General features: G+C 38.0%; 1 protein-coding gene across 6 annotated transcripts; it reads left to right on the plus strand.

Annotated features, from left to right (window-relative positions):
• Window positions 1-12,050: 12,050 nt before the first annotated feature.
• Window positions 12,051-52,822, plus strand: CPSF6 (cleavage and polyadenylation specific factor 6). 6 transcript variants are annotated; one of them, XM_049883850.1, is made up of 11 exons: window positions 12,051-12,197; window positions 19,530-19,739; window positions 26,212-26,315; window positions 30,416-30,561; window positions 31,458-31,631; window positions 31,762-31,872; window positions 32,315-32,819; window positions 38,105-38,220; window positions 38,846-38,999; window positions 41,005-41,199; window positions 41,280-52,822. In XM_049883850.1, exons 1-10 carry the CDS (start codon window positions 12,138-12,140, stop codon window positions 41,192-41,194), a joined length of 1,770 nt encoding a protein of 589 aa, XP_049739807.1. In that variant the 5' UTR covers window positions 12,051-12,137; the 3' UTR covers window positions 41,195-41,199; window positions 41,280-52,822. The 6 variants fall into 6 exon arrangements, with proteins under 6 accessions (XP_049739807.1, XP_049739806.1, XP_049739805.1 ...); XM_049883849.1 differs by having other exon boundaries at window positions 47,990-52,822; XM_049883848.1 differs by having other exon boundaries at window positions 41,005-52,822.
• The last annotated feature ends 19,267 nt before the right edge of the window (window positions 52,823-72,089 follow it).

Consider the following 72,089-nt stretch of genomic DNA (forward strand, 5'->3'; position numbering starts at 1 on the left):
AAATCCACCAGTTGCTCCTTGGAAACCCTATAGAGCAGTTCTTCTCTGTCCTATAGGGTGGTTATGAGTTGGTATCGACTCGACAGCAATGGGTTTGGTTTTCTTAAGGTGAGAAAACACCAAAGTTCTGTTCAGTTTCTGCATTCAGCTCTAAAGTCACAATCTCTGAGTAATTCTTAGTCCTCTTTATAACGTCCACATATAATTCCTCATGGTCTGGTAGCCTACAAACTAAAAAAAAACTTATTTGCTTCCAACTCTCTCGTTATAAGGTGGTAGAAATGGGATAGTCGCCTATTTTTTAAAAAAAAAAAAAATCCATTTGAAAAAGAGAAGAATTGGAACACACAGGGAAACACACAGCAGTCCTTGGTCCACTATTGTTGTCAGCTGCCATCAAGTTGTCCCCCAATTCATGGCAACTCCATGTACAGTGGAATGAAACACTGCACAGTCCTCTTCCATCCTTGTGATCAGCTGTGGATTGGACTATTGTGACCCACAGTGTTTTCACTGGCTTATTTTTGGAAGTAGCTTGACAGACCTTTGTTCCTAGTCTCTCCAAGTCTGGAAGCAACACTCAAGCCTCCACTGACAGATAGGTAGTGGCTGCACACCTCTGGACCCGGGACTAGTACCTAAAAGACAAGAATTCTACCTCTGAACCACCCACCATTGCCATTCTCCCTGGTCAGTGTTGCTGTTGTTAGGTGCTGTTGAGTCGATTCCGATTCATGGCAACCCTATAGGACAGAGTAGAACTGCCCCATAGGGTTTTCTAGGCTGTAATCTTTACAGGAGCAGATTGCCAGGTCTTTCTCTTGAGGAGCCGCCAGTGGGTTCGAACCTCTGCCCTTTAGGTTAGCAGCTGAGTGCTTAACCATTGTACCACCAGAGTTCCTGGTCCATAAACCAAAAAACCAAATGCATTGCAGTTGAGTGGATTCTGACTCCTGACAATCATCAAATCCTGCAGAGCAGTAAATGTAAAGACTCCCTGCTCTGGTGGTGAAAATTCCTAGGTTATTCCATTTAGCAGTTCTAATTCAGTTCCCTGGGTTTGTGATGTGGGAGGGAGGGGAGGGAGGAGCCTGAATTCTTGTCCCATTCTATGGCCCCAGGCTTTGTCCCATGGGAATTTTTCCTGTCCATTCTTCTCTGCAATTACATCTGAAGTGGACTTCATAGAAAATGCCCCTGTTGGGCTGCTTAAATTTCACAAGGGACACCTATAGGGCCCTTCCTGCAGGCCTTTGTACAAGTAATCACACGGTCACAAGTTTCCTCTAGAAGTATTTTTCAAATCTGAAAACTGATCTTTTACTTAACGTCCTTTGTGCTTTGTATTTCTCCTTCCCTCAAGTAAATGACAGCTGAGGCCTGAAACAATGAGCTTGGGGGAACGGCAATACTCTTAATTGGGCTGTTTGTCAGGCTATCTTCTGCCGTCTGGCTATTAACAAGTAGTGTTTGAGAAAGATTGGGACTACTGTCTTATCTCCTAATAAGATTGCTTCTTCAGAGTCACCTCTCTGCTTTCTTTTTGTGGAGAAGCAGCCTTAGTAGGACCTTCTGCCACCTTTCCAGGATCCATATTACCAGACTCAGGATAAAATAAACCACACTTAGAACTATCCTGTGTTCCATATTTGTTTGCAGGCTGTTCAGTCGTAATCAAAGCTTCTCTTTTGTAAGACATTGCTGAAAGTGACAAGAAGCAGCCAACATACACTTAGCTTTTGAAATTTTCAGCCGTTTATCTTAGAGCTATAGATTGTTTGCACATGGTCTACCTTCCAACATTTTTCAGGAAGTTTATCAAATGACTTGACACAGCATAACTATGACTACCAGTTTTCCAACTTGAAACATCTGCATGCTTGCTACCTACTTCCTGACCACTAAGCCAATGCCACACAGTTTAGTTTATATTACGAACAGAAGCCCTGATGGTACAGTGGTTAAGAGCTCAGGTTGCTACCCAAAACGTTGGCAGTTTAAGTCTACCAACTGCTCCTTGGAAATCCTATACGGCGGATCTACTCTGTCCTATAAGGTTGCTATGAGTTGGAATTGAGTTTTATTTTTATTGCACACAGTACCCCACTTATTTTGTATTAGTTAAAATATAGGTCCAGATACCCAAGACAGGTAGCAGACACCCAAATATAACAGTGGCTTAAACAAGTTAAGAATTTATTTCTCTCTCATATTAAAGTCTGAGCTGGAATGGCAGGCTACAGAGTCAGACACCCAAGCTCAATCTACCTCCACCGTCCCTTAGCTGTTATCTTGGTCTTTATGGTCCAAGATAGGTTATCATCGCATCTGCATTCCACCATTATCTGCACTATAGCCAGCAGAAAGGGGGAAAAGGGAACAGGATGGCATGCCATTTCACTTTAAAGGCACAGAAGTTGCACATATTCAACTCACATCTTATTGGCCAGAGTTTAACATATGGATTCTGCCAGCTGCAAAGGAATCTGGGAAATATTTATTGTGGTAGCCATCAAAAAACCCACTGCTGTCGAGTTGATTCTGACTCATAGCAACTCAGTGGGACAGAGTAGAACTGCCCCACAGGGTTACTAAGGCTGTAATCTTTAGGGGAGCATAGTGCCACATCTTTCTCCTGCAGAGCAACTGATGTGTTCGAACTGCTGGCCTTTTGGTTAGCAGCCAAGCACTTAACCACTGCACCACCAGGGCTCCTTAGGGTAGCCATACAAGTAGCTAAAATTTCTATTACTACAGAGTAAGGGGAAACCCTGGAGGTGTAGTGGTTAAGAGTTACGGCTGCTAACTAAAAGGTTGGCAGTACGAATCTACCAGGCGCTCCTTGGAAGCCATATGGGGCAGTTCTACCCTGTGCTATAGGGGTGCTATGAGTCAGAATTGACTCGATGGCAACAGGTTTTTTTTTTTTTTTTGGTTTTATAGAATAAGGAAGGAGCCCTGGTGACGCAATGGTTAAGCACTTGGCTGCTAACCAAGAGGTCCAGAATTCTAACCCACCCAGTGGCTCTGTGAGAAAAAAAGACCTGGTAACTGGCTCTGGTAAACATTACAGCCTAGGAAACCTTATGGGGCAGTTCTACTCTGTCCTATATGAGTCGGAATTGACTCAAGAGCACCACAACAATAATGATAATAATAATAGATTAAGGAAAGAATGAGTGCAGGGAGCAACTATAATCCGAGCCATAATATCCAAAACTCAATGCTTCATCTTCTTGCACAAACTACTCTGACCACTGTTATCTTTGGATACATTGTTGAAGACATTGAACCTCCACAACATGATGACTCTCCTAGTATTTAGGGAGGTCATGACTGCTCAGGAATGCACCAACAAAGCTGTTGTAGGCGGAATAATGGCCCCTCATGTCTATGTCCTAATTTCCAGAACCTGTGAATATGTTACCTCACATGATAGAGACTTTGCAGATGTGACTACATTGAAGATTTCGAGATTATCTTAGATTATCCAGGTGAAAGAGGGAGGCAGAAGAGAGAGGCAGAAGGAGATTTGACTACAAAGAGGAGATTGAAGTGATATGATGGGAGGAGGGCTCAACCCACATTGCTGGCTTTGAAGATGATGGAAGGGGCCACGGTTCAAGGAATGTCAGCAGCCTCTAGAAACTGGAAAAGGCAAGGAAACAGATTCTCCCCTAAAGCTTCAAGAAAAAAACACAGACCTGCTAACCGCTTGATTTTAACCCAGTGAAGCCTATTTTGGACTTAACCTCTAGAACTGTAAGATAACAAATTTGTGTTGTTTTAAGCCACTCGGTTTGTGATGATATTTTGTAGCAGCAATAGGAAACCAATAGTAGTGCCGTTCACGTGTTAGCACAGAGAAGGTCGGATACTGCCTAACTCAGAGTAGATAAATTGGAGGGATTAGGAAGAGCATGTTGGTGACAGCTCTGCTTGTGACCCTTCAAACACACCTCGTTGTTCATATGGAGGCAAGCACAATAAAACCAGCAGTGAATAACAACTTCCAATCAGGTGTTTGGATAGGTCTAGCCTCTGGACACTTCATCAAACCTACCTTTTTAATCTATTCTTATATCCTTGACTTTTCAATTCCTGACACAACTCGCTGACTTTCAATATTTGCCTCTGCTAGTCCTCAGTTTGAAGATCGAGAATTCTCTTCTCCAACTCATTCAGCTCAGCTCTCCACACAACTCTGTGCCTGATATGCTCCCTTGACATTTACGGCTTAGGGCAAGAGACCTTCTCTGCACCAGTCCTTAGCCCTCCCCTCCTTCTTCCCTATGACTAAGGGAAGCAGGATTTCAGGGAGGAACAATGTTGTAACTGGGGGGTTATATTACCAAGGGCTTGAACCTGCAGCACAAGCATCAAATAAATCACAGATTTGACCCATGGAATATCAAAAAGCAAAGAAACAACTAGAAAACTCCATAAAAACTAAAAATTGTAATAAGCTGCTCAAGTCTTATAAAATGGAAATAATTGTCCTGTATAGATAGGTTTTTCCATGAAACTGTGCTCTGAAAAATATAATTAGCACATTACTTTCAGCATTATTAAATCATAAATTTCATTTACTTAGAGCAAATATGGTAATTAAATAAATATTTATTACTAATTACATATTCAATTAAAGGTTTGCTGGCCTTCCTTGTATTTAGAATAATCTGAGGGAAAATAGATGATCCAGGTTGTATTAAAAAGTTATTCTGAGAAAACAACTATTGTGGCAGCATAAGTGAAAAATTGTGAACAATCTAAATATTCAACAATAGAGCAATAACCCATTGCTATCGAGTCAATTTTGACTCATAATGACCCTATATGACAGAGCAGAACTGCCTCATAGGGTATCCAAGGAGTAGCTGGTGGATTCGAACTGCTGACATTTTGGTTAGCAGTCTGAGCTCTTAACCACTGCACCCTGGGGCTCCAACAGAGCAATAGCTAAGTAAATTATTCACAGACATAAAATAAAATCTTATTTGAGCTTTCAAATTTATCCTTGGGAAAAAAATTTAATAATATTAGAAATTGCTTATTTTATAGTAAGTGAAGAAAGCAAGATACAAAATGGTACACGATATTACTTCAATTTTGTAAAAACATACATAAATATTATATCCACACAATGGATAATATATGTGCATTAAAATGATTTTAAAAAAGAGTATTTATTGATATAGAATGATATTTACAGTGCATCCTTGGCTTAAAAAGAGACATATTATGATCCCAATTTTTAAAACACAAAATGTATTTTTATATATGTGCATCACAATATCTGTAGGGATATACATGAGATATTAATAGGACTATATCTGGGTATAAGGCTAATTTTTAGTTTTTAGTTTTCAGCATTGTCTAAATTTCTCTGTGTTGTTAGGTGCCATCAAGTCGGTTCCGATTCATAGCAACCTTACATGCAACAGAACGAAACACTGCCCGGTCCTACACCATCCACACAATCATTGCTATATTTGAGCCCATTGTTGCAGCCACTGTGTCAGTGCATCTCATCAAGGGTCTTCCTCTTTTACACTGACCCTTTACCTTTCCAAGTATGATATCCTTTTCCAGGGACTGGTCCCTCCTGGTAACACGTCCACAGTACGTGAGACAAAGTCTCACCATTCTTGCTTCCAGGGAGCACTCTGGCTGTATTTCTTCCAACACAAACTTGTTCCTTCTTCTGACAGTCCACGGTATATTATATATCCTTGGTCAACACCATATTTGAAAGGCATCAAGTCCTCTTTTTTCTTCCTTATTCACTGTTCATCTTTCACATGCATATGAGGTGACTGAAAATATCATGGCTTGGGTCGGGCACAACTTAGGCCTCAAAGTGACACTTCACTTTTCAACACTTTAAAGAGGTCTTTTGCAGGTTTACCCAGTGCAGTACGTCATTTGATTTCTTGACTGTTGTTTCCACGGGTGTTGTAAAATTAAATCGTTGACAACTCCAATCTTTTCTCCGTTTATCATGATCTTGCTTATTGGTCCAGTTGTGATGATCTTTGTTTTCTTTATGTTCAGGTGTAATCCATAGTGCAGGCTGTAGTCTTTGGTCTTCACCAGTAAGTGCTTCAAGTCCTCTTCACTTTCAGCAAGCAAGGTTGTGTCATTTGCATATCTCTGGTCTGATGCCCAGTTCTTCTTCATAGAGTCCAGCTTCTCAGATTACTTGCTCAGCATACAGATTGAGTAAGTATGGTGAAAGGATACAATCATGATGTATAACTTTCCTGATTTTAAACCTGTTCTGTTCTGTTCAAATGACTCCCTCTCGGTTCTATGTACAGGTTCCTCGTGAGCACAATTAAGTGTTCTGGAATCCCCATTCTTTGCAATGTTTTCCACAATTTGTTATGATCCACACAGTTAAATGCCTTTGCATAGTCAATGAAACACAGGTAAACATCTTTCTGGTATTCTCTGCTTTCAGCCAAGATCCATCTAACATCAGCAATGGTATCCCTGATTCCATGTCCTCTTCTGAATCCAGCTTGAATTTCTGGCAGTTCCCTGTCGATATACTGCTGCAACCATTTTTGAATGATCTTCAGCAAAATTTACTTACATGTGATATTAACAATAAAAGCCAAAACCCATTGCTGTCAAGTCGATTTCAACTCATAGGGACTCTATAGGCCAGAGGAGAACTGCCCCATAGGGTTTCCAAGGAATGGCTGGTGGATTTGAACTGCTGACCTTTTGGTTAGCAGCTGAACTCTTAACCACTGCACCACCAGGCTCCAATATTAATGATATTGTTTGATAATTTCCACATTCTGTTGGATCACCTTTTTTGGAACAGGCACACCTTGTTTTTCGCCAACTCCTTTAGTGCAGCTTGAACTTCTTCCTTCAATACTATCGGTTCTTGATCATATGCTTCCTCCTGAAATGGTTGAACATTGACCAATTCTTTTTGGTACAGTGACTGTGTATATCTTCCACCTTCTTTTGATGCTTCCTGCATCATTCAATATTTTACCCATAGAATCCTTCAAAATTGCAAACTCAAGGCTTGAAGTTTTTCTTCAGGTCTTTCAGCTTGAGAAATGCCAAACATGTTCTATCCTTTTGGTTTTCTATCTCCAGGTCTTTGCATGTTTCATTAAAATACTTTGGCTTCTTGAGCTACCCTTTGAAACCTTCTTCTCAGCTCTTTTACTTCACCATTTCTTCCTTTTGCTTTAGGTGGTCTACATTCTTACAGTTACACATCTTTCTTTACATCTCTCTTTGGGTTCTAGTAACTGATTGCTCCCTATGATGGTTAAGGTTATGTGTCAACCTAGCTAGGCCACGATTCTCAGTGGTTTGGAAGATATTATGCAATCATCCTCCATTTTGTGATTTGATGTGACCAGCCAATCAGTTGAAAGGGGAGTTTCGTTAGGGGTGTGCCCTGCATCCAATATGTATACATGTTCCAGCAAAGCTTACCCTCTCTGGATCCTGCATTCAACTCCTCATCCTCTGGTCTCCAGTTCTTAGGACGTGAGCCAGAAGCCTGCCATCTGACCTACCGATTTTAGGTTCATCTGTCCCTGTCACCACGCCTGTACCTGACATTCAGCCCACAAATTTGGGATTGGCCAGCCTCCACAACTGCATGAACTCTCTCTGTTTCTCTCTCTATACACACACTTCACTGGTTTTGTGCCTCTAGCAAACCCAGCCTAAGACACTTTCTTTGTCCCTTCAGCTTCCTTACTGTTGCTTGCTCTTCAGTGCTTGTCATGGATTGAATTATGTCTCCCCAGAAATGTATCAGTTCAGCTGGGCTATGATTTCAGCATCGTGTGGTTGTCCTCCATTTCGCGATTGTGATTTTATGTTAAATGGATTAGGGTGGTATTCTAACACCACCCTTACCCAGGTCACATCCCTGATCCAATGTAAAGGGAGTTTCCTTGGGGTGTGGCACAGAAGCAAGCAGAGAGTTGGGGACCTCATACCACCAAGAAAGAAGCACTGGGAGCAGAGCGCATCCTTTGGACCTGGGGTTCCTGAGTGAAGAAGCTCCTAGTCCAGGTGAACATTGATGAGAAGGCCAACAGAGAGAATGTCTTCCCCTGGAGCTGAGGCCCTGAATCTGGACTTTTAGCCTACTTTATGGTGAGGAAGCAAATTTCTCTGTTAAAGCCATCCACTGGTGGTATTTCTGTTATAGCAGCACTAGATGACTAAGACAGTGCTTCAGCATCCGATACTAGTTTCTCAACCCTGCCCACCCAGTCATAAGTCGTTACTTTGTTAAACTCTCCTCCATTTTCCCAGTGAGTGTGCCATCTACTTCCTGTCAGGTTCTGACTGATATATCTTCCCAGAAAATTTCAAAGTAATATCTGTACTTCCACGGATGACTACCTCCCCCAGTTCCCACACTATACACATATAAACCTGTTAACCTTTGCCTTTGTGCCAATTCTGACTCATGGAGACCCTATAGAACAGAGTAGGGTTTCCAAGGAGCAGCTGGTGGATTTGAACAGCTGGCCTTTTGGTTAGTAGCTGCACATGCCCTTAACTACTGAGCCACCAGGGCTCCATACCCAAGCTGTCTAATCTTAGTTTATGCTTGTAAAGCATCTATCTCAGGGGCTGGCATATATTATTATGTACTCAATAATTATTCATTCCTTTCCATTCTTCTCACCCACAATCTAACACCCCACATGAGGTATTATTACCCTATCTTAGTCATCTAGTGCTGCTATAACAGAAATACCACAAGTGTATGGCTTTAGCAAAGAGAAGTTTATTCTCTTACAGTCCAGCAGGCTAGAAGTCTGAATTCAGGGTGCCAGCTCCAGGGGAAGGCTTTCTCTGTCGGCCCTAGAGGAAGCTGCTTGTCATCAGTCTTCCCTTGGTCTGGGAGCATCTCAGCACAAGAACCTCAGGTCCAAATGATGTGCTCTGCTCCTGGTGCTGCTTTCTTGGTGGTATGAGGTTCCCATGTCTCTCTCCTCACTTCTCTTTTTTATATCTCAAAAGAGATTCGCTTAAGACACTATCTAATCTTGTAGATTTCATCAACAGAACTGACACTAATGCATCTTACTACATCATCGTAATAGGATTTACAACACATAGGGAAATCACATCAGATGATAAAATGGTAGACAATCTTACAATCATACAAGTGAATCATGACCTAGCCAAGTTGACAGACATTTTGGGGGAACACAGTTCAATCCATTACTTACCCCTATTTTTTTCAACAGGTCTCATTGAGGTTAAATAACTCTTGCTGAAAACGACAGTAAAAAAGTAAAAGAATTGGGTCTCAAACCAAGATCTGCCTCATTGCACCTTACCACTCCACTTTTCACTACATCATGGTACAATCTTATTTGTACCCCTCAGCACTGCTTACTGTGGCGGTCGCCATACAGTAGCTGCATTAAAAATATTTATTGAGTAGTGAAATGAATAAATTCTGTCATCACTCATACATTCATTAAGTTGTTACATAAGTTGTAAGAAAAAATAAACAGTATGGTTACTAATTTTGAGCCTCTTTAGCTCCGTAAAAAGTGGTCGTTGATGTTGAAAAACACTTCCAGTCATATTGTTACTGCATTTTACTGAGGTTCAGCCCTTCATATGAACATTGTGACCCTTAACATGGCATTTCATCTTCAGCAATTTCCAGAAACAAATCATTACAGAGCTCAATGTAAGAGCATTAGAAGCAACACATTTTAAAACCATGGTAAAAACTTTATTTTTCAAGTGGCCAGTGGCAATGATGCTAATGAGAGTTTCCTAAATAGTTTATGCCTGTAGCGTACCTCTATTTTACCTGTTTTGGTTTCTGCCTGTTTTCCAACCTTGATTCTCAAGCTTTTCAGTCAATTTTGCCAGTTCACTGATATCCTTACAATAAAAAAAAAAAAAAAACTAAACTACTCATTGCCATCGAGTCAATTCTAACTCATAGTTGTTGTTGCTGTTAGGTGTGTCAAGTTGGTTCTGACTCATAGCGACCCTATGTACCACAGAGTGAAACACTGCCTGGTCCTACATCCTTACAATTATTGTTATGCTTGAACCCATTGTTGCAGCCACTGCGTCAATCCATCTCATTAAGGGTCTTCCTCTTTTGGGCTGACCCTGTACTTTACCAAGCATGATGTCCTTCTCCAGGGACTGATCCCTCTTGACAATATGTCCAAAGTATATACGATGCAGTCTCGCCATCCTTGCTTCTAAGGAGCATTCTGATTGTACTTCTTCCAAGACAGATTTATTCATTCCTTTGGCAGTCCATGGTATATTCCGATTCACAGCGACCCTATAACACCAAAACCAAACCCGTTGCAGGACAGGGTAAAACTGCCCCATAGGGTTTCAAGGAGAGGCTGGTGGATTTGAACTGTCAACATTTCAGCTAGTAGCCAAACGCTTAACCACTCACTGCACTACCAAGGCTCCATTCTTACAATAAGTTTCCTTATTGCTTATGTCAGTTTATTGCAGCTAAGTGCATCCTGAATGATATGAGCTTGCCAATGTTAGGCCATTTTTTACCTATTAAAAATTGCCATTTCTTGAGGTTCATCCTAACAGAATTTGGAAAAAGGAAGTGCAGTGCTTGAAATGTGGAGTTGACTGAGTCAAGGAGGTGAAGTGGAAGGTGTGATGCCCCACCCCACCACCACTAATCTAAAAAATGCTCTCACCGTTCATCCTGAGTGGCTCCTTTCTCTCAAAATGCCCCATGGGAGAAAAAAAGGAAATCAGTATTTTTCAATGGCAGACACTTTGCATATTATCTCATTTAACTTACCATCATCCTTCATGAAGCAGATGTTATAACCACAATTTTAAAGATTCTAAGATTGAAGATGAGAGAGGTTATTTAACTTTCCCGTAAGATCATCTAACTCTTAAAGTACCTGAACAAAATTTGTACCCAGATCTCTTTGTACTGTGACCTCAACCAAAGTCAAAGTGTTTTCCTCTATACCAGGACAGATGAGGCTGAGATTATCACTGTAGGAATGAATTCTGGCCAGTCTGTATCTTAGGAAACACAATCTAATTTAGCCTGTTTTTAAATGGGTTAAAAACAAAGAATGGGGGACAGTTTCAAACTGGAGAAACATCTTTGAATAGTTTATTGACCATGTGACGCAGATCACTTAGGTCCTATCAGGCCTCAGTTTTCTCATCTGTAAAATAAGACGTTTGGGCCTGATAACACATTTTCCCAGTTCCTTTACTGCTTGGACATTCTATTGAGAGAGAACTCACTTGCCTCAAGATGCGGCCACCTTGATGGGTAAAAAAGAAAAAAAAATTTTTTTTTTCTTTTTTGTTGGGTAAAAAAAATAAAAAGATTTTTTTTGTTGTTGTTGGGTAGGCTTTGAAAATTAGTGTGTTCAAGTTAAGAGGCATTTGAACTATTCCAGAGAAAGCCAACTGAGGATCTGAAGGCAGGAATGAGGGGCAATGGAGGTGAAGGTATGAAAGAAGAGGAGGACTGGAGCTAGAGATGGAAACACAAAAAGTATAGGAGCATGCAGATGACTCAAGAGAACAACAAACGGGTATACAGCGTTTATAATGCAAACGAAACTGCTGGTCCTCTAAGGATGCAGGATAAAGACCCTGAGCTCTCAAGGCGCTCACGGAATGCCCGGAGGTTACATTGCATTTATCGGAGATCAATACAACTTCGATCCCTCTAGAAGCCCCGACGGAAAGATGAAAAGAAAACTGAAAAACAACTTCCTAAAAAACAAAAACGTTTGAATGTGCTGGGGCAACGTGAAAAGATAATCTCTGGAAACAAATGGGACACACTGGCACGCCGGATGCGCGAGTAGCACAAGGGAATGAGGAATGACGCACCTCCGTCCCTCAGACATAATCCGAACACACACAAAAAAGCCCGCCCGGGCCCTCAGCCGCGCACCCCTTCCTCTCTGCTAGCGGAGCGCCAAAGGCTGTGCAGAGACGACCACCACCCCCGACCACTCCCCCGCCTCCATCCCTCGGGCCTCGGAAGTGACGCAGAGCGCCCCGCCCCCGCCGCTAGATCCGCTGCTGCTGCCGCGGCGGGCGGATCTGCAGGAGGCGGCGGCCGAGGCCGAGAGAAAATGGCGGACGGTGTGGACCACATAGACATTTACGCGGATGTGGGCGAAGAGTTCAACCAGGTACGTAGGGACCCGGCCCGCCCTGTCGAAGCGGGCGGCGCTGCGGCCCGGGCTCTGACCCGGGCCCCGTCGCTTACCGCGAGCCGGCAGGCTGCAGATCGTGCGCCCTTGTCCCCTCCGGGCCGCGCCGCCCGGTCCCGGCGCGGCGCCCCCCTCCCCCCGCCCCTCGTTCCACCGCGTCGTTTCGCGGGCCGCGGGCGCTGCGGCCTGTCGCGGGGCCCGGAGTCCGGACGCGGGCCGCCGTGCAGCCGCCGTCGCCCCTCCCTCGCCTCGCTCCCCATTGTTGGCGGCGGCCATCGGCTGCTTCCCGCCGCGCTAGGCCGGGGCGGCGGGGCCGCGTGTGTGCGGCGGGGAGAACGGGCACCGCCGCGCCCCCTCCTCTGCCGCCGGGCGGAGGAGGAAGCCCTGGCGGGGCTCGCGCCGGCTGCAGCCTCTTTCCTGGCCCCACCGCTCGGGCTCTGATTCCTCTTGTCGCTCTCCATTTTGTCTCTCTAACCGCGCACGGTCGCTTCGTGGAAGGCCGCATTCACGGCCCTTTGTATCCCGCGCGCCCAGTTTCTTGGGCGTCCCTGCTTGGTTTGCGGCAGGTTTCGGCGTGTCTCTTTCCTCCTCCTCCGCTCACGCTTCCTGAAGGCGGGTTAGGTGTGGGCACGTTTGCAACAAGTCCTTTGACTTTGGACCCACAGATCGTATATAAAAGTCGGTGCTTTGGCGCTGCTTATTAATCGAGGGCTTGCGGTGCTTGTGAGGCCCAGTCGCTCTTGGCCTTTGTGGTGAAAATACCCGTGAAGATGGCTTGAGCAAAAAGAATTGGAAGCGCAGTGGTGGGATGGAACAAAAAGATGGTAGCTCAACAAGAGATTAGACATAGAGGAGTGATTGAAAATGAAGACCGTTCACGCGAATTTCTTATGCTGTTTTAGAAATAAAGACTTGTAGATATGACCCTGTTTTCGAAAGCGAAGTGTTAAATTTCTCCCGTAGGACATGCTTTTACATTTTGAGAGGTTGGAGGAAGGAGAATGCAAGGTTTTTCCAGTATCAAAGGCCACGGTTGCCTGGAAGAATCGCCCGCAGAGTAATCATGCCTGATGGTGGGCATCCTTCTAAAAGATCTAGTCTGTTACTAGTGACGTTTAAGCGCTAAGTGTGCTGTTCACGTCTTCACTGCATTTTATATACGTAAAAGAAAAAAATCAAATTGTGCCTGAATAAATATAGTGCACCTAAAAGCATTGTTTTTTTGTTTTTTTTTTTATTTTCCAGGTTCGTATGAGAAGCTTAATAAAATTCTGCTTAATGTGTGCTTCCCCCCACCCCGCCCCAAGGGCATTATTTGTGATTAAGGGCCCAAGATTTTTAAAAGCATGGAAATCACAGAAATCCTTACTGTTTGTCAAAAATGACTTAGTACCCTGGTTTAAATATTCGAAAAGAAAAAAATTTCCAATTGTTTCTTACTCTCAAAAACTGGATATGTTTAAATGTAACTCATTGTTATCGAATGTTAAATTGAAAAAAATTTTATTCTTAAATTTTGGGTATGTGTTGTGTCAATTGCAAATGAGAAAATTTCATTGAGTGCTACACAGAGTCGGATTCTAATGCTTTTAACGTCAGTAGACAAAGATCTCTAGGAAATTTTTTTTTCTTTTTTGCTTTAACATTCCATCCAAAAGAGGGCCATACCTGCAAGTAAAGGCACAATTGAGTAATCAGGATTGTCTTCATTAGCTTTTTTTACAAGAGAATACATTGCTTCGTGTTTCTCCCCACAATTAAGGAAGAATTGGAACATAATTTTAGAAGTTACAGCTTTGTCGAGTCCCTCTTGATGAAATAATTTTAATCTTTAGCGTACTTAATTGGGAGGGACATCTTCCCTACCCAGATAGCTAGATGGAGTGATACTTCTTATCCCTGTGCAGTAAGTGCTGACTGAGCAGGAGGTAAGAAAAGATTACAATTTGGGGGATTTGAGGAGCAACTACTTCATAGGTTCCTTTTTAAAGGTAACTTTTCATTCACTTGTATCTATACCATTATATCTTACACATAGTGTGTGTATAATTTTGCCAGTAAAATCTTTATACCTTTGAATAGATTTAATGGGTGTGGGGCTACAAGTTTATTAAGTAGAGGTTTTGTTTCTCTCATTTTGCATGTCATTGGCTTCTGTAATATGCTTGCTATGGTAATTCCTGTTTTTTTTTATGGCCACAAAAGGGTGGTCATTTTCAAGGTTCATCTTGCTTTTTTTTTTTTTTTTAATATTAGACCGTCTTTGAAATGTTTTTCTGTAATATATCAGAATTAGAGGCAACTGCAAAGTTATCGAAGACTGATTTAATTTATGCTCTTGTTAGCTGGTGGCCTTATTTCTACTGGTTGTTTAAACTATAAGACTTTATTGTAGTTGAAAGAGATTATCTTACTAGTTACTAGTCTTGACTTATTTTTGGCTTTTAAACTACTGTAAATATTAAAAAAAAAACAACTTTGTTCTCTGATGTGAGCTGCATTTCTAACTGAATTTGTATACCTTGAAATTCTCTGTAGTCTGTATTATCCATTTTCTACTGTGAAAGCATGGCCATTTCTTTTATGAAGTCTTTTTGTCCTTGTATTTTGGTAATGCACCGTATTAACCTACTTTAAAAAGTGTAAGTCATTCGGTTGTCATAGAAGAAACTTTAATTTGTTTGAGAACGGGTGAGAATAAAACAGTGAAACTATAGTAGAGGTCCTTTCTTCACCAGATGAACTTTAGAATGGAGAAGAAAGTTGGAGGAAGGAAGAAGACACAAGAGAGTAGGCTGTTCTTTATGGGTGCTCTTTAGTTCTTGAAGGTCTTTGGATGTCACCAAATTGAGACTGAGAACAGTTGCCCTAGTGGAGGGAGAATTTAAACTACTTCCAAACCTCTACATTACTTGAATTTGGAGTTGAGAAGAAAGAGCTTCTGTCTTGGCCTCTATGGTATATTAGTTCAGTTTGAACGGGGATTTGTACTCAGTGTAGTAGCTAGCCTAATATTTGGTGAATACAATATGCTTTTTTGCCCAAAACTAAATAATAATTTTTTAAAACCTCAATTGTTCATAATACATTTTTTGAGTACCGGTTATGTGCCAACAACAAAGAATGCAAAGATTAAGTAGTTTCTACCCTGAAAGTGCACTGTAGTCAGGATGAGAGACATCTATATAAATATAACGCTGTTAGAAGTTGTAATGTAAATACTACTCCTTTATGTGTGTCTTTATCTGTAGAATTTTTGTTGGGGGCAGGAGAGGAAAGTCAAGAAAAACTTTTATGAATTTCAGAAAAGCATATACTCTGTGCATTGCATTCGTGTATATTTTGTTTGTTTGGAGGTAAAAAGCTGTTTATAATACAGAGTTTAGTTTTTGGTCTGTCAGGCTGTAAGTCCTTGATAGCAGCGCCAATTTAGTAATCTGACTGGCCAACTTTAAAATGAAGATATATGTGTAGGTAGTGACTAGGGGAAAAAAAAATTCATTTAGAAGTTATGGACCTGGACATCTTAATAAGTTAGCCTCCCTTTCATGAGTCATTATGCTTTTCATTTAGTCACTGTTGTTTAATTTTTAGTCAGCTGTGGAAAATAAGTTCTATTGAACAAGTAGTCAAAGCTTATTTCTGCCAAGTTTACGTGTAACAGAAAACTGTCTAACATAAGGCTATAAGGTAGGGAATGAGGTAGGTAGAGAGTGGTTCAGAAACCTGGGTAGAAATGCTTACGAGAGGTGGAACTCTTCTCAGTTTTATTATTTACGAGTGTAGGTAATTCAGCTGCCTCCGAATTGTATAATTTATCTGGCATGCTTTTAGTACCAAGTTCGCTTCCTTAACCATCAGTCGAGGTATTTACAGGGATTACAAACTAGTATGCTCAGAATATAATTAGACAAAATCAGGAAATGAAGTATTTTCTAAAATAATAAATACTAGTTTATCTGCTATTGCATTTTGCATGTTAGAGTTTCTCTTCCTTGATATAGAATACAGTCTGTATATGCAACATATGACTTCCCCACTGCTTGTATTTCCCTAAATGAAAATGACTGTTAAAATCTTTTTTTTTTTTTTTTAAATAGAGAGGCTTTGAAACAAGTGGCTTTTGCTGTGTCATTAAATGTAGCACCACATAAAGCAGGAAAGGTATTAGCTGCAGTTTTAGGACCACCAAAAGCAGTATTGGGCCCGTCAGAGAGAATGAAGAAAGAACTGTACTTTGGCACCTATTCCATGGCAGTTATCCCAGTAATGGTGCACAGTATAACTGTGATATTGAAATTTCATGGGGTAGTGTTTAGGAAAAAAATGTCTAAAAATACTCTTTTAAGAGACATTGTGTACTGGGAATTATGTGCAGCTCTGTTAATGATGAGCTGCTAGGAAAAGTAGATGGTTGAGTCTGAGCAGCATTTGGTATCAAAAATAATTAGGGGGCAAGGTTGATATTTTCATGTTTTTTGAATGTCATTATGATTTTCTAAAGGTAATAAAAAGACCTGTGCATAGAAGAACTTGACGCTGTTGACCTTTTCTCTTTGACAAAGTAGAAACTTTTTTGTTCAGTAAACTTTCAGCGCTCACTTGCTTTATGTATCTGTGATACACAATTTGTGTAATTTCTGAAATGGGTGTTTCCCCACTTTATTAAAGTGGGAACAGAAAGTTGATGTGTTCTATATTTTTTTTTTAATGTGGAGAATAGGTGTGATATGCTGGAGTTAAATAGGAAGATTACTGATACTATAAAAGAATGTGTGTGTTGAGATGCATTTTTGGTAATGGCGGTATATGTATTCAGATTCATTAATATTTTTTCACCAAGTCCAAATGCATACTGTTGGGGCTAGGAGTACAGACTGTGGCCTTGGAACAGAGTGAAGCTAAGTAGTCTACCTGGAGATCAGACCCCAGGACCATGGTCTCAATTAGCACCATACTTCAACCAATTGGAAGCAGTCCAGCTACCAGACAAAATGGCTGATTCTAATATTGGTAGAATCATATCAATATGGAAAATTGGTTGATGTCATCATAGGAATTCATGGACGGACAAAAATAGTAAGTGATTGTAATGCATCAGGTTAGTGTAGCTGCAATTGTGTTTGTAAATTATTGTCTACTTATGTAAACATTCTCATTTACAACTAATGAAAAATCAGTGTGTTAACCTATTTTTGTAAGTAAAAGTGTAAATATAAATACTTTCATTTTAGTCCTGCTGTTAATAACCCTTGCATTCTTTTTTACTCTCCCTCAGACCACATATTGTGATTATAGTCTCTGCTGAGGAGGATGGAAACCCAACTCCCTTTGAATATTAATAATAACTCTACTTGATGTACAGGACCGGATTGCAAGAGAGTTTAAAGTGTCCACTACCCCTTATGGGAAGCTTTTTAGTATCTTAACTGTATGGAACCACTATGCTGCAACCACATCACCTGAAGCTTTCAGCTACACTGAAACTTTTTAACAAAACTCACTCTCCTTTTTTCCTAATTTTTATCGTCACTGCCGTTTGAGCATGTTGTTTTGTTTAACAAAAACTCAGTTTTTAGATATTATTTTGGTATTGCTGTACAAACAAAATTATGGCATTATTCAGTCACTTGTGGTCTTAGTTTCTGCCCATTGCTAAAGATGGCGTTGTACTCTGATGTACCTTAAGATCTTGGCCATCTTATTGAATAAGTCTTATAGACATGTTCTGCCTCGTCATAAAATTGGTATATAGAGACTCAATTATTATATAATTAGTAAATTGGGTAACTCATTTAGTTACAGAGAAGATTACCAGAAGATAACTTCACAAAATTCAGTTCCCTTTAGGTCGGAATCGACTGAGCAACGGCGATTTTTTTTTTTTTTGCTGTGTGTATGATTGGTGTTTCCTCTTCTAAGTCTTTTTTTTTTTTTCCTTCTTATAAATTCTTATTATGGTTCCCTTCTGAATAACAAAACAATAGCCATAGTCTCTTGGAGCCTGTATAACAATATCTTGTAGATCTGTTTATAATCATTTAATAAATGCTTTCTCTGGGTCATTGTCCATCCATACAGTAGTTATTCTTTAGAACTGTTAGCTCCTCCTTATGTGTCATTGTATAACGATTCTACATTAGTAAATTATATTAACGGGAGAGGATATGAGTTTTGTCTGAACTCTTAAGTTTGTTATTTTGTAATTGTCTCTCATTTTTCTATATTACTTAGTGGTAGACACAGTGGTAGAAGGGAGGAGGATAAAAATGGAGCTTTTCCTCTGCTACATTGAGTAGTCAAGCCTGTGGTCCAGTAATAGTACCAAAAGCAATTTAAATGGCTTTAGATGTTCTGTCAGTATTACATTTCATTTTTCTTTTTGCATATTTATCAGTTGAGCTCTTTCTTCCATTTTTCTTGTGCTCACACATCTGTTTCTTTTCCATTTTCCTCTTCCTTCTTGCTTTTTTCTTGCTTGCTTTTCATATAGGCATGTAAGTGGCAATACACTAGCGTTGCTGTAATTCTGCCGTGATACTCAGTGGCAACACTTTATCCTCATTTATCACTTTTCCTAATTAACTTGACTAGATATCTGAGAAGTCAGGTAAGCATTAACTCTTTTTAGACTGGGAATAATAAAGCTATTGCAAGACAGTAATTTGGATAGTTGTATCTGTTATTTTATTTCCCTTGTTCATTTCTTAGGGCATTTTGAGTCATTTACATACTCATATTTGTTCACCTCCTCCCTATAGCTGAGTTCACTGTTTTGTTTGTCTCCTCCCCCGCCCCCCCAAACAATAGCTTTCACAGGGTTGGAAAACAGATCTGAATATCGTAGAAAATGTTAGTTGTACTTTTCTGTAGTCAAATATTAAAGATTTTTAATGGCTCTGATTTTTGTTCGGGATGTTTTTGTTGTTATGTCAAATATATTTTTAAAAAGCTCATGTATTTGCATTTATGAGTTGTTACTTTTACTTTAAAAGAGTATTTTACTTCTCAAGGAAAGTTTGTTATTATTTTGTCTCCATGTCAGTTCTTTTCCAGAGTAACACTATTTCCAATATTTTAGTAAAAATCAGTGGGGAAATAGGTTTTGTTACACAGGAATTTACCTTATAGGGACCGATCAAGAATACATCAGTTGCATAAAGTGAGAGAAGATTTGTACTGAGTTGTTTGGGCCTTTTATCTATCTTCTATTAGATTTTTAAAGCAAAAAAGTTAAATGAGCTTGTATTCAAATCTATTTAGTAGTGTTCTGATAGCTATATAATCTAGAGCATTATTTCTGTATCTCAGGAAGCTGAATATGGTGGGCATGATCAGATAGATTTGTATGATGATGTCATCTCTCCATCTGCAAATAATGGAGATGCCCCAGAAGACCGGGATTACATGGATACTCTCCCACCAACTGTTGGTGATGATGTGGGTAAAGGAGCAGCACCAAATGTTGTTTATACATATACTGGGAAGAGAATTGCATTATATATTGGCAATCTAACGTGGGTAAGTAAAGTTAACTTGAATAAAATTATTGGTAATTGATTCTGAACTGCTTTAGCAGTTAATGTTCAAAATATAAATTTGAAGTTATTCAGTGTGCTTTTGTATATGCTTGCTTATGCCATGAGAGGGAAATATAAGTACCTTTAATTCTAATTCTTCCAGTTTTGAATTTTGTGGTCTTTCAACTACGATACCAGTTAAATACAATTCTGTTGTTTTATCTTAAAATAAATTATCCTTTTTCCTACTCACATCGTCAGGGATCCGATGTGGAGGTTTTGCCAGTTGCTCGGTATGTGTGTTCCAGTAATGCATTCTGCAACTACAGAAATCACTTCAGAATGAGTTTGGGGAACTGTTGGACCCACTGTTAGATGGACCTGACCTAAGACTCCATTAATAACCTGACCTTCCTACACCCCTATTCTGACTGATGGGCCACAGTAATACTTTGGGTCTCCTGGAATTAATGTCAGTTCAGAGCCAGTGTCCAGTAATCCCTGAAAAGTCTGATTATTTCCTTTTCCCCAGTGAATACGCACTGTTGTAAAAGGCTGTAGATCCTTTTGGGGAAGGCTGAGAAGAAGATTCACAGTATTAAATTTTGGCAGTGTAGTGGGGTCCTTCCTCAGGGGGATCTAGCATCCCCTTCATTCAGAGGGTTATGGGTCTGGAAACTGACTCAAGTCTGGGAATTGATTAAGAGGCCATGAATCTATTCTGGGGATTCAGGTTAGAAAGTTGTTCACTTGACCTAGAATTCTTCCGCTTACACAAATCAGGTAAATATTTAGTAGATTTCCTATGTATGTCATTCCTAAGGATACCGTGACCAAGTAACCAATGCTCATAAGTCCATTAGAGTTGTACTATTCTAGTTACTGCTGGGACCGCTGTACGTAACAGTAACCATGTCTGCCTTGTCTTTGTTGATTAAGTGCCACTACTTGGCCCCCATCACCACGAGGTCCAATCACCGCATTGTAATTTAGGTGTCTTAATTAGGGCAGTTCCCACTGTCATATCTGACTTACATAAAACAGCAATCACAGCAGTCTTCAAGGATGCTGGGGCTTCTTTCACAAATTTGTTCTTCACCCTTGTGGTAAAAGATGTGTCCCCTGGGCACTCCACAGGTGGGTCTGTGAGTCCAGCCTGATAAATCCACTCAAACATGAGGCACTTCAGTTGTGACTCAGAAGCCCTGAGCTCATCTCTTTCTTTACCACTTTGCCTAGCGAAAGTAGGACCAACCAATTAGCTTCCCTGTCCTTTTCATTATGACAAAATTGTAGAAAAGTACCAAACACGTGGTCACCCAGAAGCTCACCTCTCATCAATACGTGAGCTATTGGTGGTGATACTTTGCCTATTAATATTGCCATCTCATTCCATGGATTAGCAGCACCCTCTTTACTACTGGAGGCAGAGTCATCAGTGTCTTCAAGACTACTCAAACTTCAGAGTCCATTTAGAAAACTCATCCTCAGGATTTTGTTTCTCTAGAACCACTCTCAATACCAAATGTCTTAGGCTGGGTTCTCTAGAGAAGCAAAATTAGTGGTGTGTGTGTGTGTTTATAAAAGAGAGAGATTTATCTCAAGGAAAATGGCTCACGGGTTTGTGAAGGCTGGCAAGACCCAAAGTCTGGGGGTTAGGTGTCACGTGGAGGCTTTTCCTGACTTATGTGGTTGTAGGGGCTGATGAACCCAGAATCCACAGGTCATATGGCAGGCAAGCTGCTGGTCACAGGGCTGCAGAAGCCAGCGAGCGAATCCTAGAGTTGGTAGGTCAGGCAAGCTGCTTGCTCAGATCCCAAGAACTGGAGGTCAGATGATGACAAGCCGGAAACAGGATCCAGAGCAGGCAAGCACACTTTGCCAGAGAGGAGAAAATGTGATGTTGTCAAGGATTTCATTTTACTTGTATCTACAGTCAGTGCCGATGAAAGCTGTTGTTGTTGGGTGCCACTGTGTCGTTTGAATTCATAGTGACCCTATGTACAACAGAATGAAACACTGCTGGGTCCTACACCACCATCCTTACAGTCGTTATGCTTAAGCCCATTGTCGAAGCTACTGTGTCAGTTCATCTCATTGAGGGTCTTCCTCTTTCTCGCTGATCCTCTGCTTTACCAGATATGATGTCCTTCTCCAGGGACAGATCCCTCCTGACAGCATGTCCAAAGTATGTGAGACACAGTCTCGCCATCCTGGCTTTTAAGGAGCATTTGGGTTGTCCTTCTACCAAGACAGATATGTTTGTTCTTTTGGCAGTCTGTGGTATATTCAGCATTCTTCTCCAGCACCACAATTCAAAGGTGTAAATTCTTCAGCCTTCTTCATTCATCATCCAGCTTTCACATGCATATGAGGCGATTGAAAATGCCATGGCTTGGGTCAGGCACACCTTAGTCTTCGAGGTGACATTTTTGCTTTTCAACACTTAAAGAGGTCTTTTGCAGCAGATTCGCCCAAGGCAATGCGTATTTTGATTTCTTGACTACTGCTTCAAAGGGCGTTGATTGTGGATCCAAGTAAAATGAAATCCTTGACAACTTCTTTTCTCCATTTATCATGATGCTGCTTATTGGTCCAGTTGTGAGGATTTTTGTTTTCTTTATGTTGAGGTGTTATCCATACTGAAGGCTGTGGTCTCTGATCTTCGTCAGTAAGTGCTTCAAGTTCTCTTCGCTTTCAGCAAACAATGTTGTGTCATCTGCACAATGCGGGTTGTTAATAAGTCTTCCTCCAATCCTGATGCCCTGTTCTTCTTCAGGTAGTCCAGCTTCTAGGAGTATTTGTTCAGCGTACAGAGTAAATAGGTATGGTGAAAGGATACAACCCTGACGTACACCTTTCCTGACTTTAAATCACGCAGTATCCCCATGTTCTGTTCGAACAACTGCCTCTTGATCCATGTACAGGTTCTTCGTGAGCACAATTAAGTTTTCTGGAATTTCTTTGAAATGTTATCCATAATTTGTTATGATCCACACAGTCGAATGCCTTTGCATAGTCAGTAAAACACAGGTAAACATCTTTCTGGTGTTCTCTGCTTTCAGCCAGGATCTGATCTGACATCAGCAATGATATCTATCCCTGGTTCCACATCCTCTTCTGAATCCGGTTTGAATTTCTGGCAGTTCCCTGTCGATATACTGCTGCAGCCTCTTTTGAATGATCTTTGGCAAAATTTTACTTACTTGGACGTGATATTAATGATGGTGTTTGATAATTTCTACCTTCGGTGGGATCACCTTTCTTGGGAATAGGCATAAGTATAGATCTCTACTAGTCAGTTAGCTGGGTGGCTGTCTTCCAAATTTCTTGACATAGACGAGTGAGCACTTCCAGTGCTGCATCCTTTTGTTGAAACATCTCAGTTGATATTCCATCAGTTCCTGGAGTGTTTTCGCTAATGCCTTCAGTGCAGCTTGGACTTCTTCCTTTGGTACCATTGTTTCCTGCTCGTATGGTACCTCATGAAATGGTTGACTGTCGACCAACTCTTTTTGGTATAAGTGATTCTGTGTATTCCTTCCATCGACCAATTCTGTTTGGTGTAGTGATTCTGTGTATCCCTCCCATCTTCTTTTGATGGTTCCTGCATCATTTAATATTTTCTGCACAGAATCCTTGAATATTGCAACTTGAGGCTTGAATTTTTTCTTCAGTTCTTTCAGCTTGAGAAATGTCAAACATGTTCTTCCCTTTTGGTTTTCCACCTCCAGGCCTTTGCACATGTCATTATAATACTTTTACTTTGTCTTCTCTAGAGCCACCCTTTGAAATCTTCTGTTCAGCTCTTTTACTTCATCATTTCTTTCTTTCACTTTAGGTACTCTGTGTTCAAGAGCAGGTTTCAGAGTCTCTTCTGGCATCCATTTTGTTCTTTCTCGCCTGTCTTTTTAATGACGTCTTGCTTTCTTTATGTATGATGTACTTGATGGCATTCCAGAACTCATCTGGTTTTTGGTCATTAGTGTTCAGCATGTCAAATCTATTCTTGATATGGCCTCTAAATTCAGGTGGGATATACTCAAGGTTGTACTTTGGCTCTTGTGGACTTGTTCTAATTTTCTTCAGTTTCAGCTTGAACTTGCATATGAGCAGTTGATGGTCTGTTCTGCAGTCGGGCCCCTGGCCTTGTTCTGACTGATGATATTGAGCTTTTCCGTCATCTCTTCCCACAGATGTAGTCAGTTTGATTCCTGTGTATCCCATCTGGTGAGGTCCATGTGTACAGCTGCCGTACATGTTTGGTGAAAAAAGGTATTTGCAATGAACAAGTCGTTGGTCTTGCAAGATTCTTTCACGTGACCTCTGGCATCATTTCTATCACCAAGGCCGTATTTTCTAATTATCGATCCTTCTTCTTTGTTTCCAACTTTCCCATTCCAGTTACCAGTAATTATCAATGCATCCTGATTGCCTGTTTGATCAATTTCAGCCTGCAGAAGTTGGCAAAAATCTTCAGTTTCTTCATCTTTGACCTTAGTGGTTGGTGCATAAATTTGAATCATAGTTGTATTAACTGGTCTTCCTTGTAGGCGTAGGGATATTGCCTTATCACTGACAGCGTAGTACTTCAGGATAGATCTTGAAATGTTCTTTTTGACGATGAATGCAATGCCTTTCCTCAATCAAATTGTTGTTCCTGCATAGTATACCATGTGATTGTTCAATTCAAAATGGCCAATTCCAGTCTGTTCCGTGGAAGCAGCAGTCAAGAAATGAAACGATTCATTGCATGGGCAAATCGGCTGCAAAAGACCCCTTTAAAATGTTAAAAAAGTAAAGATGTCACTTTGAGGACTAAGGTGCACCTGACGCAAGCCATGATATTTTCAGTCACCGCATATGCACGTGAAAACTGCACAGTGAATAGAGAAGACCAAAGAAGAATTGATATGTTGGAATTATGGTGTTGGCAAAGAATATTGAATGTGCAGTGGACTTCCAGAGGAAGAATGCTCCTTAAAAGCAAACATGGTGAGACTTTGTCTGATGTCCTTTGGCCATGTTATCAGGAGGGACCAGTCCCTGGAAAAGGATATAATGCTTGGTAAAGTATACAGTCAGCGAGAAAGAGGAAAACACTGTAGAGGTATTGACACAGTTACTACAACGATGGAGTCAAACAGCAATTACTGTGTAGATGACGCGGGGATGGACAGTGTTTCCTTCTGTTGTACCTAGGATTGCTGAGTCAGAACCAACTCGACGGCACCTGACAACTCCTACCTCACTTCAGATGCCCCAATTTTACTAAGAAAAATGATTGCATAAGCTCTCATACCAGAATTCAGAAATGTAGGAGAAAAAGAAAGAAATACAATACCGCTCCTGGTTTAAAAACAATTTTCATTTTCTAATTCATGTTATAGACTTGTTGAGTTTTATTTCTGTGCTTAAATTTGAAATGGGATTTTTAGGACTGCACTGCTGTGTACGTTGTATTTTAGTTTGGGTTGTACGTGAGACTAGGAATAAGATTGTTGGTTGGGAACTTCATTAACTGCTTGTTCAGTGTATCTGTTGATATTTTTATTAGCATTAAGTCTTAAATATTCATTTAAAACACTCCTATAGAATCTTTGTATCTTAGCTTAGAAACATGTTGCATACGCTTGAAAGTTATGAAATTTTATGTCTAAAAGGCAAAATAAAACTTGTCAGCCTTCCACTTCCTTAGTAGTATTTTAAATGTCTTGTTTACATACTTTAAAAATTAATTGTGACCAATCTTCTACCACCTAGTCTGAGCAGTCTTTACAATATTGGAGATGGTAGCAGTATAGTTACGGAGTATTGGTTTTCAGTAAGAATTTGAATCTTAGCTCCTCCATCTATTAGTTTTGTGACATTGGGCAAGTTGTTTAGCCTCTCCATTGCATCATGTGTAGGATGAGGGTAAGACTGTACATAAAGGATTGTTTTGAGAGTTAAGAAATAGTGTGAAGTACGTTATAAAAACTCATTGCCATCAAGTTGATTCTGACTGACAGCAACTCTATAGGACAGAGTAGAACTGCCCAATAGGGTTTCTAAGGAGCAGCTCATGGAGGTATGTGGTAGTCACTCGATACGTGTGTGTGTTTTCTTTCTCTACCTTCTTATCAAATATAGGATGGAATTTATACCACAAAATACATTCTTTAAAGGGAGAAAGGGACAAGTGAGAGTTTTTGACAGTGTAAAATCATAGCAATTTAAAGTTGGGAGGGATCAGAAACTCTTGGGTAAAACATCTATCTTTAAGGTTATGTACCTCCTAATTTCTAGAAATTCAGGGAAGTTATGTTCTTAGATACATTTGTGCTCTTTGGAAATTGGAGGCTGAGTGGCAGTAACTGCAGTTGAATTTTCACAGAGCATTAATTTTCTTGTTTATCCTGAGTTTACCCGTGAAAACTAAGTTGAAACAATAGTTACGTTTTGATGATTAACGAGAGGTAAATGTCTTGCAGTGGACAACAGATGAAGACTTAACTGAAGCAGTTCATTCTTTGGGAGTAAATGATATTTTGGAGATAAAGTTTTTTGAAAATCGGGCAAATGGGCAGTCAAAAGGGTAAGAATTTTGTTTTTTGTTTTTTTTTTAATCTTTTTCCTAACGTAAGTAGGTAGTAATTAGAATTTTTTATAACTTCATAGAAGTTCATGCCAATTAGTGCATGTATTGGACACTTGATTATCCATATTGGAAGGAGGTTCTTAGACAAAATTCGTACTCTAATCTTGTGGTCCAGCTCACTAAAACTAGTGGAATTGAAGGCTTGGACAAACTAGATCTATTGTAATATTCCCCAAATTTTCTCCTTCTGTGGTTGAAATGATTATTGAAGTGACTGTGAAGGAAGCACTGCTATCACTGTGATTAAGTGATGAGGGATGATGGACAACTGGAGAATTATATGAGTACCTTGGATTTTTGCTTTTTATTAAACTGTATAACTTGTATAAGTGAAATAGGTTCGTTATGGAAACATTGTAGTCTACAGATATCCAAAAGGAAGAAAATAAAAATCCACCATCTCACCATCCATAGACGATTGCTCTTAACATTTTAGTGGATATACTTTCAGATTTTTTCCTAATGCATGAATCATTTTTCTTATAAATTAGGATTATAATTCACATTTTGTAACATGTTTGATGCAAGACGTAAAACCAATATTTGCCAGGAAATACATACACTTTCTAATGTCTAATACTTTCCAGCATACTGGCATGCTACTGTAATTTATTTTACCATTCTTACTTGTTATCTAGGTTGTTCACAATTTTTCCTATAATGAATAATGCAGCAGGCATCGTCTTGTATAAATCTTTAGGTGCAGGTTTTTAGATTTTATTTAAGATAAATTGCTAGGCGCAGAATACTGCAGTAAAGAATGTGCTTATTTTATGTTGCTCAGTTCTCCAAAAAAGGTTGTACCCAGCTAAGAAAATATTTTTACAGTAAGCTAAGAATATTTTAAAGAGGTATGCAGACTCTAACTACTTTACATCTACCAGCTGTTTTAAGCCACCATCGTCTCTCACGTGAACGCTTGCAACAGCCTTCTGCTTTTGTCCTAATCTCTTATAGTCATACTCTGTATAGTAGCAGTGTTTTTTTAAATGTGGCATCATAGACTTGTCTGCTGAAAAACTTCCTTTTTTACTCAGTAAAAGCCAGAATCTTTACCTTTGCTCACAAGGCACAGGATGATCTGTTTCCCCACCACCTCTCCTACCACACTTCCCCTTTCTTATACTGCTGGAGCTGCATTAATCTCCTTGCTATTCCTCAAATCCATCCCCATCTAGGACCTTTGCATTGTTTCCTCTTCTTGGTTTACTTTGCCCCCAGATATCCAGATGGCTGTGCTGCTTTACTTCATTTAGGACTCTTAAGAGTTTCCTTCCCTGACACCCTATATACAGTAGCACCTTCTGCTCCCATCTCTTTTTTTCCTATAGTATATTTTATTTGTTTTAAAATCAGTCACATAGTAGGAAAATGATCACATTTTTAGATGCTCTGACAGTGTCAAATTGTTAGTTTTAAAATGCTTGCTCTCACTTTCTGAATTTCTGACTGGCATTGGCCCAAGGACTACACTTTGAGTAACACTGCCCTAGAATAATGTGTGACACGTGGTAAATCCCTTTGCTGTCCAGTTGATTCCAACACATGACGACTCAAGTGTTTTTACAGAGTAGAACTGCTCAATAGGGTTTTCTTGGCTTAAGCTTTTACAAAAGCAGGTCACCAGGCCTTTTTTCGCAGCACCACTGTGGGTTTAAACCACCAACATTAAGATTAGTCCAAAAAAAAAAAAAAACTATTGCTATCCAGGTGATTCCGACTCATAACTACCTTATAGAACAGAGTAGAACTCCTCCATAGGGTTTCCAAGACTGTAAATCTTTACAAGAACAGACTGCCAGATCTTTCTCCCACGAAGCAGTTGGTGAGTTTGAGCTATGACCTTGTTGGTTAGCAGTTGAGCACTTTAACCACTGCCACCAGGACTCCCCTAGATCAGTAGTCAAGCATAAACGATTTACACTCAGCTATCTGGGAAGAATGAGTGTAAATGAATCTGAACCTCACTTATTGTCTGCATGAAAATAGCTACATGATAAAACTGGCATTTCGTATTGCTTGATTCTACTTGATAAGGAAGGTAACAAACAATTATGATCTTATTTTTATTTTGGTAAATATGTTTATATAACAAGCAATTATGTATGCAAGTAATGCTTGAAAAATTTGTATATGCTGAGGATCAAAAATGTTGAGACCAGAGGCCTCTCTTTGTAGAGAAATTGACAAACTATAGTTTAATCTCTTACCTTGATAAGGATTTTGGAAAACATGACAGGTAATGATCCGCAGATCTTATAGTCTTCCCAGTATAGCAAATGAGGTCTTGAAACAAATGGATGCTATTGGGGGCGGAGGCGGGGGGTGTTCTTCTTAGTTTTGAAGGTACTGGATCTTTGGTTTGCTAGAATAACTGAACTTAAGAGCTCGGCTGCTAACCAAAAGGTTGGCAGTTTGAATCCACCAGCTGCTCCTTGGAAACCCTATGGGGCAGTCCTACTCTGTCCTGTAGGGTTGCTATGAGTTGGAATTGACTTGACAGCCACACAGTTTGGTGTTGGTATATACTTTGACAAGCATAGCATTCTGAGACTTTTTAATACGTGTAGAGTAAATGCTTGGATAGGGGTGGACATTTCTGCTCAACTCATCCCTAGGACATCACTAATTATAGCATAGGATTATGAATTGTGTTCACTGTACTCCGGTTTAGAAAGATAGGGATGTAGGAAGCTGGGTAAAATTTTTAAGCTTTTGCAACCAGGAAGTAAACTTCCATTATCTAGACATAACTAGTGCAACTTAAATTAAGAAAAAATTTCACTCTCATAAGAATACATGAGCATACAGCCTCATTTTTAGATACAGCACCCAAAGCACAAACAGAAATTATAAATTGGACATCTTCAAAATTAAAAACTTGTGCTTCAAAGGGCCCTGTCAAGAAAGTGAAACTACAACCTGCAGAATGGGAGAAAATTTTGCAGAACACACCTGCTAAGGGACTTGTGTCTAGAATATATAAAGAATTCTTGCAACTCAATAATAAAAACACAGATAATTAAAAAAATGGGTATAGGATCTGAATTGATGGTTCTCCAAAGAAGATAGATGAATGACCAATAAGCAAATGAAAAGATGTTCACCATCATTAGCCAGCAGGCAAATGCATATGAAAACTATAATGAGATGCCACTTCATACCCACTAGGATGGCTGTGATCAAAAAGACAGATAATAACAAGTGTAGGCAGCAATGTGGGGAAGCTGAAACCCTTATACATTGGTGGCGGAAATGTAAATGGTGCCGCCACTTTGGAAGACAATCTGGGAGTTCTTCAAAAAGTTAGACACAGTTACTATATGACCCCATAATTCCACTCCTAGATACGTACCGAAGAGAACTGAAAGCATACAAAACTTTTCCACAAATGTTCATAGCAGAATATTCATAATTGCTAAAAAAGTGGAAACAACCCAAAGGGCCATCGACAGATGAATGGATAAATAAAAGGTGGTACATCCATATAAGATTTTTTGGCAACTAAAAGAAATGAAGTGCTGATACATGCTATAACATGACCAAAAAAAAAAAAAAAACCAAACCCATTGCAGTCGAGTCAATTCTGACTCATATTGACCCTGTAGGACAGTAGAACTGCCCCATAGAGTTTCCAAGTAGTGCCTGGTGGGTTTGAATTGCCAACCCTTTGCTTAGCAGCCGTAGCACTTAACCACTACACCACCGGGGTTTCCCTATAACATGAATGAAGCTTTAAAAACATCAGGTAAGTGAAAGAAGCCAGACACAAAAGGCTATATATTGTATGATTCCATTTATACGAAATGTCCAGAATAGGCAAATCTGTAGTGACAGGGTGTAGATTAGTGGCTCCGTAAGATGCAGAGGGTAGGAAATGGGGGAATGACTGCTAACGGATACAGCGTTTCTTTTGAGGTTGATAAAAATCTTCTAAATTGATTGTGGTGATAGTTGTAAGACTGTTTTCCTTTTTTAATAATAGTAACATTATTAATCCCTCCTCACTCTGTTCTCACTCTTTTAAAATGTTTTAGGTTTGCCCTCGTTGGTGTTGGATCTGAAGCATCCTCAAAAAAGCTAATGGATCTGTTGCCTAAAAGAGAACTACATGGTCAGAATCCTGTTGTAACTCCATGCAATAAACAGTTCCTGAGTCAATTTGAAATGCAGTCCAGGAAAAGTAAGCTATCCATCAGAGGCTTTTATTAAAAGATGTGTACTTTAACTAGTGTTGCTAGCATTTGTTAGGCATTGTACTGGGGAAATCATCTTAATATTTAGATCATTAGGAAATCCCTTTGAACATCCATGCTTTGATTTAATTACTGTTATGGCTATGGGCCCATATACTGGAAACCTACTCCCATTCCATTATTCTCTAGATGTCACTGACCCAATATTATGCAACAGTGTGCAAATTCTTTAGTCATTTTATTCTTGTCCCATCACTGCCATCTTAGAGAAAGAAAGAAACTACATTCGAGTCCTTAGATTTAAGGAAAGTGGATATGTGTTATGGTCAGGGAGAGAGCACTGATAACCACAAAGTATCGGTTGATTTTCTGCTTGGCACCAAGACCTTTCACCACTTGGTAAAGTGAATATAGAGAAGATTTTCCATTAACATACTTATGAATGTTATCATTTAAAGAGATTTAAGATGGATGATCATGTAATTAACAAATTCAAGTGGTTGTTTTTCTTTTAATGTTTTAGCACTTAAGACTTAACTGAAGAATATGTTACAAAATTTAAATGATCTGTGCTACTGAAATTAAGATTTCTGTTGAAGAATTTCAGTCTTGGCTGCTGCAAAGTACTGGTATTTTGAAAATAACCCCTATTTATTCATTGGATATACCTTTCAACCTAGATTTTGAGACTTCAGAAGAACTTAGATAGATGTGAATATTTTCCTAATGAATACATCTCATGTAGTTTGCACAGGCCCAAGGCGCCTGCAAGTTAATATATAGTGCAAATGGAGTTTGAAATAGAATTTTTCCTAATAACAGTGGTTACATTTCAGAGAACTGTTTTAATAAGTGCTATTTATGAGTCTTTGGATATTTGCAGCTACACAATCAGGACAAATGTCTGGGGAAGGTAAAGCTGGTCCTCCAGGAGGCAGTTCACGTGCAGCATTTCCACAAGGTGGTAGAGGACGGGGCCGTTTTCCAGGGGCTGTTCCTGGTGGGGACAGATTTCCTGGGCCAGCAGGACCAGGAGGGCCACCCCCACCTTTTCCAGGTAAAAATTTTCTTAAATTACCATGGATAAAACATGTCTACCTAATGCCTCTTTTTCCTTTTCTCTCTTTTTCAAGTAATGCATTATTAATGTGACTTACTCTCCTTGTTATGCTATTTTTGGAATCCAGGAAATTTGATCAAGCATCTTGTTAAAGGAACTCGGCCTTTGTTCCTGGAAACTAGGATTCCATGGCATATGGGGCACAGCATAGAGGAAATACCCATTTTTGGCCTAAAAGGTCTTTATTTTTCTCCAAACTTGCTTGACTTATATATAGAATATTTACATCCGTCTTATTTTCTTACCTCTTAAAAAATCCTTTCAAGACCAATTTTCCTTGTTTCACTTTCTAGCTTGGCATCAGAGTAGAATATAAGGTGGGTGATTTCACTTTAAGAAGTGTGTATACACTGAAAGATGGAAAATATCTCTAAGCCTGTAATCTTCTTAATTAAAGTTTTATTTTAGTAATTTTTCTTAAGCATAAATTGAGCTAGTTAAGTTTGTAAGGGTATGCTTGTGTAGTTGTTAGTGTAGCATTTACCATATGGGTTTCATTTAAAGAGAAAGAATCTTGGTCTGTGGGTTATGCTTTAAGAGAATAATCTTGACATAGAGGTTAAAATATCTTTATTGAAGCTTTTTTCTCTCTTTCTCTTTCTCTTTCCTTTATTCTATAGCTGGACAGACTCCACCACGTCCACCATTAGGTCCTCCAGGCCCACCTGGTCCACCAGGTCCTCCACCTCCTGGTCAGGTTCTGCCTCCTCCACTAGCTGGGCCTCCTAATCGAGGAGATCGCCCTCCACCGCCAGTTCTTTTTCCTGGACAACCTTTTGGGCAGCCTCCATTGGGTCCGCTTCCTCCTGGCCCTCCACCTCCAGTTCCAGGCTACGGCCCCCCTCCTGGCCCACCACCTCCACAACAGGGACCACCTCCACCTCCAGGCCCCTTTCCACCTCGCCCACCTGGCCCTCTTGGGCCACCCCTGACACTTGCTCCTCCTCCGCATCTTCCTGGACCACCTCCAGGTGCCCCGCCACCAGCTCCACATGTGAACCCAGCTTTCTTTCCTCCACCAACTAACAGCGGCATGCCTACATCGGATAGCCGGGGTCCACCACCAACGGACCCATATGGCCGACCCCCACCATATGATAGGGGTGACTATGGGCCCCCTGGAAGGTAAGTTAGTGTGTTTCTTTGAAAGTAGACTTAGTATTTTTGATTGGTAAAAGATTCTCTAAGCTCCATCACTGACTTATGTTACAATGCTGGCCTTTCCCTAGGTAATTAATTTTTTTGTATTGTTTTTTCTTCCAGTTGGAAGAGGCATCTTGTTAAAGTGAGAATACTGAACAGGGTCTGGAATAATCCCAGCTCTGCCATTTACATAGCCATATGATTTAGCCACATAGCAAGCAAGTCACTAAATCTTGAGGGGAGGGTGGGGGGTTCATTCCATCATTTTTAAAAGTGAAAGAGGTTAATAAAGATAATGTAAGACAGCAAATAGGATCCTTAAGCAATTTTCAAAATTTTATCGTCTAAATATCACTTTTGATGACACTATAAAGTTTCTTTAGTATTTTAAGAATTAGATCATTTTGTTTGGTAGGTACTATTGATTATCTGTTGCTAATCAGGAGTTCCGAGTAGCTGATTATTATCTGTTTTCTAGTCCTGATGTGTATTTTTTAAAATTGTGGTAAAATATATGTAACAACACATTTGCCATTTCAACCATTTTTATGTGTAAGACTCAGTGACATTAATTACATTCCCCATGTGCAACCATCACCACTATCCCATTTCCAATTTTTTTATTACCCTTAATAGAAACTCAGTGCCCCTGAAGCAGTAACTCCCCCTTACTCTGGCCCACCCATACCTGGTAACCACTAGTAAGCTTTGGTCTCTCTGCATTTGCCTATTCTAGTTATTTCCAGTGGAAGCATGCATTCTTTGTCTTTTTGTGAAGAGTTATTTCAGTCAGCATAATGTTTTCAAGGTTCATCCATGTTGCAGCATGTATTAGGAGTTCATTTCTGTTTATGGCTGAATCATTTCATTGCATGTGTAATATTTTGTTTATCCATTCATCTCTCGATGAACATTTGGGTTGTTTCCACCTTTGGGCTATTCCAAATAGTGCAGCAGTGAACATTGGTGTGCAGGCATCTTTATCCTTGCTTTCAAGCCTTTTGTGTATACGTACCTAGAAGTGAAGTTACTGGGTCATAATGTGATTCTGTACAGTCATGCAACACTTAACACCCATGATAACATTTTGTGAAACAGGATATTATGTAATTTGGATGTCATGTGAACCTGGCAGTCCCCAGGTCATAAATGAATTCTATTCCTAAGTCTTCCTCTAAGTTGAATTTGTACCTGAGTCAGAACAGTTAGGTTCAGTTCTTATCTAGTGTCAATCAGTCAAATGTTTGTCTTAGTATATGGTGTTCTTTTTTTGCATAAAAACATTAAAGAAACATTTCCAGATACACTAAAACATCTTTACTGTAATCCTACAGTAATAATGTTTAGATGCACATTGCAAAGTAGTGCCCATTTTGTTACTACAAACCCTTGTATCTCGACTTTTTGATATATTAGGCTTTGTGGGGTTTGGTTCGTAACTGTAGGTTTTAGGTAAGTTGGACTTCCATAACTTGGGGACCACCGATGTTTTTGTAGTCAGACGGACATTGCTTGAATAGACATTCTGTGGCAAATGACTATTTAACTTTTTGAGAAACTGCCAAACTGTTTCAACAGTGGCTGAACCATTTTATAGTCCCGCCTGCAATGGATGAGGGTTCCAGTTTCTCTACATACTGATCAGCGCTTGGTTTTTTTTCCTTAGTGAAAAACAGGGTGGAAACCACTGTTCACCCAAATGATCTCTAAGCCCCCTTCTAAAGTAATTTCAAAATTATCCATTCTCAAATCATAATTGAGGAAACTTTATCATTTCTGAAGAACTGCTTGAATTTGCAAGTGCCCCATTCTGTTTCCTTTGGTTTATCATTCGTTTTTACATTTTTTTCACTATCATTATTAAACTACCTTGTATTTTAATTTATCTGATAAAGTCCTGTGGAAATGGAACTAAATGTCAGTCTAACTCCATACAATTTGTACAGGCTTAAGACATCAGTATATTTTATTGTCTCATAAACAAAGTCTACTGATTGTTGCTTATTCATGAAGATTACATGTTGATGACTGCCAGAAAATGCTTTGCTTTCTTTGGAAAAATGTTTCAACTGTAAGTCTAGTGTAACTTTCCTTCTGTTCACTTTAATTCCAATCAGTAACTATATATCAAGTATTCACTCTTGCCCATAAGTCCATTAAATAGGAAAAAGACATTGTCTCTTTAACAAATGGTGCTGGCAAAACTGAATGTCTGTCTGTCAAAAAAAAAAGAAACAGGACCCATACCTCACACCATACACAAAAACTAATTCAAAATGGATCAAAGACCTAAATATGAAACCTAAAACTATAAAAGATCGTGGAAGAAAAAATAAGGACAATGCTAGGGACCCTAATATGTGGTATAAATAGGATAGAAACCATAACTAAAAATGCACAAACACCAGAAGATAAACTAGATGATTGGGATCTCCTAAAAATTAAGTACTTATGCTCGTTAAAAGACTTTACCAAGAGACTGAAAAGAGAACAACAGACTGGGAAGAAAATTTTGCCTACAACATACCTGACAAGGGTCTAATCCCTAAAATCTTCAAGATACTGCAACACAGTAACAGTAAAGGCAAATAATCCAATTTAAAAAATGGGCAAAGGATATGAATAGGCACTTCACTAAAGAAGAAATTCAGACAGCTAACAGATGCGTGAAGAAATGCTCGCAATCTTTAGCCCTTAGAGAAATGCAAATCAAAACTGGACGTTACCAGCACCAATTAAAAAAAAAAAAATGTTAGGTTGCAGGGAGATTGGAACTCTCAGGCACTGCTGGTGAGAATGTAAAATGGCACAACCACTGTGGAAAGCTATATGGTGCTTCCTTAAAAAGCTAGAAATAGAAATATCTTATGATCCAGCAATCCCACTCCTGGGAGTATGTCCTAGAGAAATAAGAGCTGTCACAGGAATAGACGCATGCATGCCCATGTTGTAGCACTGTTCACAATAGCAAAGAGATGCAGAACAACATAAGTGCCCATCAGTGGATGAATGGATAAACAAATTGTAGTACATACACATAATAGAATACTATGCAACAATGAAGAACAGTGATGACCCGTGAAACATCTTACAACATGGGTGAATCTGCAGGGTATTACGCTGAGTGAACTAAGTCAATCACAAAAGGACAGATAACTTTATGAGACCACTATTATAAAAACTCGAGAGAAGGCTTACACACAGAAAGAAACAATCTTTGATGGTTACAAGGGAGGGGAGGGGAAATTAGTAACTAGATAGTAGATAAGTGGTAACGTTGGTGACGGAAAAGACAGTGCACGTTATAGTGGAAGTATGACCAAGGCAAAGTGATAGAAACTTCATAGACACATCCAGACACCCTGAGGGATGGTGTTACTGGGCTGAGGGCTTAGGCCTGTGGTCTTGGAACATCTAGGTCAATTGGTGTAACATAGTTTATACTCACTTTGGTGAATAGTGTCTGAGGCCTTAAAAGCTTGCGAGTGGCCATCTAAGATTCACCTACTGGTCCCAGCTCGTCCAGAGCAAAGGAGAATGGAGAAAACCAAAGACAGGTGGGAAATGTTAGTCCAGAGGACTGATAGGCCTCCACTAGCCTGAGCCCAGAACAACTTGATGGTGCCTGGCTACTACAACCAATCATTCTGACAAGGATCACAGTCTAGGGTCCCAGACAGAACCAGAGAAATATGTAGAGCAAAATTCAAATTCACAAAAAAAAACACCAGGCTTACTGGTCTGACAAAGACTGGAAGAATCCCAAGACTATGCCCCCCCGAACACCCTTTTAACTCAGAACTGAAGTCACTCCAGAAGTTTATCCTTCAGCCAGAGATTACACAGGTCTATAAAACAAATGATAATACACATGAGGAATGTGCTGCTTAGCTCAGTCACGTAAATGAGACCATATGGGCAACACCTGCTCAAAAGCAAGGGCAAGAAGGCAGGAAGAGACATGGAAACAGGGGACCCAGGTGGAAAGAGGGAGAGTATTGACACATCGTGGGGATTGTAACCATTGTCACAAAACAATTTGTATATAAATTGTTGAATGAGTAACTGATTTACTCTGTACTTAAACTTTCACCTAAAGCACAGGTAAAAAAAAAAAAATGCCATTCTAAAGCGAGGAGAAAAAAAAGTATTCACCCTTACTGTGTGTAAGAGTGTGTTATGGGACTTGGCTTGAAAATGTCTTGAGTCTTATGTCCTTTCCTTAACATAATACAGAATTACTACAATTTCAGGTTTTCAAGAATAATTTTTTGGTTATTGACTTTAAAATTGAAAATTAAAGAACAACGGTGGTATTTTTTGGGAGTGGATAGGATGGACACAAGTCACAACATTTCGTTGAAATCACACATTTTTTGAATAATTTATAATTCGCTCAGAATGTTTATAAAGTTTGGAAATAATTTAGAAATTATTTGGGAGGTATTACGCAAATAATATAACAATAAGAGCTTATAAGCATGTAAAAAGTTAATTTAGCTGTTTCTTCTTTTTGTTGGCATGAACTGTTACTGCTTGCCTCAACTCACATTGTCCTGCTTTATAACTTCTAAGTCTGTAGAAATTGTACCTTGTTTTGTACCGTACATGTAGTTACTAGTTGTCAATTTTTATAAAATCCTGGAATTTTATTAAATTTTTCTTTCAACATATATGTACACTTTTATATTCCTTTTTTCATGCCAGATTTCCTTGGTAGAGATTCAGTGGCAAACAAGGCAGTATAAGATCTTGTCCTTCATGAAATTTATATTCTATTAATTAATCAGACATTTATTATCCCTCTGCTGTGAGTTGGGCCCTGTGACTAGTGGATCCAAACATAAATGAAACCAAATTTCTACTCCTGTTGTATAGGCATATATTTTCTTGCAGTCGGCACCCTCTTCCTTCCCTTCTCTTCAACCCTCTACCTCCCTCCTTCCTTCTGTCTTTGTCTCTGTATATGTTCTTAAGAACAACTTATTATATGTTTTTGACTCTGAAAAGTATTACAGATATGTAAATTTATTATTTTTATCCTCCAGGAAAATGCGGTTTCTATTTCAGTTGAAAGGTAGTAGTGTAAGAGAATTTTGTTTAGACTTGTTGTCTTTGTAGGAAAGAACAAGCATTCTTTAATCTTGAAAGGTAACCACTATCTCTGAGGCCCTTGTCAAAAGCAGCTAGTATGAATTGCTTTGCACTGTTACAATTAACTTAGAAAATCTGTTGAGTATAATTTAAGGATTATTTTGACGTTATAGAGAAATGGATACTGCAAGAACGCCATTGAGTGAAGCTGAGTTTGAAGAAATCATGAATAGAAATAGGGCAATCTCAAGCAGTGCCATTTCAAGAGCTGTGTCTGATGCCAGTGCTGGTTTGTATATTTCTTCTTGTACTAATGTTTCTTATTTATGTTGTTATGACCTAAAACTTGCAAGTGCCGTCTTGAAGATGAGTTATTTACATACAGTAGGTCTTTTTATCTTCTCAAATCATCGTTGTTGCTGGCGGGCCCCCAAGTGTGCAGAGTAGACCTGCTCAGTAGGGTTTTCAAGGCTGTGACCTTTAGGAAGCAGATCACCAGGCCTGTCTTCCAGGGTTTCTCTGGGTGGGTTTGAACTGCCAACCTTTTGGTTAGTATCAGGCAGTCCAATGCTTAACCATTTGTACCACGCAGTAAATTACCTATAATTTATTTAAAAGACATTGAAAGAAGCTTATAGATAAGTCACAGTGTAGTGGAAAGACCCTTAGTTTTAAATTATTAGGTGTAGATTTAAGTCTTAGCTCTGGGCCCTTAAGAAAGCTCACATATTTTCGTATTTGCAAAATGTTAATCTGTTTCACACAGGTGTAATAATAACAAATTGGGTTAATTTCATGTACATGAAAGCTTTTTGCTAAAGGTGAACCACTAACAAATTACCTTAACCCCAAGTGATTTGTTGGTATTTTGGAAACAAAATTTCTTTGACTGTAACCCTCCCCTTCCTCCACAGGTGATTATGGGAGTGCTATTGAGACATTGGTAACTGCAATTTCCTTAATTAAACAATCCAAAGTATCTGCTGATGATCGTTGCAAAGTCCTGATTAGCTCTTTGCAAGATTGCCTTCATGGAATTGAGTCTAAGTCTTACGGTTCTGGATCAAGGTAAAACTTTTTTGTCTCAAATGATACTTAAAACACCTAGTTTACAAATGGGAATTTATTGTGTTTGGAGGACTTTAAAATAGGACTTTGATTTTACGCATTGTTTACTCAGCAGCCAGAGTGATTTTATTAGCTCTAGTAAGATGTGAAGTATTTGCTTAAAACCATTCTGAGACTTCCATTTGCTCTTAGGATAAAACTGCAAACTTTGAGGCACTGTGTGATGTAGTTCTTTCCCATTTTTTAGTTATATCTTGTACCCCTCCCCTTGCTCACTGTATTCCAACTGCACTGGTCTCCGTCCTTGTCCTCTGACACATCAAGCATTTGACCACCTCACTGATTTTGCACTTTGTATTCCCTTTGATGGGAACCCTTTTCCCTGGTCTCTACGTAGCTGGCTTCTTATCTTTCATGCCTCAACTCAGTCTTCTTAGGAGTGGGGCCTTCTCTTAGGTTAGTATGTCATATCCTTGTTTATTTCATCTATAGTACTTACTGTAATCTATTCTTATTTGTTATTAAACGCATGTTTCTTCTCACTACAAGTTGAACGATGGCTGGAGTCTTATCTGTCCTCTTCACTACAGTATTTCTAATGCCTAAACAGTGCCTAGTATACAGAAAACCAAAACCAAACCCTTTGCCGTGGAGTTGATTCCAACTCATAGCAGCCCTATAGGACAGAGTAGAACTGCCCCATGGATATGTTTCCAGGGAGCGCCTGGTGGATTTGAACTGCTGACCTTTTGGTTAGCAGCTGTAGCTCTTAACTACTATGCCACAGTACAGAATGGGTGCTAAATAAGTATTTCTTAAATGAAGGAGTGAATGAATGAATGGTCTATTTCTGTTATTTTTTCTTATTAGGTAGTTTTTTAGCATTACTGCCAACTAATCTTGAAATTTACGTAGTTTTGAAAGGTAAATCTTTAGACTTCACATGATTTTCTTAGACCTGTCTTTAGTGTACTGTTAACTGGTGGTATAGTTTTCTTCATCAAAGAAAAGGAACTTATCTTTAGCATGCTCCGCAACTACTGCCTTTGTGACCCAGTAGAAGAACTTTTGTGTCTGAACAGATTTGTCCTAGTTAAAGGCCGTATCTTTTATAGTACTCTTTAACTTTTTAAGTCCAAAGTGACAACTTTGATCTTGATCAAGGAGCTTAGCACCTAAAATATGCTTCCTAGAGTCTAGCTATTTGGTGCAGAAATACGAAGTAGAGATATTCTTATTTAGACTAATAGACAATTGTTATTTCCTTATTATGTATTGAGCAGAATTTCTCATCTTTTGACTTAGCAGAAGTACTCATGTGCCTCGTCTTCAAATCATACTGTTCATCAGTTATATTGATGGACTTCACTGAATTAATGGAGAGGACATCTTACAATTTTTAAGTCTTTTAGGCAGTACACTTTGTTTAAATCATCTGTTAAAAGCAGCCGATGAAACATTTCTCTTTATTATTAAGTACAATGCAGATAGTATCCCAGTCCTTTCCAGCGGCTATATTAATTATTAGAAAGTTTCTAAGTGGAGTTGTACTTCTGACCAACTGTATTATGATTAGTTAGAAATGTTGTAAAGTTGATAAACACAGGTGCAGGTGAAGATTCTAGTTAGTGGGTACTAATTTTTAAGTATTTTCATTCTATTGTATATCAAGTTTATAAATTTTATTTCTGGAAAAACAAACATTCTAAACTTTCTTCGGCTTGAAATACAATTGCTTTGAAATTCTCTCTCCTTTGCCTCTGTTTATTTAGTAAGCAATGCATGTTTTTGGCTGCTAGTTGAAGTAGATACATGATGTATAGCCATGATGTGTCACGTTCCAGATTTTGTGAGAATTTAAAAAAATGAAATTTCCAGTTTATAATTGTTGGTAGTAAATTTTGAAAGAATTTTTTGCTGCCTTAGATTTTTTTTAATGTGAAAGTATTGAATCATTTTTAAGCTATCCAGTTATGGAGAGCATTAATCCAGTAATTTCTTTTAGAAGACGTGAACGATCGAGAGAGAGGGACCATAGTAGATCACGAGAAAAGAGTCGACGTCATAAATCCCGTAGTAGAGATCGTCATGATGATTATTATAGAGAGAGGAGCAGAGAACGAGAGAGACACCGGGATCGTGACCGAGACCGTGACCGCGAGCGGGACAGAGAGCGCGAGTATCGTCATCGTTAGAGAAGGTGGGTATTCCTTGATCCTGTTGTATTTAGCGTTTATGTTATTAACAGTAATTATAACTCCAAGGCTATTGTTTATACAGTATATACCTACATTTTAAATGGTCCAACTACATGTTCTGAATTTAATCTTCTGGAAACGTCTGAGAAAAATGACAGGTAAGAAATGACAGGTAAAGATTTTGCTCTTTTATCCTTGAATATTATATTGCTGAGTTACCACTTTTAGGTTTCAGATTATTAATAGTCTTAAGAAAGCAAAAAATAATCAAGAGGACTGATTGTGTACTTCCAAAATCTGTAAATGGGGAGTCTCTTAACTACAGCTTACGTGTGATTTAAAATATAAAATACACGGAGTTATTTGTATACATTATGTCCTTGGATTTTTAAAAATAAGCTTAAAGTTTCTATCTTGGAACTTACTTCATTTGTCCCTGAAACTTTTAAAGAAAATCTAACACAGTAATTTATAGTACAGGAAGATACTTTCTTGCCATTGAAAGAGCTTTTTTACTTTTTTAAAAAAACTGTTTCATAAAGGACTCTTTTCCTGGCATCTGGTTTTTGCTTTTAAAGTGGGGGGAGGGTAAACTATCCTTTTAAGTTGCAAAGAAGATGCAAAAGTTACTGAATTAAAGCGGATTCAGTGTAGTCCGTATCTAAAAATTGTAAATTGTATTAAACCATATGTCCTAAGTTAGAATAACTTTGAAATAATTTTCTTTGATGTTTCATTCATAAACCATAATCATTGTGTCTTTTTTTCTGTATTTTAAAACAATTTCTTGTGTACATTTTTCATGAAGTGGGGAGAGTTGTCTGTTTAAACTTCATTTTCACGTGTGATTTTATTTTTATATCTGTGAACAGCATTCATGTGAAAAGTGGGGGAGGATACTACACGGCTTGTACATGTAATACAAAGGTTACTTTGTAAACAAATATTTTTTCTTTATATGTTTGTGGCCTGTCCAAATTAAGGTAGGCTAAAATAAACCCCTTGTAGGTAACTATTCTTCACAAGATTATTTTCAGCTATAATGAGAAACTTCTTGAAAATTTAATCATGGTAATTGTTAGTATTTAAATTGTCATGGGCAAAATCAAAGGCTTTATCAAATATGTAATTTTGTAACAGAATAGCAGTTTCTTTAACCATAACATTTAGCAGATGAAATCCTTTAAATAATACCATTTAAGAAATAAGTATGTAAGTTTTGTTACTTTTCTGGAGTACAAATAAGCTGTTATACTGTTTACAGTTTTAAGGGCTTTTTGACCTGAAAAGGCCATTCTTAATACTTTTCCTTGCATTTAGAATAATACATCTTGAATATTTATCAAGCCTTAGTTTCTAAATAGTTCTCCATGTATTGTATTGCAAAATATAAGTGATTCTCACAACATGCCTTTAATATGAGGCAAAATTAAGCTTATTGAAATTGATGTTGTTTTGGATATAAGAAATGAATGTTGTATCATGTAAATCTGAGCACTAAATTTTAATGATGGAGCTTTTTTCCCCCCCTTCAACTGACTAGATCTGATCCCATCTTATGAAAAAAATTCCCAGGGTCCAGCATCTGCTTGAGGTGAATTGTAGCCAGGTTATAATTTTGAAATGTTTAACTATATCAGTCATTTCATTTATAGAAAGGTATAGGTTCTACCAAAAAAAAATTGTATTTTTATTTAGACTTCATCAGTTATGAACAAGCTTCTAGTTACTGCAGCATGATAATGAAGCTTGCATACATTTTCAGTCACCTACAAATTGAATGAGCCCGTCAAGGGGCCTCTCTGGATCAGTTTATCCACAAAGTTAGTTAATGGCAGTTTTCTTATTTAAAAAAAAACAAAAACCAAACCCGCTGCCATCAAGTCAATTCCGACTCATTTCTTATTAGTTTTAGTAAAATTAACATAGTCAAGTACTCCATCTAAAAAGTGCGTTGTTAATTTTAAATACTTGAATTAACTAACATTATAGTCCAGTAATGGGTACACCTAACTATATCATGACTTGAATTTCATTACATTCAGACATTAACTATGAATTCCTAACTTGCAAACTGTTGTTGACATTTTTTTCTGAATCACTGATGTATCATACCAGAATTCCCATGTTTTGTTTGTACATTAATCAGAATTGAGTTGTAATATTGTTATGTGCCTTCATCCAAGCAAAAATTTACATAGTAAGCATTTCTAATGCAAAAGCTTCTGTTATCCTGGAATATTGTACCTTTGCTCTACTAAACAATATTGATTGTGGATGTAGATGTGAATAAAGGGGTGGGGACTGAGGTCAAATATATTCTAATGAAAACTCTTAAACAAAAAAACTACCTGCAAATTTCATCACAATCACAATAAGGTCTATTGTTGACCTCTTTAGAAGTTTTAAAATATGAGTCCTTTTGAGCTTTCATGTAAATCTGAAATGGACTAAGTGGAATGATAGTAACTTGAAAGCTAAAAATGAATGTCAGTTTTAAATCTGTATATAAATAAAACAATAATGTAACCTTATTAAACTGGTGATGAATGACCAAAAGGGCAAGTTCTTAATTTAACTTGAAACTCAATGATGTTGGCAAGTTGTTAATGTCTGTCCCATTTTAATTTTTTTTTTTTTGTGTTTGAATTGTTGGTAATGTTAATTGCATTCTTTCACTTCAAAAAATGTATTCGTTTTTCTAAGAGCTTTCAATATCTAAGTTCAAATAGGTAATATTTTCATGGGAAAATATCAGTATTGTAAATCTCAGTTTGTAAATACATTGTGCTTAATATTCTGTAATTTCTGCCTCTATTCTCAGACCACTCTGAGCAAAATAAGAGTAGTTCAGTGCTAGAATATATTGTATACTTCTTACAGAAATTATTTTACTTTGATATTTTCTTTCAGCTTTCTCTCCTCTTGCTACTTGTTTCAAGCAGCCCTACTCAGCAAATTTCAGTTAACAGTTCAGCTTTTGCTTTGGTACTGGAAAGTAATGAAAGCAGATTATTATGTTTTTAATATTCTTTATTTAGCTTCATCATCTTCCTGATTTCTGAGGTTTTACATATTCTCAAATCATCCATTTCTTTGGTAAAATTTTAAAACATTTTGTTTGGGGATCTGGATTGAATAACTCTCTACTTTGCCATGTTACTAGTTTCTTCCTTCTGCCATACATGATCTTAGATTTTGTTGTTAAATATGCAGGACTTAGGATGATTTGCATTTTTCCCTTCAGCCAAGATACTGCTTATATAAAAAACTTATATAGCCATGTATTAATTCGGGGGGAAAAAAATACAAAAAGCCCAGAGAAGCATTTAAGTTGTTCTTTCTTACATGTTTAGATGTTTCATCTTCTTAAAAGTTGGTATTGCTTTAAGGCTTATGTGAAGATTAAACTGTCTTAATTCCCTGATGAATGATAATGGTTGTTAATAATAGTAAAAATTATTTATGCAACTCCTAGGTCATCTGAGACCTGCCTGATATTTCCCAGCCCTATGTTTCTGTGTGTTTTCTTGTATTTCTTTAACTGCTTTACTTCATCTGGATATGCTAGCTTTCCTTTGTTTTAGTTCTAGTTTTCCTTGCTTTTAGTATTATTTGCAAAACTTGTCTCTACATAACTATGTAATTGAAGCAGTAAGAGGAAAGGAAGTGATCCCTTGAGTGGGTGTATAGTGTTTTGCTCACTGTGGTTTAAGAATATAATTATGTTCACAAATGGTTAATGTTCCCTGTTTTAAAAAATTTCAATACCAATGTGGATCACCTTGCTCTCACCTTCATCTCGCTGTGAAATCTGCTACAGTTGTTTTAGTTTGTAAATTAGATTATTTTGAATAAATATTTAGTTAGCATTGCCTAAAGAAAACTCAATAATCAAAAAGTGGTAAGGGTGCCATATATGCTATCCAGCTTCACTAATACACCGTTTTGTGGTAGCATGTTTTAACTCTCACAGTGAATTCCAAATAACATCCTGTTTTGAAATGTCCCTTCTGTGAATCTTTTTGGGGCAAAACTAATTTTTCTTTGACTGTGATGAAGTTTGTTTGTATTTAGTAGACTATCTAAACCAACAGCCATGTATACATTTTATAGTGTTATAAAATGCTTTAGTTAAACTGAGGTAAGTATTATGTTCAAAAGTAAAAAGAAGAAGATATGAAATGTTTTTGTAGTAAACATCTATAATAAAAACATCTACCAAAAAAATTTTTTTTTTTTTTTTTGTGAAATACACTGTGGTCAGTGCAAAAAGGAATTGAGTTAACTTGTATGTAGATACTTCTATTTCTTTTGCACACCCCATCTCCATTCCTCTTATTTGGTTAAGGAGAAATTTTCAGATTTAAAAAAATGAATTTTATTTCTTCGAGTTTAAATTAAAGTACATCTCATTAAACAAAAAACCCTGTAGGACAGGGTAAAACTTCTCTGTGGGGTTTTCAAGGAACGCCGGGTGGATTCGAACTGCTGGTTAGCAGCCGAACTCTTAACCACTATGCCACCAGGGTTTCCAGAATATTTTAATTAGATATATTAATAGGGAAACATATAAGCCATATCAAATATATATTAGAATCTTTTACTTGAAAAATGAACTTAACCATGAGTTTAGAAATACTGGCACTAAAAAATTTGCTTGAGTAAGTTTCTAATTATGAGAAACACTCATAGTTTAAATTGTTAATAATGGCTTAATCTTTAATTACCTAAAAATGGAGGTATTTCTCTGTGTATTGAAATTTTACGTAGTCCTCACTTTAGTTTACAGACTTCGTTAAAGATCTGTAGATTGCATTTGTTTTAATAACTGTTCACATAGGTCTTCTTTTATAACTAAGAGCTAAAGCAAGTAATTGTATGGCTTTGACAGCACAGATTTGACCAGATGATATTCTGAAAACATGGGTATTGAATGTATGTTACTTTTAACTTCTTTTGGATGTTTTTGTTTATGCAGATGTCTACTTAGATATTTGAGACTTTAATATGGAATTTGATTTTGGGAAATGGGTTGTATTGCCTTCAGAGTTGCTTCCGTTTGAGACTGTAAAATTTGTATTTCCAAATGGATAAATGTATTTAGAAATAGAATAAAACGGCAAGAATATCGTCTAGATCTTATATTATCTGTATGGTGAAAAATAGAGGTTTATTAATAGTAAAGATCCATCTATAAAGTATAATCAAGCAAAAAGTGAATGCATTCATCTTGGATAAAGATGAGTGCTTTAATTTCATGAACAGGTTTCTCTATAGAAAAAGGAGTAACATTCTGCATTGAAGTGATGAATGATATAAATTTGGTATATTTTTTTGGGTTGAATATTTTTCCCTTTTAATGACCTAAAACTTTCTATATTCCTGCCAGCACAACAAAAATTTTAGGGGGATAGTTTTTTGCAGTAAGATTTCATGATCCTTTGTCAGATTAGAACATTTACCTTATCTCTTTCTTTAGATAGTACATTGCAAATAATAAAAATAAGACATTTGAAAGCTGCCATTTTAGATTTTTTTCTATTAATAATTCCACCAAATAGCTTCATCAACATAAGATGAAGGTGCAGTAAAGGGAAATAGAAATCGTTCAAGTACCTCTGAAAAATACAGGCATCCAGAAACTATTTAAAAGAGAAAATTCAGAGTTTTGTTCTTTTCCAGTTATAAAATTTAGATTTTTACTGCCAGGCATTAAGGATGCATAGATGCCCACAGCCTTGTTGGGGAAGAAAAGACATAAAAGATAAAATTTATCGCTGTGACAAATTACTCTTAATTGTCGAACAAAAAATATTTTTCAGTTATTTTTGTGGCAAAATATCACTGAACATTGTGCCCTTTTGACTCTTAAAGTTATTGAAATGCTCTCTTGGAATTTACATCTAAAATACCTGGTGTGTTTCAGTGATCACATATATCCAAGTTAATTGAATGTTTCAATTGTGAACCTCTACCTGAATTTTGCATATTTATGTATTCTTGAATTTTAGTTTATCAAATTTATTGGTTTTTTTTTTTTCTTTATGTGTGAGTTTTCAATGAAATTTATCATTGTAGATTCCCATTTAGCTTGTTTTTGGTTAGTTTATATACTATCATAGATATTTTGATACAGGTGAAATTAAAAGTAAATGTTTTAAATTTGTATCATGTATAAAGATTTGTACATGGATGTCATTTATTTAAGTGCCCATACTGAGCTACCTATTTATAAATTTTCCTTACAAATTTTGTAATTTGGAGCAGCATTTGATTTATAGTAATTGCAGAAATTCCTGTGTGCTGTGAAATAAATACAACTAATTTGTAAAATAATTTATTGCATTTTATATTCAATTCAGCATTTAATTGTTAAATGAGTTAATATAGAATTGATAATGTGGATGAATGAAAAACATTTACATTAAAATCATCTAAGCATTTTTCCATTTATTTTTGTAGTGTGCGTACTTTAGAAAATGACTTATAAATGTTCCCATCACCAGAAACAGTAGCTGTTATGTTTCCATTTCTGTTTTATTCATTAAATTTATAAGGCAGTAAATCTAAGAAGAGTGAAACAAGAATGTCTCAGTTTCAAAACATCAGATAAGTTGGGAGTATTTCTCCACCACAAAGGCAGCTACTGTTTCGGTTCATTCTTATTTTGTCTTAGAAAACATAAGAGTGAAGTAGATGCACGACTTGTATATGTATAGTTAAGCCAGCGTTTTTCTGTGTATTATGGGGAATAGCAAAATCTACATCACAAATTTTGACACATTACAGCTGAAGGAAGAGGAACACCTTCCAAGACAAAACAGTCTTCATGGGGGAAAATGACGCTTGTCCAGCAGTTTGCTTCTTGTGATTGAACTGAACCTGTAAGGATTCATGGATAAAATGAACAGGAATAGATCTGAATAAAGCAAATCTGCATAAATGGTAACCAGTAGCTCTACTTTTACTTTTTATGTTGCTTAACTGTTTTTATTTGAAGGAAACCTGTGTGATTTAAAAAGTTAAAGCTTTTGCAACTTTATTACTGGTTATATACATTTGGCCATTACAATGTGCAAGCAGTTGGAAAAAAGTCAAGTAAATGCTTGTTTTTATAGTAGTTTGTTCTTGTTAAAAATGTTCATATGATAATGTCTGTAAACAGCACCACTTTGATTACAATAGATGTAGTGTTGTAATAAACTGTTTAATGGGGCTGATGTGTAAAGCTGTTCAAGTTATTTGATGTTTACACCTCAGGGAAAGTCTTGTGTTCAGCAATATCTAAAGATAATGTTACTATGACAACATTTATACTGTCCTTTAAAAAGCACTGCAATAGCGTTTTTTGAATATGCATCAATCTAATCTTGCGTTCAGTGAATTAAACATACTAATTAAGTGTCTCTTGCCGTTGATTTTGATATTAGAATAGGTGATTACATGGATATTTAACATTTCTATATTCTGCTTTTCTAGCTGTTTTTATCTAGTTAGCTTGTGAGTTCACTGAATGGTATGTAAGCTTGTAAAAACTGAAATCTGACAGGATGGCGGTCCAGTCAGTGTGTTAGGGGTCAAAAAGATTTGTGATTTTAACATTCTAGTAAAAACCTGTACATTATTTGCTACAGTAATGCAGCTTAATTACAACACAGATATATTGAAACACTTAATTGTGAACTGCTAGCATTGAAGAAATATTTTGATAGTTCTGATTTGATGCTGCAGTTAATTTGCTGTTTTATATTGATGGTGCTTATGGTTTGATTTTTTTTGAGCCATAGGCAATGTAAATACAACCATGCAGCAGATAAATATGAGTAAAGAGAGCCTTAGTTTAATTTTTCAGTTGCTATAGATTTCTGAAGGATGTGATGTTTATTAACATTGGGTTGAATCCCCTTGCATCTGTAATGGGAGATTATAGGTGCACTGTAGCTCCACAGTTGAAGGAATTCTTTGTGTGTTCATGCAAGCTGTTGATTCGTGCTAGAGCTTCTGAGTTAATCAAAGATTTTTTTCAAACCTGCCTTATGTGTAGGCCCACATTAAATGCACCTTGTAGCATGTGTTCTTAATTGAAAAATTAATATAGGCAGAGTGTCAGCGTAATTGGACATTTTCATAGGAAGATCATTTCAGATCACTACTTCAGAAATTTGTTGAGTTCAAATCCATAAGCAAGTTAACTTGTTTTTAAGATCTGATTATCTTTGAGAGATCTTCTGATAATGCACATTGGTTTTTAAAGAACAGCCAAATTTGAGGACAGTGCTTAAAGTATTTAGGTACCCTAGATATTATGTAACATGCACCTGTAGAAGCCCTTTAGAGATTTGCACTGCAGTTGTTTAATTTCACCTCGTCCACCAGCAAACTACTTCTCACAAAATTAGCTGTTTTGAGTTATTCATACTATTGCCAGTTTTCTTTTAAAACATTTTGTGATTGTAGTATTTGTGCATGGGATCATTGGCATTTATTAGAACTATGTGCTCTCAGAAATGTTTCCTATTTTAGTGTTTTATTGAAAATTCAGTTACCTTTTTAACATTTTTGAAAGTTGTATTGAAATTTGTGTGTAAGTGTTGTTAGTTTTTGTCATTTCTTAGCTTTCTTGTATTTTAATTAAAATAATGGGAGGAAGTATGGACATAAATATACTACAAAGGAAATTAGTTAATAGTTAACAGGTAAGTAAAATGTCCATGAGAGTAAAATTGTCTCTGAGCAAATTTAAAATGGAATCACAAAAATCTAACTGCACTTGAACTTGAAACGAAAACTGGAAATTTTTGTGCTAGTAAGTCTTTCCTTCATCTACCTTTTCATTTTCATCAGTGGAACCCTTTGATTGCTCATTCTCTGCCACTCTTTTCCCTACTTGACTGATCTCATTACATGACTTCTGTTGCAGACAATGAGTGTACTAGAATTGTTTGTTCCCAGTCCGTTATTTTAAGTGTTTTCAGAAGGAAATTACTTTTGGGTTTGACGAAACGGTTTTGCCAAGTCTTTCTCTACCTGATAACACACGAATGTATAGTAGTAAAGGTGAAAATTGTAAGCTTTGTTTTTACTTTTCATCACCCTTTCCTTGTTTATGGGCTGGTATTATTTGAAAACGCCTCTTCCTTTTTGTTGTTAATGTGTAAAAACAATCCAAAGAGATAAGTCCTTGCATAGATGCCAAAAAATAAAGAGTCCCAGAGACGTTTTAATTAATAATTTATTAGATATGAAGACAAACTTGAGTTTACTTTTAAACCATAGCATTAGTGCTATGCAGTCACATCCCTTTCAGCCAGTAAAATTATGAATGAGGCAGCATCTGAGTGGTGGTATTGCCTCTGAAGCAATACTGTGGATTCAGTGTGCTGCTTTTGGTTAAAGGAAGTATATTGTGGAAGAGATACCCCAGAATAAAGTTGGTGGAAGTGTTTATTTTCTGTTTTCATCAGCAAGGTGTGGAGTGAGTTGCAGTGGCTATTGATCAGTTTACCCCATTTAATGACCCTCCACCTAGGATGGTTTTAAGCACTTAACTACAATTTAGAGACCCACAAAGAACTTAATACGGATTGTATCTTAAGATATTATTTTCATTTAATTCTCCTATGGAGAATATTACTTTGTTTTTTAATAGTTTAAGGTCAGTCTTAAAATAAATGGAGGTTTTAATGAATGTTGTATAATATTTTGTAGTAAAGGGGGTACATTGTTGAAAGGGCAAAGACTTTCTCTTTCCCTTATGTATTTAAATGTGCCAATAACCTAAATACATACTATTTTATACAATAAGATGCTACTACTAGAATTTTTTGTTGGCGTGTTCTGGACATTTTGGTTTTGATACCTCAATGATCATTGCATTTTCTGTATCTTAAGAGATGGCTCCAATTTTGTGTTTAAGCTTCAGCTTAAGTTGTTGTAAGAAGTTTATGTTCTCATTCTTTGCAGAGAATACAATATTGAGATTCTCACTGTTTTACAGATAACTGCAATTTAAATTTTATTCATTAAGTCCCTTTGCATCCCACAGACCTCTGTGAATGTTTACCCCAGTTGTATGTACCTATGTGCACGTTTATCCATTGTACATATTAGACATTTTTTGTGCTAAAATATATCAAGTGGGATTTTTGTAGCAAAACTATCTACTTTTCTGTTTCTTTACAGTGTTTTTTTGTTTGTTCTTAATTATTAACCTTCAGTTTAAACACTGGTGTATTTATTTTCTAGCAACTTGACTCTTAGAAGCCTTAGACTAATTTTCTTACAAATATTCAACCAAAAATTATAATTTTATTAAGATGTGGCCTTAAATATGGCATTCCTTGTGTTTGTAATGAGATTTTTGATTTAGAGAAATCTAAAGATTCAAGATCAAAGTTTTAAGTTGAAATAGAAAATGTGTGTTTAAATGTCTAGGCTTCTGGGAGAAAGTTCTTATGCTCTTCTTTCTTGGCATTAGAAAGAAGCAATATGAATTTTTACGAATATTCACAATATTCAGGCAATTGTATCTTATTCAGATTGATTTAGGTTTGTCTTAATCAATGTTTCTTATTTCAAATTTCAGGTGGTTGGCATTCACTATCTGAATATGCAGCTACTATGGTTTTTGTATGGGACATATTGATAGATTTTAGTTTTTTAAAGACTTCCTGCTATATTAATTAACATATTGTAATGGGAGTCTTTTAAAATATTAGAATTTAACTGAAGTCACACAAATCTTGAAATGGTAACTGCAGATAGTAAATACTACCAAGAGTTTTTCATGTGGGAGTATCCTCCACCATGGGTGTAAATGTTTTGCATTAATCTCATAATTGGACAGACCCTGCAATTAGTAATAACATTTCATTTTGAAGGTGTGTTCTTTTTGCCACACTGTTACCACGTAACACTTCTCAGAATTCTGTAAGTTAAATTATTTTAAAATACAATGGTAACTTCATGTTTATTTTTTTACTTTGAGAATTGTAGTACTCAGGTGGTATTTAATGGGACAGGATCCTTTTTAGGTAAATCATAATGTATTCTAAGGAATGCTCTATAACATTAATGACTTTAGCCTTAAAAAAAAAGGTCTATTCTTATTATTCATTCTTCCTCTGCATCCCATGGTACATTAGCAAAGTAGTTTACAACCCTGTACAGCCTTACAAAGTTGTTATACAATTTTTAATGGAAAGCCCTTAACAAAAAAATTAATGTATCATATTACTAGTATCCATGAATATTACTGAATCACAGTTTGTAAATAATGTGTCTAATACCAGAAGGCCAAAGAAAGTCTTACAATTTTAGCTATTGACTCTATGGTGACTTCACAATAAGATTTCTGTGCAAAGGTAAGGTGATGTTTGATCAAATCGGCATCTTATTGATGTCCATGAGAACTAGACTTCCATATTAGCTTCTATTAAAAAGCTCATTCCATTTTATTAAATTGTTTGTAATTGCAGTTTTGTGTTTAATGTTTACTTTGTCTTTTCTTTCTTTAGCATTTAGGTTCAGCAGTTTGCTATATGGCCATTGTTGGCCTTAAACTGCACTAGTAACAAGCATGGTATATATCTTGTGTTGAAAATAAAATAACAGTTTTGATAATACTTTGCAGTTTGTCTTTATTTTGTTTGATTTATAGTTTGTTAACTATCGTGTATGATTTTGGTAACGTACAGTATTACAAAAATTTGACCGTTGTCCGCATTTTATTTAACCAGCTTCCTACAAAGTGGTTATTTTCTTCTGTATTGACATTTTGGTGGTCTGTAAAACAGGTAATATGTGACTAAAATTAGAATTACAAACTGAAAAATTTCTAGAATATTTTATTCTTAAATCTAAAATTCAGAAAACATTCAGCCATAATTAGGGGACTATTAATCTCACTAGACTTCAATCAAGTAAAGAATTTCTCTAGATTGCAACAATATTTTTAACAGTAACAAATTGTAATCAGATCCCAGATATCTCACCGGCAAGCTTCAGGTAACGATTCTGAACAATTTGAAATAACCATATGAGAAGTAATACTGGGCCCCCCTTCCCGTGTCCCTGCTAGGATTGTGGTTCAGGTTTTGTTAGATTTTCTGTTGCTGTTTGGTATACGTTTATATTTTAAAGAAGATTGCACTCATTGGTTTCCATTTGCCCTTGAATGAGTTAAGATGCTTGTAGGAGCAGAGGACATTTGGCATTTGACTGTAAGAAAAGATTATTAGGGATGGCTTTTGACCAGATAACACACCAAACTCCGTAGGAGTTGGGGCCTGATTTAACAAAATAGGGAAAAGCTTTTTTTTATCCTTAATGAAGGATTTTTGACAGAATTTTCCCATGCTCCTAGTTTTGTTTCCTAATCATTACCATGAAAGAAGAACTATTTCTAGAAATGGTTTCCAGTATTGTTGGGTATGTCGCATTAATAACTTTAATCACCTATTGTCAGTGCCTGATAAGGGATATAGATATTCTTTAACTTTTACAATTCATATTGTTTATAGGAAAACTGTAGAAAATAGCATTTAATTCCCTATTAACTGAGACTTTTCATGAAGGAATGAAACTTCATTTGGTAAAGAGGGCAGAGAAGTGCCTAGGCAAAGAGGCTTGCACAAAAGGCCTTTTGGCAGGAAGGAACATAGTAGTAGAAATAGAAAGAATGCCAGTTTAAAGCAGAGAGTGAGGAGTATAGGGGCTCAAGAAGTAGGCAGGCACCAGACTGCAGTGCTTGTACGTCACCTTAAAGCTTGTCCAAACAACAAAGTGGTAAATTACCACAATTAGATGAGCATTTCACAAAGCTGGGCTGCAGATTAAACTAGGGAAGGATACATGAGATTGGCCGGTTACAATTAGCGGAATGGTGAGTAGGGGTTGTTAGATGCTGTTGAGGTGCTTCCAGCTCAAAGACCCTATGTGCAAAAGAAATGAAATACTGCCCGGTCCTGCACCAGCTTCACTATCATTGCCGTGCTAGAGCCCATTGTTGCAGCCACTTTGTCAGTCCATGTCCTTGAGGGTTTTCCTTTTTTTCACTGAACCTCTATAAGCATGATGTCCTCCCATGATTGACCCCTCCTGATAGCGTGTCCAGAGTATTCGGAAAGTCTTGCCACCCTCATTCTAAAGAGCATTCTCTCTGGTTGTACTTCTTCCAAGACAGGTATGTTCATTCTTCTGGCAGTCCGTGGTGTATTCGATATTCTTCATCAACACCGTAATCCAAAGGTGTTAATCCTTTGGTCTTCCTTATTCATTGTGCAGTTTTTACATACATATGAGGTGATTGAAAATACCATGGCTTGGGTCAGGCACCATAGTTTTCAAGGTGACAACTTTGCTTTATAACACTGTAAAGAGGTCTGCAGCAGATTTGCCCTGTGCAACATGTCTTGATTTTTTGACTGCTGCTTCCATACGTGTTGATTGTGGATCCAAGTAAAACTCCTTGACAACTTCAAAATTTTCTCCATTTACTATGATGTTGCTAATTGGTTCAGTTGTGAGGATCTTTGTTTTCTTTCTGTCCAGGTATCAGCCATACAGAATACAGTAGCCTTGGATCATCAGTGTTTGAAGCTCTCTTTGCTTTCAGCAAGCAAGGTTGTGTTATCGGCACATTACAGTTTGTTAACGAACCTTCTTCCAATCTTGATGCTGTGTATTTCATATTGTCCATCTTCTTGAATTATTTGCCAGCATGCAGATTGAATAAGTATGGTGAAGGATGCAACCCTGAAGCACACCTTTCTTGATTTTAAACCGTGTGGTATCCCCTTGCTCTGTTTAATGACTGCCTCTTGGTGTATGTATAATCTCCTCATGAGCACAATTAAGTGTTCTGAAATTCCCATTCGAAATGTTATCCATAATTTGTTGTGATCCACACAGTCAAATGTCTTTGCATTGTCAATAAAATACAGGTAAACACCTCTCTGGTGTTGTCTGCATTCAGCCAAGGTGTATCTGACATCAGCAGTGATATCCCTCTTTCCATGTTGTCTTCTGAATCTAGCTTGAATTTCTTGCAGTTCCCTGTCAATGTACTACTGCTGCAACTGCTTTTGAATGATTTTCAGCAACGTTTTACTTGTGTGTGATAATAATGATGTTGTTTGATAATCTTCGCATACTGTTGGATCACCTTTCTTTGGAATGGGCACAAATGAATCTCATCCAGTCAGTTGGCCAGATAGCTGTCTTCCAAATTTCTTGGCATAGACAAGTGAGTGCTTCCAATGTTGGATCTGTTTGTTAAAACACCTCAATTGGTATTCTGTCAATTCCTGGAACCATGTTTTTCACCATGTCTTTGGTGCAGCTTGTATTTCTTCCTTCAGTGCCGTTGGTTCTTGATCATATGTTACCTCTTGAAATCTTTGAACCTTGACCAGATCTTTCTGGTACCGTTGACTCTCTATTCCTTCCACCTTCTTTTGATGCGTCCTGCGTCGTTTAGTATTTTCCTCATAGAATCCTTCAGTATTACAACTTGAGACTTGAATTTTTTCTTCAAGTTTGGAATTTCTTCATCAGTTTTTTCAGCTTGAGAAGTGCCGAGCATGTTCTTCCCCTTTGGTTTTCTAACTCCAGGTCTTTGCATATTGTAATACTTTGTCTTCTCGAGCCGCCCTTTGAAATCTTCTGTTTTGCTCTTTCATTTCTCCATTTCTTCCATTTGCTCTAGCTACTCTACATTCAGGTGCAACTTCCAGAGTCTCTTGTGACATCCATTTTGATCTTTCTTGTCTTTTTAATGATCCTTTTCCACCTTCATGTGTGATGTCCTTGATGTCATCCCATGACTTGTGTGGTGTTTGATCATTAGTGTTCAATGCATCAAATCTGTTCTTGAGATGATTTCCAAATTCAGGTGGAATATAATCAAGGTTGTGTTTGGCTCTCATGGACTTGTGTTAATTTTCTTCAGCTTGTGTTTAAACTTGGCATATGAGCAGTTGATGATCTGTTTCGCAGTCTGCCCCTGGCCTTGCTCTGACTGATGATATTGAGCTTTTCCATTGTCTCTTTTCACAGATGTAGTCAATTTGATTACTGTGTTTCCCATCTGACGAGATCGACATGTAGAGTCGCGTTTATGTTGGTGAAAAAGGTATTTGCAGTGAAGAAGTCACTGGCCTTGCAAAATGCTATCCTGTGGCCTCCAGCATCGTTTCTATCACTAAGGCCATATTTTCCAACCACTGATCCTTCTTCGTTTCCAGCTTTTGCATTCCAGTCACTAGCAGTCATCAGTGCCTCTTGATTGCATGTTTGATCAGTTTCAGACTGCAGAAGTTGGTAAACTTCAGTTTCTTCATCTTTGGCCTTAGCAGTTGGTGGTTAAATTTGAATAATAGTCGTATTAACTGGTCTTCCTTGTAGGTGTATGGATATTATCCTATCACTGACAGCGTTGTACTTCAGGATGGATCTTGAAATGTTCTTTTTGACGATGAATGCGATGCCATTCCTCTTCACTACGTCATTCCTGGCATTGAGGACCATAGGATTGCCTGATTCAAAATGACCAATACCAGTCCATTTCTGCTGAATAATGCCTAGGGTGTTGATATTCCAAATTACCTGCCTGTTCCCCCCCCCGCCTTTTTTTGGCTACCTCCACCATAAGTTGTTTTAAGCTTTATTGATACCTGAGCCGTAAACATTTAAGAATATATTGAAATGTTCATTTCCATAAACATCGAGGTCCCTACTCAGTACAAAATACTGTGCTAGGTGTTTGTATAATACAGGTCATAGCAACTTAGCAACATCTTATTTTTATTTTTTAAAGTGGCATATATTAGTACTTGCAAAGTTTTTCACATACATAATTACTATTGTTAGGTATAAGGTAGATATAACAGTAGTGGGAAATTTGGCATTGAGTCAAGAATTGGCCCCCACCCCAGTCCAGTATAAAACTTGAGGCTGTGTACCATTACAGTTCTCTTTTTCCTCAAAAACAGTTTAAGTCATTTTACATCATTACCTTTTCAGCTTTCCCCAAACAAGGGGAAGGAAAACCTTTTCTTAAATAAAAACAAAATGCAAGCGTCTGAGCATTTGATTTATTATAAGAACACATGGTATTTGTTAGAAAGTTGTTTTTCAGAGTGTAAAGACTGGAACTAATAGTTACTGAATTTGGTGATGACTAGCATTTCACAGTTAATAGTAGGGGATACTGCATGGTTTAGAATCAGGGAAGATGTGTGTCAGGGCTGTTTCACCATACTTACTCAACCTGTATGCTGAGCCATATAATCCAAGAAATGACTATATGAAGAACATGGCGTCATGATTGGTGGAAGACTCATTAACAACCTGTGATACGCAGATGATATAATCTTGCTTGCCGAAAGTGAAGAGGACATGAAGCACTTACTGATGAAGATCAAAGACAGTATGGATTATACCACAACATAAAACAAAGACTGTCACAACTGGACCAATAAGCAACATCTTGATAAATGGAGAAAATTCTGAAGTTGTAAAGGATTTCATTTTACTTGGATCCACAATCAATACCCCTGGGAGCAGCAGTCAGGAAATCAGACGATACATTGCAATGGGCAAATCTGCCGCAAAAGACCTATTTAAAGTATTAAAAAGCAAAGATGCTACTTTGAGGACTAAGGTGAGCCTGACCCAAGCCATGATATATTTAGTCACCTCATGAATGGGAAAGCTGAGCGATGAATAAGGAAGGCAAAGAATTGATACCTTTGGATTATGGTGTTGGCAAAGAATATTGAATATACCATGGACTGCTAGAAGAATGAACAAATCTATCTGGGAAGAAGTACAGCTAAAGTGCTCTTTAGAAGCAAGGATGGCGAGACTTCATCTCACTTTGGACATGTATCAGGAGAGACCAGTCCCTGGAGAAGGACATCATGGCAGATGGTCAACAAAAAAGAGGAATACCCTCCATGAGATAGATTGACACAGTGGCTGCAACAGTGGGCTCAAACATAGCAACGATTGTGTGGATGGTGGAGGACTGTGCAGTGTTTCGATCTGTTGTACATAGGGTTGCTGTAAGTTGGAACTGACTCAGGGGGTACCTAACAATAGCAAGCATATCTTAGGTTATCCATTGTAAATACAACCAGCATGTATTTTGGAAACCCTGGTGGCATAGTGGTTAAGAGCTACGGCTGCTAACCAAAAGGTCAGCAGTTTGAATCCAGCAGGTGCTCCTTGGAAACCCTCTGGGGCAGTTCTACTCTGTCCTTTAGGGTCACTATGAGTAGGAATCAACTCGGTGGCAACAGGTTTGGCTTGTTTTTGGTTTTTTTTGGCATGTATTTTGATATGTTCGTGTATATATATATGCTGATGTGGATCAATTAGAAATATATTAAGCATTATTAAGAGGAAGATTGTTGAAGCTGGTCTTCCTGCAGCTTGCTAGGGGCTCCCCCACCATTGGAAAGGTAGAGCACTACTTTGGGAAAGATATTTCAAAAAGGAGCTACAAGTAAGTGTCAGCTGCTGGAAGCTAGGGGAATCCTTCCCAGGCTGCACAGATTGGGCCAATATCAATTATGTCAGGAAAAAAAAGATTAATATTTAGAAATCTAAGTGAGCTCTTATATTTCACATTACTTGTGAACATGTTGTGTGTATGCACATTTGTTCTGAGAGACTACCTGCCTGTAAACTTCTTTAGCAGTTTTTAAGTTCAGGACTGTTCATAATATTGTCCTTGACTTTCTGCATGATCCAGGCACATTGAAGTGGGAAGGAAGATGAATGGCACAGCTCTTCATTCTGTTGTCTCAATTCAGAATTCCAAGGCAGTACTAGACAAAAGGTTAAACAGGAGAAACAGCAGACTAAGAAGTGTGTAAGCAGTAAATGTAAATTTAAGTTAAACTTTACATCATTTATGACACCTTACATTAACTGCCTTTTTCTGCTAACTGACCAATTACCAGTCCTGAGCGAATCTGAAAACAACAAATTCTATCCTCAATATACCTGTCAGTGTAAGCAGGGGTAAGAAATGGGAGAAGATAACTTCAGGTCAGTTATTGCCCAGGAATTCTGAATTGGGGTGAGAGGGGAGTTGTTAATAAGTGGTAAGCTTTCCAAAAATGTTACACCCGTCCACCTTATATCTAACAGGATAGCTTAGCTATCAATATCTACATGCTTGTTTTCAAATTTGTTTCCAATTCAGACCTTTCTTCCAAACTGGAGACCTAATTGCCTACTGGACATCTCTACTTGTTTATCTAATAGACATCTCAAACAGCTTGCCAAAGCTGAACTCATAATCGTCACCTTCACCCCCATCTGTCTAACCCACAGCCTTCTCCAGTAGCTAACATCAGTACCGTCATTTCAGTTACTTAGGCTCAAAGCTTTGAGATTATTCTTGACTCCTCATACCCTACATTTAATATATCAGGAAATCTGTTGCCCTCACCATGGGAAAATACCTAAAACCTGACTGCTTACTACTGCTTACTACTGCTTCCACTCCTTTTATCCTGATCCATTCCACTATTATCCTTTGCCTGCATTATTGCAATAATTCATAATACGTTTTCCTGCTTTCTGCCATTTCCTCCACACAGTCTTAGCACAACTGCCAGAGTTCATATGTCTATGTTCCAAGCACTGTTGTGGCTCCCCATTTCTATCAGAAAAGTTGCAGTCCTTAGAAGTTTCCTTCATGATTTAGCCCCTATATGGAATCCCTGGTGGTACAAAGAGTTAACCAAAAGGTTGAGCCTGACTGTCTACTAATGAAAATCAGCCGTTGAAAACCCTATCGGGCACAGCTCTACTCTGACACACATTGGGTCTCCATGAGTCAGAATCAATAGCAACTATTACTGGTACCTCTGACAATTTCCCAATACCTTCCAGCCTGCCTCTGAGTCTTTACATGGACTGTTTACTCTGCTTGGAATGCACTGGATATCTACCTGCCAAGTTTCATCTGAGGCTTATTTTCACCATTCTGTTGAGAAATGGAATCCACTGCCTCCCCTTATACTGTTTTATCCTTTAATTTTTTCCAGGCATTTATCACCTAACAATATATAGTTGTGTTTGTTGTCCATTAGAATGGAATGCCCCGTGAAAAGTAGGGATCTTGTTTTCTGTTAAATTCCAAGTGCCCACATCAGTGTGTGCCACATAGTAGATATTCAGTAAATATTGAGTGTCCTTTAAGTATAGGTCTACCTATTATTTTTTAGCTTAAGTGAATACTACAACAGTTGTAAGCTAATTGAACAGCAATTTTTTGACATCTTTATCGAGTCCAAAGTTCTCAGTGAACTTCGTTTTCAATGAACCAATCATCTTTGCACTTGTGTTTCATTGGTTCACATATTAAGTATGAATTCACAGAAAATGTATTATTAATGTAGTTTAGGAACAAACTGAATACACATAATAGCAGAAATTCGTGGACATGTATGTCATGTGAATAAGTTTTATAGAGGGCATGGATAGGTTTGTGGGGGAAGTTCAGGGCTTTTACAGTATTACTATCATTTCTTTACATCATTAAATGATCTAAAACCTTGCTACCAGAAGTGTGGTCTGCAGATGAGCAATATGGCATCACTCATACTGCCTACAAATGCAGAATCTGAAGTCACACCCCAGATGTATTGAGTCAGAATCTACCTTTCTGCAAGATCCCCAGGTGATCTGTATGCACATTTAAGTTTGACATTGTTTTCGCCCACTATCTTTAATGGCTGCCTGATACATCAACTTGGAGTCATACCATAATTTTAACCAGTTCCTTTGTTTTTTTTTTTTTTTCTGTTGTTGGGTATCAGGCTATTTCACTGTATTTTCCACTAGTATAAAGGATACTGGAGCCCTGGCGGCACACGTTAAGCAGTTGGAATACACCAACCACTCTTTGGAAACCCTGTGGGGCAGTTCTACCCTGTCCTGTAGGACGGCTATGGGTTTGGGTTATTATGAAGGATACTGCAATGAAAATCCTTATAAGTAAACTTTAGTCCACATCTCTGTTTTCCAAAAATTAGTTACTTGGAGTGCTTCATTCAATGAGTGAGCACTTAAGGCTTTTAATACATGAAATTGCCCTGTGATTTACCATCACCCCAGTGGTATGAAATGGTGTATTTCTCCACATCCTTCTCAGTAATGACCGCTTTAAAAAAAATCTTCCAGTTTTGGAGGTGAAAACTGGTATCTCGTTTTTAAATATTTTAGGATTTTTAGAAAGGCTTAAATATTTAAAAAATAATTTTTAATTGTCTTAGTAATTCTTAAAATAGTTTTAAATGGTGTGTGCTGCCATCTAGTGATAGGTTTATGTAAATGACTCAAAAACCTTATATATTGCAGTCACATTTGTACTGTGAAGTTCACATGTATGAAAATACTCTATATATATTTATTTAGGAGTCTGTGGCTTAACAGATGGAGTGGGAACCCATTCCTTTTAGGGCAATCATATAGGCAATTCTAATGGCAATTCTTTTGTAAAAATGGAGACTAATTGGCGGTATGAACTTGACTCAGATTCAAAGTTTCCTCCATCATCTCCTAAAACTGTCCAGAACAACAGGGGGGAAAAGAACCTGCAAGTAGTTTCAGCAAAACTAAATTAACAGACCAGTATCCGCAAGTGCCAAAATATGTTGGTGTCTAAAACAGGTATAAATGGACAGAGAACTATTGGAGTAGCGGAGGAGGGAAAGGAGCTCCTAGAAAGGACTGGCAAGGATATGCAGTCTGACCTGTTTGGCATTGGGCTTATACAGAGATACTAAGGGGAAAAAATGAGAAAGAGCAGCAAAACTTGGCATCAGACAAAAGACCAGAAGAAACATTTTATGGAGAAGATGGAAATTACAACCAAATATCAGTACTATCTTCAGACACAGACAATAGTGGCTCCTGCTCTGAGTCCCACATTTTAGACGAACCTACATATAACAAGCATGCAAATTTGTTAAAAAACATATAGGCATCTCTATTAGTTCAGATCTGGCGCTTAGTGCTGGCACGACACAACTAACTACAACATCTGCTCTTGTGAATAACACCAGTCCCTAAGGAAATACTCCAAATCATTTGTCCAGTATCCTCAAAACAAAAGACAACTGTATCCCAACACCATGTAGATTTGCAGGCTGTGCTGCTGCTAACAATGCTTCGTGTGGCTCAGGATTATGTGAAAATGTTGTGACAGTAGGACTGCCCCAAACGGTTTCTTAGGCTGTAATCTTTATAGCTGCAGGTTGCCAAATCTTTTCCCTGCAGAACTGCTGGGTGGGCTCAGACCACAACTTTTTGGTTAGCAGTTGAGTGTGCAGCCATTGCACCACCAGGGCTCCTTATGTGAAAGTAGGATAACATTAATAATCGTGCTGAAATAAGGAGCCCCCGTGGTGCAGTGGAGAGGAGTTTGGCTACTAACCAAAAGGTCGGCAGTTCAAATCCACCACCTGCTCTTTGGAAACCCTATGGGGCAGTTCTACTCTGCCTTATAGGGTAGCTGAGTCGGAATCGACTTGACAGCAACTTATTTATTTATTTATTTTTTGGTGCTGAAATAGACAAAAAAAATTCCTGGGATAAATATATAACTTATGAGATATGTGTGCTTATTTCTTATGCAGACTTTGTTGGTCTGTCTACAGAACACTTAAACGTGCAATAATATTAAATTTAATTATCTTTGATATTTACTGAATTCAATCAAAAACCACAGCTTTACACATTTTTCTATTTTGTTTTGAAATTTGTCAAGGTAGAACATATTTCTTTTTTTAGCTTTTTAAGCATGATTTATAACTTTTAATTTAGACGTATGGTTGATGACACCCATTTGTACCCTTGTCCCAGGCCCTACAAATGTAAAGAGTGCACCTATCAAACATTTTACTGTGAACTAAATCAGCAGACAATGAAGCAATTGTTGCTGCTGTTATCAGGTCAAAGCAAACATGCAAGAATATGGGGTAGAAATGGCCAAATGACAACAGGAGATGAAATATGCAATGACAGACTGAGGAAGGAAAAAAGTAAAACCACCATATAGATGAAAATAAAATTGAAAAGAGCACAAGAGAGACAGATACTTTTTTTAAAGTTAATTGTTTTTCAAGAAGGATTTAAACATTACAGAAATAGGACCCAGGCAGGCAAAGGAAATCTGACGTTCATAACTGAAGTTAGAAGTTGTAAGAATTTCCTGAACTAAAGGTTCACATCTATATATATACGTTGGGAAGCATCCCATGTACTAGGAAGTACCAATCCGAGATGATTAACACAGAGTTCTCTCTCCAGCAATGGTAGAATAGATGGTTTAGGCCTACTCTGTCACAGAAAACAACTGGAAAAGCTGGTGAAAGCATACATCTATTTCAAAGCATCAGAAAGCAAGAGCTGCATAAGGAATTGTAGGGTCAAGATCAATGAAAGTAGAGAAGCCCAGAGATAGGAGTCTGGTTATTTGAGGCCACCTCTCTCTGCCAATTCTGAAAGTGGAGGCCAAGAGATCTAGAAGCTAATCAGTTTTTAGCAGATATGCAGAGCTGAAGAAGGAGAACTGGAGTTGAGGGCTCCAAGGAGAAAGAACCCTGTTAATATACCTCAGGTATTCGTTTGGAACCTCAAAGGATTCATTTGACTTCAAATTATCTCAGTCCCTGTTTGGATTAAGGGGATTAAGGAGAACTGAAGTCTCTAGTTGGTACAGTTATTGCACTCGGCTGCTAACCAAAAGGTTGGAGGTTCAAGTCCTCCCAGGCGCACTTCAGAAGTTCTGGCAGTCTACTTCAATCAGCTATTGAAAACCCTATGGAGCACAGTTCTACTCTGACACACGTGGAGTCACCATAAATTGGAGTCAGCTCCATGGCAACTGGTTTTGATTAGTGACATTAGCCTGCCTACCTGCCAGAGGCAAAAGTGAATTATCTGGAGGAAGATTAACATCATAGCTTCCAGCTATCTATAGTTTTTCAATTAAAATGTGTGGCACCCAATCAAAAATAGCCTGACTTACCAGAAGACAAGTCATGGATGAAAAGTAAGCAAAACAACAGAATGGAAAAGGCCTACAAGGGATCTGACAATCTAAGCCAGGGCTCAGCAAACTATGGTCCAAAGGCCAAATCTGGCCCACTGCTGGGTTTTGTAAATAAAGGTTAATTGGAATACAGCTCTGTTCATTCAGTTATGTATTGTCTGTGAGTACTTTTGCAGAGTAACTAGTTGCAACAGAGAGACTGATATCTCACAAAGTCTAAAATACTCTCTAGCCATTTACAGAAAAGGTTTGCTGATAACTTGATCGAAGCATTCACCTCAAGAAAATACAAACACGAAGCAAATTAAAGAAAATAGATGGGAGATAATTATAAAAGCAGAAATTAGTGAATTTCACATCATTCTTCAAAAAAAAAATTTTTTTTTATATTGCCCTCTCTTCCCATTACCTGTACATTATGCCACTTGAAGTTATCTCACAGCTCTCTGATGCTCTATTCATTTTTTGGATTCCCCCCCCCCCCGTGTTTAATTTTTGATCATTTCTGCTGCTATGACTTCGAGTTCTTTTTTTTTTTTCCCCCCTGCAGTGTCTAATCTGTCATTAGTCCTATCCAGTATGTTTATCTCAGGTAGGTTTCATCTCTAGAAGTTCAATATGGGTCTTTTTTTTTTATATATATTATCTGTCTCTAAATTTTTTTGGATACATGGAATACAATTATAATAACTTAATAAATATCCTTCTTTGCTAATTCTAACAACTAAAGTGGCATTTTTTAATCTCTTCTTCCTTTTTATTTTCCCTTTCCTGAACAATTTGGTCCAAAAGCCATTAGGTGGGCAAAGTACGGCCAGCGTCTGCACTTATGATGGGGAGGGGGGGATGTGGTACCCCCAGTGGGGTATCAGCTCGAACAAGCTGAGGAGTGTGACTATGTGGAGGAAGGGGCAGCCTAACATGGCATATCAGAGCCCGAGAAGATTGAGAAGGGCATCCCCTCAGTGAAGTGGCCTGGTGTGGGATGTCAGCTTGAGCAGGGTAAAGAGGATGTCCTAATAGATAGGCAGCCTGGGATAGCAGTGTCAGAGCCCAAGAGAGTATCTCCATAGAAGGATGACCTGGTCTCACCTGAGCAGGGTGAAGAGGGAGTCCTTGGCAGGAAGCTGGCCCAGTGTATGGTGTCAGAGCCCAAGCCCGGTAATGAAACTGCCCACATGGGGGCAGCATTGCATAGGTTGTCGAGCCCAAATAGACTGAGGAGGGCTTTTGTGTGGAAGGAATAGCCTGGTGTGTGGAAAGGAGAAGAGGTTGTCATAGCCCAACCAGGGTAATAAGATGTCCCATGGAGAAGCAGCCTTGTGGGGTGTTAAAGCCCAAGTGGAATGAGGAAGAGGTCCATGATGGAGGGCATCTTAGCATGGGGAGTCAGTCTGAGTAAGGTGAAGGACAACCTGTTGTGGGGTGCCACAGCCTAACTGGGGTGAGGGCATATATGCATGGAAGTGACCCAGGATGGGGTGTCAGACCGTGAACATGGTCATGAGGGTGCGCACACAGGGGCAATCCAACACAGTGAGTCAGAGGCTAAGCAGTGTGAGGAGGTCATCTGTTGGGGGGGGTGCGGGTGGGGGGCACGACGGGGAAGTGGCTGATGTAATGTCAGAGCTGAAGCAGGGAGAGGAGATGTCTGCCTGGGTAAGAGGGTAGCAGCAGAGATGGGAGATTGATTACATGGGTCGGAGAACTGATTAAATAGGAAAATGGAAGACAAATTTGTCACTGAGAAGTGAGTTAAAAATATAGAAAGGGTGAAAACTAGAATGAATCCTATGGCTTTGTATTGGAGTTTTATGGACATGCATACATATATATTTCCTAGCTCTGTCCATTGAGAGGGCCTGGGAACAGTGACCCTTAATATCAGTGAGCATAGCTAGTATTCAGACCTTGGCTTCTAAAAGTAACCAGGGCTGCTTTCCTTGCACCAGCCCCCAAACCAGCCATTCCTGCTTAGAGGAATGGCTGGTTTGGGGGCTGGTGCAAGGAAAGTGAATGGTAAGAATGGAACATCTTGTACCAGTAAGCAAGGAGGTATGCAAGGAATGATAAAGACCTATCAAAAGGACCCAAAAGCCAGGTAGAATGAGTGCCCCTCTGGCCAAATTGGGAAAATTTAGGGCAACAAAGGAAGCGATAGTAAAAAAGCTTCAAAAAGATTTTTAACACATTGTAAAAACAAGCCATGAGCCCATACAGATACAAAAAAATAATTAATTGGGGGCTTAATGAGGAACGGGATTATTGGCATAGTTTCAAATATCTCCCCACAAGGTACTTGCCAACTGAAAGGGGAAAAGTTTAATTTTTGCAGTATGGACACCTTGCAGACATCACCTTAATCAACTAATCGAAGTGAATATCATCAGTAATGGGACAAATGGAAACTGCATTGAGAACACAGCCTAATATCTGTAATATTCCCACCAAAGATACATAATCTGAATCTAGACATGAGGAAAAATCAGATGAATGCAAATTGAGTCACGTTTTTACAAAACTGGCCATTATCTTCAAAATTGTCCAGGTCATGAAAGTCAAGAAAAGACCAAGGAACTGTTCCAGCCTCAAAAGGACTAAAGAAATATGACGAAGTCAATGCATGATTGTAAACTGGATCCTTTTGCTGTAGAATAAGTTATTGAGATAATTAGCGAAACTATAATGGAGTCTTAGAATCAGACAATAGTATAGATGTTAATTTTTTTATTTTGATGGTGGTTAGGTGAGAGAATATCCTTGTTTGTGGGAAGTACACGTGAAGTATTTAGGAGTGATGGGCATCAGTTCAGCAATTTATTCTCAAATGATTGGGGTGGGAGTTACAATATTTTTTCAAATTTCCTGTAAGCCTATAATTGAACAATTAATGGCATATTTGAACTTTATTAAATTTTAGATTAAACTTGTTCCTTCTTTGTGCTCGGGTTTCTCTTCAAGTCTTTGCAGATATATTGTAGAGGCCTTAAAATGTTTGACCCCATTTTGTAAAATTTGAACAGCTTTATAGTGGACAGACCATCTAAGTTGGAATGTGTTTTTAGAATACTTCATCTGCAAAATGAACCTGAAAAGAACACAGATAACGATTGTGAAGTATTGAATAAAGGTCAACAATTCCAGGTATTGCAGCAGCATTTTCTTTAGTGAGATTAAGGAAACTAGCTGGACAGAACACATACTGTGTACTTAAATAAGGAGTGCTTTGTTCACACCTTTCATAACTATGATACAGAACTGACCAGAAATGTAATTCAATAGTAGGTTAAAATCATCCAGAACTTCCTTCATCTGTTGAATAAAGTCATAGCTAGATAGTTTTTAGTTGAAAAGAAAACTAAAAACCACTCATAAGGTTAGGATTTTCCGTCATGACTGTATTACACAATCACAAGCTATCCGTGATATATCTGGCATAAAATCTTTAACAATGAACTATTTATTTGATGTCTTATTTTCTTTACCAGTTAATTTTACACATATTTTTCCATTGCTTTGATTAATTCTTTATAAACTTTTTTGGATAAATTTTAAATTTGCTTTTTTCATTTTAGTAGTTTTCCAAATGCTCATGGATTAAAAGCAACAATTATTTGGATGATTCCTATAAAATCTTTGTTATTTAAGAATGTTCATTTTGACCTCTGAAAGGAAATTCTGTTTTGCTTAAAGATCATAATAACCATACTATTATTATTCAGAATAATACTGGATGTTCCTTTTTGTCTTATTTTCAAGACTTTGATCCAGTTGATGTGCAATCCAAGTCAACATAGCCTTGTTGTGCTCTTTAAAATCTTTTTGATTGCAAGAGTTCTGAAAATATTCACCCAGTCAGAAAACCCATCTAGTGTAACAATGTCTATCTTGGCTTTTACAAAAAATTACAAGGAAAACAATATGTGCAGCCTTTAGTCTAAACATAGGCTAGCCAAGACCTCATAACAGTTTAACTATGAAAAAATTTTTTCTCCAAAATATTTATTTGATCCTGTGCAAAGAGGAAAAAAGGAAGATCAAAAGACTAAAAATGTGCGTTTATGTTTGCCTATTCCTGTCCGAATGCAGATTTGAAGGATACAAAGCTATTATATCAGTTATCTTAGGGGAATCAGATTAGATAGGGGTCAGAAAGACTATTATGTTTTTTTAAACATTTATACATTGATTTAATTATTAATAGCATGTATTGGAAAAAATATATAATATGCATTAATAATTATGTGTAATACAAGGAGTCCTTGGGTGGTACAATCAGTTATGCACTCAACTGCTAGCCAAAAAATTGACAGTTTGAACTTACCTGAGGCACCTTGGAAGACAGGCCTGGCAATCTGCTTCCAAAAGGTCACACCCTAGGAAACTGTAGAACCATTCCACTCTGCACACATGGGGTTGCCATGAGTCAGATTGACTCAATGGCAGCTAACAACAATATATGTAATATGTGTGTAAATACGTATTATATAATTTTATCTATAAATATATAAATAATATACATGTACACACTTCCGTGTGTATCTGAAACTTTTTAATCCACCTCTACAATTTTGGTAATTTAGCCTAAAAGATTGTTTATATGCTCGAAGATATACATTCAAGAATGTTCATGGGATAATATATTTTAAGTATAAAATAAATATACACTAGTCTATACTGATAACCCTGGTGGTATAATGGTTAAGAAAGAGCTACGGCTGCTAACCAAAGGTCAGCAGTTCAAAATCACCAGGCGCTCCTTGGAAACCCTATGGGGTAGTTCTACTCTGTCTGATAGGGTAGCTATGAGTTGGAATTGACTTGATGGCAATGGGTTTGGTTTTTTTGAATTTATACTGATAAAAGTAATTGATATGAATAATTGATTATCTTACAGTTCTGGAGGTCAGAAGCCTGAAATGGTTCTCTCTTGGATAAAATTAATGGGTCAGTGGGGCTGCATTCCTTTCTGGAGGCTCTAGGGGAGAATTTGTTTTCTTGTCTTTTCTAGCTTCTAAAGGCCTCCCTTCTTTCCTTGGCTGTTTGTCCTACTCCATCTTCAAAGCTGGTAATGGCCAGTCAATTCTTTCTCACATTGCATCACTCTGACACTAACTCTTCGGATTCTCTCTTCCATATTTAAGGACTCTTGTGATTACTTTGGAAACCCTGGTGACGTAGTGGTTAAGTGCTATGGCTGCTTACCAAGAGTTCGGCAGTTCAAATCCGCCAGGCGCTCCTTGGACACTCTGGGGCAGTTCTACTCCGTCCTATAGGGCCGCTATGAGTCGCAATCCACTCGACAGCAGTGGGTTTGGTTTGGGTTTTGGTGATTACTTTGTGCCCACTTCGATAAGCCAAGATAATCTCCTTATTTTAAGGTCAGCTGGTTAGCAACCTTAATTCCAGCTTGCCATGTTCTGAGAATTGGGACATGGACATCTTTGGGAGGCCTTTATTCTGTCTACCACACATTAAAAAAAAAAAAACCCCAGTGCCGTCGAGTCGATTCCGACTCATAGCGACCCTATAGGACAGAGTAGAACTGCCCCATAGAGTCTCCAAGGAGCGCCTGGCGGATTCAAACTGCCCACCCTTTGATTAACAGCCATAGCACTTAACCACTATGCCACTAGGGTCTCCGCCTACCACACATACAAAAAAAAAAAACCAAACCCATTGCCATCCAGTCGATTCTGACTCATAGCGACCCTATAGGACAGGATAGAACTGCCGCATAGAGTTTCCAAGGAGCGCCTGGCATATTTGAACTGCCGACCTTTTGGTTAGCAGCTGTAGCACTTAATCACTACATAGCTTTGCCTAAATTCAAGGTGGGTGGGAAGTGTAATTCTGCCACATTCCTGGAAGAAAGAGGGAAACAAGTATTTGTGAACAGCCTTAATGACTTCTACAATGGCCTTAAAATTAATTACTGTATAAGAGAGGACATCACAAATCCAAATGCCTTCATGAATCGAATAAGTGATGTAAATGAGAGAAATAGCCAGTTGGGAGTGATGGGGACTGGGCCAAACTAGAGAGTGCATGTTCTAGCTAAAGGACTTAGCAGCTTCTTAGTTCTGGCTGCTTTGTATCTTGAAGAAATGCAGGCCCAGAATTGGTACATGTTCTCACTTCTTGAGAGAAGCAGCACATTTCAGATTTTTGTATGAAATCTCATTTTAAAATTTTGGTGACCAGTTGAAATTTTAAATAACAAACAACGCACCTGGACACCCTTTTAGCTCAGTAATGAAGTCACTCCTGAGGTTCACCCTTCATCCAAAGATTAGACAGGCCCATAAAACAAAACGAGACTAAAGGTGCACAGGGGCAAGGCGTAGAAGGCAAGAGGGGACAGGAAAGCTGATAACAGGGAACCCAAGGTGGAGAAGGGAGAGTATCGTTGACATGTTGTGGGGTTGTTAACCAATGTCATACAACAATATGTGTGCTATTTCATGAGAAACTAGTTTGTCCTGTAAACCTTCATCTAAAGTACAATTAAAAAAACACGCTTCAGGCCAAACAAATGCACATCTCTGGGTCATATTGAGCTCATGGGATGCCAGTATTCAAACGCTTATTGAAATTTTAGTTGTATGCTCAGATCAGCTTCTGAAGTTTTGAGAGCAGTCTTTAAACTCACATGCTTTAATTTTTTTTCTCCCATCTTAAAAAAAGAAACAAAAATAACCCAAATCCCTGAAGCCTCTTCTACCTACTAGTTGACTGAGTCACTTCACATCTTTGGCTCTCTTGTCTTCTAACTTTCTATACTCTGGATGACCCCATTTACTTCAATATTTTCAACTACTACCTATATGCCGATGACTCTCAAATGGCTCTTCTTATAGTCAGTTTAAAGGCAAGAATAGTCAATAGGGCTTTGACTGTGATGGAATAACAGGATATGGACTTATCTTCCTTCCATAAAAACCTAGAAAAGTGGACAAAATATTTTTTAAAAGACTTTTATGACATTGGACAACAGGTATCCCAGGACTGATCCCCGAGACAAAGAAAGTAGGTGAAGTGGACCCTGCATGGCCCCAGTTTTTCACCTACGGGTACATCTGGATACAGAGCAGGAAGAGGGATCCCAAGCAGAGTTGAGACAGATGGAGAGACTAAGATAGCAAGAATTAGGAGAGCAGAGTTCCAGAGAAGAGAGAGATACCCAGAAAAAGATACAGAAATCTGCATAGTGACCTTGAGTCTTTTTTTGTTGTTACTAAAAGCATACACAGCAAAAGACACCAATTCAACAATTTCTTCATGTATGATTCAGTGACATTGATTACATTCTTCAAATTGTGCATTCTTGCCCTCCTTTTCCAAATTGTTCTTACCCCATTAACATGAACACACAGCCTCCTAAACTCCTTGAGTCTTTGCTGAATACCAACCTGTGCTTGAGTAGAGTAGAACACAAGCCTAGCCAGAGAACAACTGGGGAGCTACACTACCTGATTTGAAGACTTACTATAATGGCATAATGGTTAAAAAGTATAGCTGCTAACCAAAGGGGCAGCAGTTCAAATCCACCAGCTGCTCCTTGGAAATGCTATGGGGCAGTTCTACTCTGTCCTATAGGGTTGCTATGAGTCAGAATCAACTCGATGGCAATGAGTTAGGTTTTGGTTTAGATAGATCAGTGAAACAGAATGGACTATTCAGAAATAGATCCACACCTCTGTAGTCAATTCCTTTTTGACAAAGGTGCCAAGGAAATTCAATGAGAACAGGAGAGTCTTTTAAACAAATGTTACCAATGTAACAATAGAAAAAAATAAACCTTGACCCTCA

This window comes from Elephas maximus, chromosome 4, assembly GCF_024166365.1.
Source record: "Elephas maximus indicus isolate mEleMax1 chromosome 4, mEleMax1 primary haplotype, whole genome shotgun sequence".
Classification (NCBI taxonomy): Eukaryota; Metazoa; Chordata; class Mammalia; order Proboscidea; family Elephantidae; genus Elephas; species Elephas maximus.

What these genes read in the sequence shown, in the direction of transcription:
- CPSF6 (XM_049883848.1), top strand. Translation starts at nt 12,138, where the DNA reads ATGGCGGACGGTGTGGACCACATAGACATTTACGCGGATGTGGGCGAA. An exon ending in GCAAATGGGCAGTCAAAAGG is followed by an intron (nt 26,316 to 30,415) that starts GTAAGAATTTTG and finishes AAAATGTTTTAG; the next exon opens with GTTTGCCCTCGTTGGTGTTG. An exon ending in TGAAATGCAGTCCAGGAAAA is followed by an intron (nt 30,562 to 31,457) that starts GTAAGCTATCCA and finishes GGATATTTGCAG; the next exon opens with CTACACAATCAGGACAAATG.